Here is a 68,986-nt window from a genome sequence, read left to right on the forward strand (position 1 = left end):
CTGCCAGAATACTCGCAAAGGAAGTGAGAGCCCGCGGTTTCGAGATAGTACCACTTCAAGAGGTTAGCTGGAAGGGAGTCTCGGAGCGCCCCTACCGTAGCGATTGCATGATCTACCAGAGTGTAGGATACAAGCACGAGCTCGGTACGGCGTTCCTTGTTATAGGTGCTATGAGGAAGCGTGTGATCGGATGGTAGCCGAACAACGACAGAATGTGCAGGTTGAGGATACGTGGACGCTTCTTCAAACTGGGCATTATTAATGTGCACAGCCTGCATCTTGGGAGCAGCGATGACGACAAAGACGCCTTCTATACACAGCTCGAGAGGGAGTACGACCGCTGCCCCCAACACGATTATCGGAGACCTAAATGATAAGGTCGGGCCTATAAACCTACGATTGGAAGCTTTAGTGTCCACCAGCTAACCAACGACATTGGCCTCCGGCGCATAAACTTCGCATCCTCGAGGCACATGAACATCCATAGCACCTTCTTCCAGCACAAACCTCGTTTCAGCTACACCTGGAGATCACCACAGCAGACATATTCCCAAATAGACCACGTTCTCATAGACGGAAGGCACTTCTCGGACATCATCGACGTACGTACGTACAGGGGCGCAAACGTCGACTCGGACCACTTCCTGGTTATGGTGAAGCTACGGCAGAAGCTCTGCGCTGTCAACAAACTGCGTCACCGGCCTACCCCACGCCTAAACACGGATCGGCTGCGAACACCTGCTGTTGCCGAGGGCTACGCGACAGCGCTTGGAGAAGCGCTACCGGACAACATCACTACCGCCACAATGTCCCTCAATGACCACTGGCGTATGGTGGAGCGAGTCATCAGCAGCACAGCCGAGCAGACACTGGGCCATAAGCCACGTAACCAGAGGAAAGAGTGGTTCGATGACGAGTGCAGGCGGGCACTATCCGAGAAGAACGCAGCGCGCGCCCGAATGCTGCAGCGCGAAACCCGTCAGAACGTGGAACACTACAAACGACTGAGGACACAGCAAACCCGGCTCTTCGAAAGCAAGAAGCGCCGCTTCGAGGAGTCGGATGAACAACTGTAGGAGCAGCTAACTCAGTCGGGGGAAACTCGCCAGTTCTACAGGATGTTGAAGAAGACACGAGGCGGCTACACGCCAAACGTCGCAATGTGTCGTGACGAGGAGGGCAACATTCTTACGGACGAGCGAGAGGTGATCGAAAGGTGGAAGTGCTACTTCAACGGACACCTGAACGGAGTGGAATTAGGGGAGTCCAGCAGCGGCGCAGGCAGAATTGAGCAGCACATTAGCCAGGAGGTAGATGACGATGTGCTCCCACCATCCTTGGACGAAGTCACTAGTGCCATCAAGCAGCTGAAACAGAACAAAGCAGCTGGCAGCGATGGGCTGGTGGCAGAACTATTCAAGATGGGTTCGGTAGAGCTTGCCGTCAGTATGCACCAGCTAATTGTGAAAATCTGGGAGCAGGAAAGGATACCGGAGGACTGGAAGCTGGGTGTCATCCACCCAGTATACAAGAAGGGTGACAGAATGGACTGTGCCAACTTTCGAGCCATCACAGTTCTCAATGCTGCCTACAAAATCCTATCCCAGATACTCTTCTGCAGACTCGCGCCCCTTGCTACAGATTTCGTCGGAAGCTACCAAGCTGGGTTTGTTGGAGGCAAATCCACCACCGATCCAGATCTTCACTCTACGGCAGATCCTCCAGAAGTGCCGGGAGCACCAGATCCCGACGCACCACCTCTTCATCAACTTCAAGGTGGCCTACGATACCATAGATAGGAAGGAGCTATGGAAGACCATGCGGCAGTACAGCTTCCCCGAGAAGTTGGTTCGACTGCTAGAGGCCACAATGGAGGGGGTGCAGTGTAAGGTGAAGATTTCGAACATGCTATCGGATCCGTTCGAATCTCATCGGGGTCTGAGGCAAGGTGATGGACTCTCTTGCCTTCTATTCAACATCGCTCTGAAAGGTGTCATGAGGAGCGCGGGCTTCGACATCCGTGGCACGATTTTCACCCGCTCTCTCCAATTCCTCGGCTTCGCGGATGACATCGACATCATCGGGCGGAACACAAGGACGGTGTGCGAGGCGTACACCCGACTGAAACGCGAGGCCGCAAGGATTGGATTGATGATCAATGCAACGAAAACAAAGTACCTGCTCGTCGGAGGCTCTGACAGTGACAGAGCCAGGCTGGGGAGCAGTGTATCAGTAGACGGCGACGAACTCGAGGTAGTAGAGGAGTTTTGCTACCTCGGCACTGTCGTAACTCCGGACAACAACGTAAGCTGCGAAATCCGGAGGCGCATTGTTCAGGGGAATCGTGCCTACTATGGGCTCCACAAACTCCTGAGGTCCAGATGGCTTCTCCCACCCACTAAGTGTGCCATATACCGCACGCTGATTAGACCGGTCGTTCTTTATGGGCATGAATCTTGGACTCTGCTCACAGAGGACGCCAACGCTCTCTCAGTCTTCGAGCGGCGCGTGCTCCGGTCTATTTTTGGCGGCGTGTGTGAGCAGGGCGTGTGGAGGAGAAGGATGAACCACGAGCTAGCTGAGCTGTATGGTGAGCCGGACATCCTGACAGTGGCAAAGGCCGGCAGGATTCGGTGGTTGGGGCATGTCATGAGGATGCCGGACTCATGCCCCACCAAGAAGGTGCTCACCAGCGACCCGCCCGGCACGAGACGACAAGGAGCTCAGCGAGCTCCGTGGATGGACCAAGTGGAGCAGAACCTGCGAGACATCGGATGCGACCGGGGTTGGAGGGCTGCAGCCATGGACCGAGCTACCTGGAGAACGATTGGTAACCAGGCCATGTCAGCACGACGTGCTCAACCGTGAGCGGGCCATTCAAGAAGAAGAAGAAGAAGCGGACACGAATTGGTCCTTTTAGTTCTGTCGATCAAATCCGACTGCGCACCGACGTACGATCGCCGTGCCTTTTATTATGCCCATACCAAGATATATATACATACAATTGAGGTCTATAATGCAAATCTTATGCAACTTTGGTTATCCTCGTATATATTAGTTATGGGAATGTTTTCACCTAAATCTACCAAAAGTTTTCTAAACCATTTAACTTCCTGACATGTCTCACTCAGTGCCACATATTTCGCCTCCATTGACGAAAGGGTTACACAAATTTGCTGGCGACTTATCCAGTTTACCGCTGCTCCTACATAGAATATTCGCAAGGAGAACCTTGCTGCACTTTCCTACCAAAGGTATACATGCCTACCAAAAAGAACCTTGCCAAGTGTATTTTTGGTAGGCATGGACTCCTCATTTTTTTTTTTTTTTTAATGTGGCACGACATCCCCTAGTGGGACAAGGCCTCTCTCTGAAGAGAGTTTGTGTGACCGAAAGACGGTATATTATAGATCGGTGGTCAGCCGTTCATAATACCGGAGGGTGCCAGACTCGAGATTCGATCCCACACCTGTGGTGTGGTGTTTCCTCGCGCTACCGCTGCGCCATGGGCACCCCCATGGACTCCTCATAACCTACCAATAATTGTTTTTTGGAAGGCACCGCAGTGGAAAGAGGTACTGGCTGTCAAACCTTTGTTTATTTACTGTTTACTGTTTACTGTGCAAGTCTGGCCAACTAGCAAGCATTCGACCGTGTTTTTACCAGCGTATTAGTTGTTTCATTAGTTGTTACCGGCGCAAACTCAAAAACCGTATAAGTTTACGTCAAAATCTTTGCGGTTCGTGCAGCCGCGTTTTAAGAAAAATCTAAGAGCCACGCTACACGAGCCGCAAACTCAAAAACTTTGCGGCGCTAAGAGGGGAACAGCCGAAGAGTTTACGTCAGAAACTTTTCAGCTCCGTGAGCTGAAAACTGCACCCGCGAAGTTTTTGGCAGCTAACCGCAAACTCAAATGCGCCAGAAGAAGAAGATGAAGAAGAAATAAATGTAAACATAACAAATCTCAAAAACAAAATAATCGAACATATGGTGATAAATTTACGTGTTTATTTTGCAGCTACAGTAATATTTTGTCATTTTATAGCTAGAATATCAATTATAAATTCACTATAGATCAGGGGTCGGCAAAGTCCGGCCCACCAACTGATTTTATCCAAAAGTTTCAAAAAGTTTAATGATACCCGGTTGACAGAAATTGACATTGTTGCTGGTACTATGTAGTTCCAGCAAGAGTCCCAGCAATCTGCCATGGAAAAACTTGCTGGTACTACATGACAGCTGCAAAAAATTTGAATTTTTGTCAACCGGGTAAAGATTAAAATATTTTATACTACCACTTTTTATGTAACTTGAGAACATCAAAATCTTCCTTCTTCATGCGAAGAAAGTTAATTATAGTTTCATTTGCTTGCTCTGCTACAGTATTGTCCAGCAAACGGTTGCCATCTTCTTGCCTGCGAACAATACGCCTGTTGCGTTGTTGTAAGTTTTGGGTACTCAACTCGATGACCCGCGATAGGGTAGTTAGCCACACTTCATTCATCAACAGATTATCCATCTTTTACTTTTTGTGTGCATTGAAATAAGATCTTGTGTAACGAAGCGGATTGTCCAGCCGAGCGCGAAGGTAAACTCAACTGAGTGCGTCGTCGTTCCTAACGCGAGAATCTTCACCACGAGGAGGTCCGTCGATTTCGGTATCAACGTGTTCGGCCCGTGTTGTGACGTGCCAACAACGGTGCAAACAGCGTGTGATACCTTGATCTAAAGTTAAGGGAAACCGAGAACCCGGTCCGCAGCGTGACGTGCCGCTGAACGGAGAGGTGTTCCGCGAATTGTCCTTAACTCTTTTCGGACAAGGAGTTGGGAATGCTTGTCAGCGTGACCGGTCCGAGCCGTGACTTGCCGGCAGCGGAGAGGACCACGCAGAAGCGGGAAACTTATTGAATCTTCTAAAGTTCCGTCCGAGCCGTGACTTGCCGACGTCGGAGAGAAGCCTTCAGAATTTTCTCTAAGTTTTTAGGAAGGTTCTTACGAGAAGCCGGTCTGCAGCGTGACGTGCCGCTGAACAGAGCAGAATCGAGCGTAAGATTGGAAGGGTTTCTGGGTATTTCGGATTTAGAACTTGAGCAAGAATTTCGGTACTTTACTCGTAGGTGTCCTGGTGAAAATAACTGCTTTATTCAATTTTTTGATTGCTTATATACCAAATTGATTACATTTAATTAATGAGCGCGAACTAGATAGGAGATCTCGCTCTAATTCCAGATCGCCCCCTGCTGCTGGAGAACGTTACATGGTTTCGTTCTCGTCACACGTTCTATTCCTAAACGTTTCACTTTCCCCTAATGAGAAAGCGAGGGTCGCAGCGTCGATCGATATCGACCCACTTGACGCTTCGTCGCTCGATCACGTCGATCGCGCTAAGATTAACCCTTCATCGCGTGGGGCGTCTGGTTATCGTCACGTTGACGTGACGATTCTGGATATAAAATTTTTCCTTCGATGGAAACGTAGTTATTAATAATCGACCCGTTGGTCTTTCGAGCGCATGCATGCTCGTTTCTTGCGGCATCATGCATTGTCGCCTATTCCTGGCTTCAATGCACACGATGTTTTATTACTTGCACTCGAAATTTCCATCTGGAAAACATAAAATTATTTTGGGTTTGCCTTCATTGCGTTATTCTCGCTTTCTTTCTTTGTTAGGACCTTCTTGTCCTAACATTTCTTGTCTAAAACAGGAATTTTTTCCTCCCACGACTTTTCCCACTTTTCTTTCTATTCGTGGTCAGGGGCAAAATTTCCTATCCGTTGGCATTACGAACGAAACATATCGTCCGTCCGTAACATCTTGTTTGCTTTGAAGGAAGATTTTTAAGTTAACTGTAAAATCAAAAATAAAAACCTCTTTGCGCCGCAAAGTTTTTGAGTTTGCGGCTCGTGTAGCGTGGCTCACAGAATTGGTACCGCAAAACGCGGCTACACGAGCCGCAAAGATTTTGACGTAAACTTATACGGTTTTTGAGTTTGCGGCTGGAGTTTGCGGCTCGTGTAGCAGGTCGGTAAGAACCCACAGCAGAGAGTTCTTACTGATGATGATTTGTCCGTGCTTTTCACACATTTCTGGGTCTCGACAAGGAGGAAGAAGCGGCTTGAAATAATCATCAATGCGTTCTACGTGTTTTCACTGGCCATGGCGGAGTGGTGCTGCACATCGTACATCGAAGGAGCCTGCTAACTCGGCGTCCACACTACAGCGCGACATCGCCTGACAGGAGCTGAACTCCATATAAAAAAAACCTTGCGCGATGTCGCGCGAATCGCGCTTGATTTTTTTTGTGCAGTCTGGAAAGCGTGTAAGATCCGTGGTCGCTGTTTGCCAGCATGAACCAGAGGAGGCGTCGGACGATTTCTGAACATTTCCCCTGATTGCCTTCCGAACCGGACGATATGTATATAATACCAGCTCGAAGGAGGAAAAATGTGACTGAAGTTTTTATTCTTGGTTCATTTTCTACGCTACATTCAGTTTGCCTACATACATATTAGTAGCTGTGATATCACACAGAAATTTTCTTTCATCAATAGTCTAGGGGGCTAAGTGCATTGGTGTTGTTCGGGAGGATCGGAGTTCGAATCTAGGCTGAGAAAAACTTTTTTGTTGACGGTTGTGAAATATTTTTTCATGATTTTTTTAGATATTTAATGTAATTTTTCAAACCCCATAATAGTGCATGGGTGTTGTTCCGGAGGATCGGAGTTCAAATCTAGGCTAGGAAAAACTTTTTTGTTGACGGCTGTAAAAATGTTTGTTCATGATATTTTTTAGATATTCAATGTACTTTTTCAAATCCGATCAAATTTTCATACATAGATTTCAAATTATCATAACCATTATTAAATTAAAAGCTTGGTAGTTCAATTTATTCACATAGCCATTTATACCTGTATTTTCCCTATGCAATCCACTCGTACAACTGGTGTACTGGTAGTGGTGCTCGAGCCTTGCATCAGAGGTTTGGTGTTCAAATCCCGATTGGGAAAATCTTTTATGGTACGAAATAAATTTTTTCTTCAAAATCTACGTTTGCCATTCAAGTAGCGATATTTCCTCACTATTTCTAACTTGTGCTATGGTTCCTCGGCAAGACTACGGCTTCGCTCTTGGTAAACCCGTGTTCGAGTCCCGTTTCCACTTAGAGTCAGATTGTAATAAGCATGCTTCACGTGCACTGTAAAAATGTAGGGTTTATTGCCTCATCTCATCACGGGACTTTGAAACTGAGATTTATAAAAATAAAGATTATCGATGTACCAAAATAATACATAAAATAATCAAAAATATTTTCCTGCATGAAAATAATTATTTTAGGAAAGAAAAGATATCCTGAATCCAGCTCATATAATCTACTACGAATGGGTATACGTTTTTGCCACGTATAGTTAGAAATAGGTGTTATAAACGCACACGTCGTCAAAACTGTTCTCTTTTGCGGTGTCCCGCAAGTATTAAGAGAATTGTTTTACCCTTCTTTTCAGAAGTCGTTTTACGCCTAGATTGCATAGGAAATCTGCTACAAAAGAAGGGGTAAAAGAATTCTGAAAAGAAGAGCGGGCAGTTCTGAAGAGAATTCTTTTACCCCAAAATAACGCCAAAATTTCTCGTTGGGTTATTAATCCGGCTGTTGATTTTCTGGTGTCTCTATCTTCAGCCCAGTCGGCATCCGAATATGCTTCCATTCCTAGGTTTGGTTCGCCGCCTATCTTTAATGTCCAATTTATTGTGCCTTTCAAATATCTCACAATCCTTTTTGTTGCAATCCAATCTTTATGCGTTGGTGTGTTAAATTTCCTTGTCAAAATAGCTACACTGGCGGCAATGTCTGGTCTTGCAGTGTTCGAGATGTACATTAATATGCCTATTGCACTCCTATACATTGTATTACATTCCAAGGTATCACTGTGAGATAAATCCTTAAAGAATCCTTTATCCATCGGGCTTTTGGTGGTATTGGCATGTTCCAGTCCTAACTTCGTTATCAAACGTTCAATGAATTTTCACAAAATACTTCATTTGGGGTTTTACCGGAATCTGCAGTCATGATAACATCAATTTTGACAAGCTTCCCCCCCCCCCTCCCCCCCCCCCCACAACTCATGCAAAACAACTCCAGACCATCACATTTCCTCCTTCATGTTTTACTGGATGTGACGATCCTGAAGCGCCTCGTCCGATCTGCGCCGATCCGGAATAAAAAGCTCAAATGTTGATTCGTCAGACCCCAAAATCATTTTCCAGTACTCTACAGATGTAGCATCATGCCCCTGAGCGAACTTGCATTGCTGATATAAGGGCACCTCCTAGCAAATCTGGCCTGAAAACCTGGTGACCTCACAGATGAGGACTTCAACGGCCAAGATTCCTATAATCAATGAACATGTTCCCGTGTAAAGAGGCAGAGGCTGTAATGAATTGATGTATCACCTATTGCATATACTAAGGTATATCATTGCACAAGAGGTATAGCTACGACCGAAAAAACGAAGGCCGGGGCCTCATTTACTCTCTTACCAATCTGGCATTTTACCTTTTATTATTTCGTGTGCGCTGCCCATATCAGCTAACGAACTTGCAATGTTGTTTTCAAAACAATCAAAGTTGTGGATAGAAACGTGAAACCGTCAATGTTGCTACGTCAAAATCAGTAACATCACACGACCTCCTTCCTAAACCATCTTTGGTAGCGAAGCAGTACCAAGGGTCTTGTGACCATCGATATTTTGCGACTCGTGAGGTTCGTTGGTCCGTTTCTTGGTGTGTACATTGAGTGTGGTGAAAAGATTTTCGATTTTCAGCTTTTCTCCGTGAACATCTAGCGCCAAAATGTCGTCCAAAGATCGTATTCCGATCTTCCCGTCTCGCGGGTAAGTTTCCAACATTACAATGCAGTCACTACAAACCTGTAGTAACTAATTCTTCCCCAGAGCTCAAATGCAGATGAAGGCCCGCCTTGCTGGAGCCCACAAGGGCCATGGATTGCTGAAAAAGAAGGCCGATGCATTGCAAATGCGATTCCGTATGATTCTCAGTAAGATCATTGAGGTATGCATCTTATAATATTGAAGTTCGAACCTGCCATATCGCCAACATTTTCCTGTTTACTAACGATGTTCCAATGTTTTTTTGCCTCGTAGACGAAAACGCTCATGGGAGAAGTGATGAAAGAAGCGGCTTTCTCGTTGGCGGAGGCGAAGTTTGCTTCGGGTGATTTTAATCAGGTTGTTTTGCAAAACGTCACCAAAGCCCAAATCAAAATCCGCACCAAGAAGGACAACGTAGCTGGCGTAACGCTGCCAGTCTTTGAATCGTATCAAGACGGTTCGGATACGTATGAGCTGACCGGATTGGCGAAGGGTGGACAGCAGCTTCAGAAGCTGAAGAAAAATTACCAGAGCGCGGTAAAACTGCTGGTTGAGCTTGCATCGCTCCAGACGTCGTTTGTGACATTGGATGAAGTTATTAAGATCACCAACCGTCGAGTTAACGCCATTGAGCATGGTATTTAATTGTTCTGACAATATTGTTATTTAACATACACCCAACGGCTGTATACTGTATATTAAATTTTTTGTATTTTTTTACAGTAATCATTCCTAGAATTGATCGCACTCTTGCATACATCATTTCCGAGCTCGATGAATTGGAGCGTGAAGAATTCTACCGTCTGAAGAAGATTCAGGTGAGCCATTGGATAGGTTACTCCATGTTTATGCAACCATTATATGCTCTTATCATTCGATTTTACAGGACAAGAAACGCATCGCCAAGAAGAAGGCAGAAGAGAAAAGAGCAGCATTGCTGCAACAAGGTATTGACGTACGTAGCCAGGCAAATATTCTTGATGAGGGCGATGATGATATCCTCTTCTAAAAGAGCACAAAGATATGATGGCCCCATACGAGTGCTTGCTTCAAATTGGGTTAGAAGTATCAATGTTTCTAAGGATTCGAGTGCTATGAAAGTAATTGAAAAAAAACATTCGTGAGCGCGTAAGATACGATTCCATCAGGAATGCTCCCATTGTTGTATTTCTGCATATTTTAACTTCCCTTTAGATCCTTAACTTCTGCATGAGGGCCTGTTTATGTTTATTGTTTATATTTTATGGTTTCGCGGTGGATATTGTGGTCGTCAACAGAAGGGAAAACACACATGATTCAACAAACAACTTACCAACAAAAACTGCATATAACAAAAACAGTTGCAGTAAAACGATCCACAATAAAACCGCGTTGACCTTCTGTTATATACACCGAAAAAGGTACATATGAAAATAATGATGCAAAATATACTGTGAGAACTAGAACTATTCATTGGTTTTGTGATTGCAATTTAACTAGATTTCCTGTGTTCTTATATCATCTAACCAAATCGAAACGTGTTTTCTGGGGCCGTCGTAGAGGCTTTACTTGTTAAGAATCCGGTTCTAGTCCCATGATAGTGTCACGGGGTTCCGGTAATAATTCAAATGTTCATCATATTTACTATTCTCTTTCGAAGAAGTTTATTCATGAAAATTATAGAATTTGCTCAAAAATTCCGTTACATTATTTCATGGCATTTCCATGTTATACTATAATAATGAAACACCTTGTTTTTCTAAAGACTGACCCAGAATTTCTGAGAATACATATGTAAAATATGAATGCCACGAAATAACCATCAGAAGATATGGCAGCTGAAATTCAAGTTTTGAAAACCTTGGATTAGATTAAACCAAACTGAAAATTCTTTGATGTACTACATGGTATTTTAACATTGGTACATTACAATTTAGAAACATTAAATATGGTACACAACTGCTCTCCGCATTTGAAAGTAACTTTATTTTTCGTTTCGTTCCCAATATAATCTCTTTTTCAAAGAGTAACGATTAAGCAGTCTAAATGATATAACCGGCATGATTTCGAAGTTCTATCAGAAAAGTTTCACATTGTTGTGTTCATATCGTCCGCTTCCGCACCGTCCAGCAGAACTGACCTCTCCACGTGGGTCCCGGAAGTAGTGTTTAAGCTGGTACTCTCCAGTGCATTGCTTTTGTTCATTTGCTTCACAAGATAGTAGACTGTTTTCCTCGTATCAACCATGACTTCCTTCACTAAATTGGCAAAGAAAAGGACATGCTTTGGTCGCTCGCTGTATCGCTCGTACTGGTCGAGACTGTCCTGGAGTTTAAGCGTAAGATCGTAATTTTTCTGTATCTGCTCGAGAATTTGTTGCTCCGTTGGCGTTGAAAGGCTCTGGCTAGCAAGCCACTCTTTGATTTTTATCTGGAAATGCTTTATTATGGCCAAAATATTGGACAGAGCATTCAGGAGTCGTATTGCATCTTCCTTGTGGTCGCAGTCTTGCATCGAAGCATACCGCAGCACCATGGCATGCAATTCACTGAACACTTTTTCTTCGCGATTCAACTCGTAGTACAGTTCGTCGTAGCTGTTAGTTGTGGCCAAAAATGTGTCCCCATAGGTGATGAAAAGATTAAATATGTTTATTACCTTTAAGAAAAGAGACGTTTAAAGAGTTTAGTCCACGACGCATGAGTGTACGGATGCTTGCTGGTAAATGTACCTGGAGGGCTAGCTCGAAAATATTGCATCGTTTGATAAGATTTTGCTCCTGATAAATAAGAAACTTCAGCAGGCTTATCATTGCCGTCCATAATTCCTTCCAATGGTATGCAAGTCTCACTCTGCAGCGCTTTTGGTAAACGATAATCCGATGTATTATACCGATGCATAGCAGGTATAGTTCTATGGGAAATTTTTTAAGCAGATGAGTTACAATGAACTCCACCAGAAGATCTGCAAATGTAAAGTTATCAAAACGGATTTATCGTAAAGCAATTTAATTATTTGGTGCCTTGTGCATGCCTATATGATAAAGTTTCGTACCAAGCAACGTTGTGGCTAGCGGCTGCGGTTTTGCCACTTTTTCCGATGTCAGTTTTCGATGTCTCATATGGGCTCGGTGTAAAGAAACTTTAAAGGTCAAATTAGTATCGTGCATCATCGAGTTTGCGTACTGATCTTCGGCGATACATGTGAGAATCAACAGGCAAAGCTTTAGATTGATTGCGCTGAGTTCACTCTTATGATCTTGCATAACAATAGAACTGAAAAGATAAAAAAAAACATTAGCTGAAGTTTGGAACTGTCGTGCTAAGCGACGATGCTTCTTACCAATATTGAAAAAGGGAAACGAATAAGTTCGTTGAATAGTGCGATGCATCTAGAATTGCAGCCGAGGACAGATCCGGTGTACCGTCGTTGATGTTAAGCGTATTGCATGGAGAAGGTGGCGTTGAGTCAGCTTGAGTGTGGGCTAAGGTGGTAATGAAGTTTCTATTCAAGTGTATTGCTTCGTACAAGGCAAGGAGTAGAGAATTGTTTGCCCTAAAAAGTTTGTTCAAAACCAGGATATCAGTTCTAAGCGCTCGAAAAAAACAACACCTTCTGTCGGAACTATTCACATTATACCTAATTTGTTGACTGCGACAACACAATTCATCGGAAATGAACATATTTCCAACGATACTCGAAAGTGAAGAGAACCATGAGGAAGATGAGGAAAGTTCGGTGAGAGTCAACAGGTGCTGCTTGCAGAACATTGTCAACACACATGATATAACTTGACCATAACTGAAATATAAAATCCGTTACTGTAAGTATCAAGGAACAGAGTGCATTTAAACATATTACACCTTACCCATTTAATGCAAGTTCTTCTGCTAGCAACGAGAGTTCCACGACGTACGGATTGCTACCATCGTGTTTTCGGTAGTTTACCAGAATGGTGAGAAGTGTCACCACATCGTGTCCATGTAAATTCCGCAACGCCGAATCACTGAGGATTTTCTTAAAAGCCTCAAACAGGTTTTGTCCTATGATAAATTCTATTAGGCGATTATCGTTAACGTTGTCCATGCCAGTAGCAATGATTAGCAGAATCTTCAAGCAAATGTCCGTAGGACTGTCGGTGGCATCGTCGCATACCATTATTGCATTCAAATATTTCAGCAACTTCCTCATGTCGTCCTCTATGTCGTTGACGGTGATAAACATAGCAGACGACCCGGCACTAGCGACCAACCCACTAGTGGCACCATCACTACCCGTGCCAACTGTGCCAACCATCGATTGCTTGCGGAAAAATACGTGTATGAATACACTGATAGTTTGCAGTGCGTTGTGGATACGTTTTGGACTGCCGGAGGAAAGCATATTGATGCACTCGGTAAATAACTGCAATATGTTGTCCTTTGCATTGAGGTACTGCTCTGCGGTCTGTTTAAGCAGTTCCGATTCCAACATTTCCGTATTTGGTTGCAGTAGGAAAAACTCCTCCCAAAACTGGGCACTCTGCCGCTTGGGGTCTTCGCCACGGCAGAGCAACTCGTAGATATGCACAACTTTTTCCTTCGGTCGCTTCGACCCGGATCCGGATCGTTTACGGGAGGCCATACTGGAATGGCTTGTTGAATTGCTTTAAAAGGCTCACTTATCTCCAGGTTACCAATATTTTGCACAAAAACTGTTACTGAATCTATTCGATTCAGCCGTTCTACAATAATCAACACGTCTGACGCGGCACGACGGCCGAATACAATGTGACAGAAGCACAGTAGCTGTCATTCTGTATAGTCAGCTGATCTAGTTCAACAAGAAATAAAATTAGCTCAGAGTTAAAATAACAATTTGCTTATCTAACATAAACAGTTCAAACCGACTTTCAGAAAATTAAAATATTAAGCATCCTTGATTGTTAAAAATAAGAAAATGGTGTAACAAAATCAAAGATTCGATCGATTTTTTAGGGATGACTTCACCTGACATGTACTGTCTTGGTTGTAACCCTGTTTTTCTAACGCTGCTCATGTCAACACACTTTTTGCACACTTTTCGTGCCAACACAGTTCGAGTAAACTTTTCGTGCTCCCACAGCAAATACCGCACACGTTTTGTAAAGTTTGAATTCACGTAACGTTAGATCATACAAATAAGTAAGAAGAAGGAAGTCTGTAGACTAGATATTGTAGTGTGTACAACTTTAAGTTTTTCTTTACAACATACTCAACTTTTGACCATCGTAAGTATTACTTATCAATTTATCATACTTGCTGCCTTTGGTAAAATACCAGATTTGTTTTGTTTTCAGTGCAAATCTACGTCTACATATGTCCGCAGCTATTGAGTAGGATATTTTATGGAAAATTTGGCTATAACCAAAAAACTCATCGTAACTATTATTTTCTTCTTCTTATCTGATTATCATTTATTCTTCTCTGTCAAATATTCTTATGCGTGTTTTACTTTGTTTCTGTGCAGATGTCTATGGACCGTAAAACATGTTATGTCTGGAAGTTCTTTCTACAACAAGCAGTACCAAACCAGTATAAATGCAAAATTTGCCAGAAAATTCTCTCAGTTAAGCATAAATCTTCATTTAGCCTAAAACGTCACCTTGCGGCAAAACATCCAACATCGCAATGCACTACATCTTCTTTGTTGAAGGAAACAACAGACCAAAGGCAGGACCAAGAAGAACGGAGTGGTAGCTCGGTGGCCCAAACAACTGTATCAAGTATTTTATCAAGGCGAGATTTTCTGCATGGATTGAATCCTTTAAGTTCAAGCACCAAAACCAGTTTGGATAAAAAATTGCTTTATTTGTTTTGCAATCATACCTTGTCGTTCGATCTTGTCGAGGCACCTGATTTCAAAGCTCTTATAAAAACGTTATGCCCAAAATATAACCTACCTACCAAAAAGAAATTAAGTAATGAAATGTTAGATCTAGCGTACGAGGAGCAATTCGCTAAAATTCTCAACAACATTAGTAAAGCTAGTACCGTTTCCCTAACATCGGATGGATGGACAAATATTAATAATGACTGCTTCTTTGCACTAACCGCTCATTACATTGACAAAGATGAATGTAAACTACGTTCATTTTTATTGGAGTGTAGCAATTTCTACGACAGAACCACGGCCCAAGCTATATCCGAATGGCTGCAAAGTGTAATGAAAAAATTTGATATTGAAGATAAAGTAGTTTGCGTGGTTACTGATAATGCTAAAAATATAGCAAGTGCTGTTAGTTTTTTACAATTAGAAAATATGCCATGCTTTGCCCATACCCTCAATTTCGCCATAACGGATGCTATCAACATTTCGATTAAAGACACTATTGATAAAGTTAAAAAGATTATAACCTATTATAAAAGAAATTCTAGTGCTACGGTTACGCTTCAAGAGTTTCAAAGACATCATACGCATGCAGAAAATGATTTTTTTCTAGATGGGCCAACGCAGTGGAATTCAACATATTCTATGATAGAAAGATTTTTCGAGAACAAAGCTCCCATCAATTCATCGCTCAATGTTTTAGGAGTAAATTCTGAACTAATAGAGAAAGATTGGATTATTATGAAAGAAGCTGTAGATGTACTTCACATTTTTGAAAGTGTCACTCAGGAAATATCAGCCGAAAAACATGTAACCATATCAAAGATGAAAGTAATAGTAACACTGTTAATAGGTAAACTTAAGGCTCGAAATCTAACTAACATGACAAATGAAGTGGGGAACTTGGTGGAATGTTTACTCAACAACTTAAGTAAAAGATTCAGTTACCTAAGTAGAAATACAGTTTCACTAGCAACCATTTTAGACCCTAGATTTAAGAAGAAAGGATTTGGAAGTACTGAAGAATTTGATCAGGCAGTTACACTGCTATTGACAGAAATGGATAAACTAGACGCAGAGATCCAAATGAATTTCGATGAAGATGTGAAAGATCCACTTGAACTGGTCGAAGTTACTGCTAGAGACGAAACCAGTATTTGGGATGATTTCGACACAAACCAAATCCCTAAGGTGATTTTGCACACACGATTATCCACCAAGAAAGAATTGGATAATTATTTAGCTGCGCCCTTATTACATCGCACAGATGACCCTATTGAATGGTGGAACATGGAGAAACATAATTTGCCAATTTTGTACCAGATAATGATGCGAACGCTTTGCATACCGGCATCTGCTGTTGCATGCGAGCGTGTTTTTTCAAAAGCCGGCGATATTGAAACAAAAATAAGGAATACGTTAACGACTAGTAAAATAGGCAAAATGCTGTTTATTAAGCATAATAATAATATCGAGTGAATTTTTGTACGCCCAAGCGCTAAGGTTAGCCAGTGGATATTTCGTTAAGACCATCGAATAATAAATAAATAAGACATCCGCACAAGCAATATGTACAGAAGTATCAAATATTTTTTAAATTCATCCAAAACAACATACATCAAAACCTACCTTTAGTACGCACACGATTTCTACACACTTCTTGTGCGTGCACTTTGGACCAAAATATAAAACGAAATTATGTGTAACGTGGATATCATTTAATTATTATCTAGAATTTCACATTGTTTACAGCTTGAATTTCACTATCATCAAATTTCAGCACGGCTGCAATTGCATTGGTCATATGTTTTTTACTTTCAGAGTCACGAGACAACAAAAAGCTAAGCACGACATTTTTCAAATATTCCAGATTCGATCCCTCTAGCTGATAATTACGCCTCAGACGCTCAATCTCCCGTGCCATTTGAGACATTTTTTCTTTACAATTCTCTTCAATCATCACCTTTTCTTGAAGCGTTTGTCGAAGAGTTGCATCCATGGCATTTTTTGATGTACGCAGCGCACTTATTTCCACGTTCTTTCGCGCTATTTCCTGGGCGTAATGAATCAGATGTTGTTGCTCGTCTGGCGAAGAGCCAAAAGATGCTACCATTACTGACCCGGATGCTTGCGGTTCTCTCGCAGGCATGGTCGTGTGGTCCTGTTGGCGGAGCGTCGCTGTCGAAAGAGAAAGTATTTCCAGGGATGTTCGTAGGGTTTTAATTTCCTCGTCCTTCTCGTCCATAACTGTCAAAGAACGCTCACGTTGTTTTTGCAACGTATCTTGTAGATGGCCAATTTGGCTCTCGAAAGATGCTTGCAACGTACATAGCGCTTCGTTATGTTTCGCCGTTTCGGTTTTTAATGTCGCCGTTTGTTCGGCCAGTTTCATTTCAAATTCGGTTTCATTGTAGACAAGCGTTTGCTTGAGGGAATCAAGCTTTTGCAGAAGTCGCCTGTTATACTCCTGAATCGACAGAAGCTCCTCCTTGAGCTTCTGGTTTTCCGCCACGCACTGTTCATATCCTCTTTTATAATTTTCGAACTCTTTCTGCATTTCCAGCTTCTCTTGCTTATCGCCTTCCAATGTTCCGATTAGCAATAAATTTGCATCAAATATTTCGTTTGGTGCCGCATTGACCTCTTCACGAGCATGGTGTTTGTAATGGTCTCCGGATCCATAACCATCCTCTATCGATTCCCGGTAGAGACCATCGCTGGGACTTTTTGTTACTTCCTCCCCATCACTGGTTTTCATTTGCGCAATCGTTTCCTTCAGCTGTAGGATGTTTTCTTTATCTTGTTCCCTAAGACGATCATATTTTCCAATCATTTCGCTAAGTTCTGTTATACGGGACTCCAGATTAGCAACGCGCTCTTCATGAATCTCTCCCAGTCGTTGGCTCCGTTCCTCAGCCAGCCTCACGCGTTGCTTTTCATCGGCAACAGCATTGGCGTATTGTCGCTTAAGATGAACTAGTTCCTGCTGCAAATCCAGCAAGGACTCGTTTACACTAGTGTCGCCCCTATTTGGGTCTGCTTCGCTACTATCCCCCAGCGGCGACGGATATGTCATTCCAGCTCGTCTCTTGGACCCCTCCGATCGTTCCGGTAGATTGAGAAGAAATTGTGTTTTAAGATCCCCCAGTTGCAGCTCTAGTTTTTCCTTCAAGTTGCGCTCATCATCTAACATTTTTTTCAACTCTCTGATCGTCAGCGATTGGTCTTCCTGCGTGGTTGAACGATGTTTTTGGTGATTTTCGAACGTTTTTAGTCGCTTTGTTAGTTCCTCGATTGTTGCATTCTTAGCTGCCATGTCTTGTCGAAGCTGGTTACGTTCTCGCTTCAAAACCTCTTCAATACGATTCCGCTCCGACGTCAGTGTTGCGATGTTCTTTGTTAATTTTTGCACCTGATCGTCAGATGATTGGTGGGAAGCGCTGGTACCGTCTTGTGCCGCATTTTTTATCGTGTTCGCTTCACCGTCCGATTCTGTGGAAGGCTTTTTTGCTATAGTGTTTCCTTCGCAGCTAAGTGTTTGCAGCGTTGTTTCCAACGCTGCTTTTTCCTTGGCTAATCCTTTGTAAGCAACTATAATATCTGTAAATAGCGCAAACGTTTAAGTTGTATACGTCTATCGAGGATCAAGTTTCCCAGTATAAAATTAAATACCTTTCAAGCGGCTTTCATATCGATTGATATGCTCCTTCTGCGAACTGATGATTGATTCATATTCTTTCAATTTACTAGTATCGGATTTTCTGTTTTCCATTTTTATTCACGATTACAATGGAGAGATTTTCGAGCCGCTAATTAACGGTGTTGTAAAAGATGTTTAACCATAAACAAATCTTTAACTTGCTTAGCGAAGCAACTCGGAGAAAGGCTGTGATACTGTTTTGATATGATGACAGCACATATGTTGTTGACACGTAGTTGCTTTGATGAAAAAAACTACAGTTACTCCCAAAACTTTTCTAACACTGCTGACCCTGGATTTACAGTTAACTCCCACCGTAGTAGAGACGCTTTTTATCTTTTTTTTTCGAATAACAAGCATGGAATTACATTCGTATCCAGTTTATAACTTCTTTTTTAATAAAAAGCGGTGTCGTAAAATAAACGGTATCGCGAGGACAAACTACAAACATAAAGAGAGACAGGGGCTAAAGTAGTAACCACTTGAAAAGGGAGTCTCGCCTTCAACGTCAACTAGGTAGTAAAATTATTCAAAGTAATTTCTTCGTGGGTTTTAAATACAGAAGGGAAGTCTGTAAAAAAAGAAGTAGAATTCATAATAATCTACTCAAGGTTTTCTATTGATTTTGAAACCATGGAATGCCGTTTCCTAGTTTATACGCAAACAATCTCTGTTCGAAACATTGACACAATGTTCCTCATCTGCAATCAATGTTGTAATGTTTGAATGTTCATAAATACAACAACAATATAAAACGTCGAAAATTAACTATGTTTTTTTGAGAATAGATCGATTACTTAAGTATTTTTTCGGATTGAATTGCACCAAATACTCCAAATTTAAAGAATTTTTTTTATTACCATTCTTTTGTCTGTATATTATGTTTACATTAGTATGCGTTTATAGCAATTTAAACATTCAGCTACATCAACAAGTCTTGTGCTTGCGCTTTTCGAGGGTTTTTGCATGCATTTTTTTTAAATAAAATCATTTTCTTCTCAACTGATACAAATAGCACACGTATCATAAATGGGATAACAACAGTGTATTGTTCGTCTCTTTAAAAATATATATTCGATCTTTTCATTTTAAAATAGAAATTGAATAGCTCGTTTGGTTTCATATGAAATTGTATAGTTTAATTCCATTTTTTCCATTGCTTGAAATCAAAGGAAAATTTAATTATTTTTATGCACAATATGCACATAATTGGCCCTTTAAAACAAATGTTTGGTCGGAGTCTCCAAAAGTCTTGAATTGAGGAATAAACAAAACCCGTTGGATACATACATATTGCACACAATATAATATTTTTCAATTACATTGCGCTTCGAATAAGTGGATCCATTTCAATGGTCTGATGTAAAGGAACATTTTCTTCGAAGTAATCATTGGAAATCTTGACATTTTTTTTTTTGCTTTTATAAAGTAAGCTCCACGTGGCTAGCACATTGTTCGAAGATAAATATTGACGTCGAGCCTTGTAAGTATAACTTTTACAACCATTTAAATACGCCTATAGTGAGGATAGCTTTTTTTTAGTTGGTTTTTTCTACCAAGACATTGAACTGATTAACCTAAGCGAAATACGTTTCCGATTCGAAAGGCTTCTAAAAGAGTTTGGAATCCATAGTTTAGACCAGTAGTGGTGAGTATAGAGAGGAAAGTGGTGAGATTCATAACACTACTCTTGCTACGAATCTGTGTATAAAAATTAATTTATGTAGTTTTTCTATCTGCTTTACGCTTTTCGGTATATTAAAACTCCATTGTGAGATACAATGGTTTGCACCTTCAGTTTGGTACAACTGTTCTATTCAGCAGGGTAGCAATACTAGTCACTACCGCATGTAAATAGCAATATTTAGACTGCCTGATTTTTGTACATGTCTGTACTTTGCGACTACGACAAGTTCGTTAACAATGCCGATAATAGTTACATGTAAAAACAGCTACCGGGTTTTGAACAACGATCAGATTTTGTTTTAACAATAATACGATTAATAAAAGAAGCACGATTCTTCACACTTCTCCGACGACTGCAGCGCGGACATACTCTTTAGGGAAGAAGCCAACCTTTAAAGAAGAAAAAATAGCATGACTATGTAGTTTGTGTCACAATATTTTACAAATAAATCCGGTTACAAAAAATAAATTAAAACAATCAATCATTCGTTTCGTCGGAGATCGCTAAAGACGTGTTGAATGTTTGCTATACTAGGAATGAAAATTTAAGGTAATTATTATACTATCGAAATATGTTTTGTAGCCCTTTTAATAATGGCCATCCAAAACAGGCATTTTGAATGTAATCCATGCGTTATTTAAAAAGAATAAATTAAATAATTATTATGATATTTTTTTTAAAGCAAGCATTACCTTCTCTAATGTTTTCCCACGCCACCAACCCTTGCTATCCCCTTCTTTACCAATAACGATCACTTGACAACCTTTTCGCATTGGTAACTGGTTCAACTCGGTCGGTGCAAAATCGTAGACGGCTGTGACGATCTCCTCTTTGAAAGGCCATTGAAGAAGCTGATTTAAACTGTAATTGTTATAACATTTGGGTTAGCCCGATCTGTCCTACAGTGACGATTCAATCGCAATATTTACCCAGCGAAATTTTCTCCCAAATCATTGCGCTCGTAAAATGAAACCAATTCTATAATTGTTTTAAAATATCGTCTCGTCGACAGGTAGTAAAACATGTTTTGTGACTCCTTTTTCTGATAAATTTTCATATGCTTGATAATTTTGTTATCGGTTCTATAATCAAAGTAATTAAAGTAGCATGGTGTATAAAATGGGTGAAAGAAGCTTGTGGTTTTTGCGATGATTATACTTACTTCAAGCTAAGCGCATACATCGTCTCACTTTCATGAGAGGCACCTTGCGGACGGACGCGTAACAGATAGGTTCCAATCTTTTTGCCCTCCAGCCGCTGGGTAGCAGAATCGCGATTCATTGTACCAACGAACCAATTAAATTCGGCCAGCAAACGGTCGCACACCGGAGGCGGTGTTTGTTGCAGCTGCTTGCATCGACCCGTGGATGAAATGCATCCCCTGTGTACGATGATTTCACATACCTTACACCTATACCCTTGGTGTATTTTTCCCTTCAAAAATTTGGAACAATGTCGACAGTTGACGGGAGTGTCGAAGGTGTGAATCGAAAACTTATGATCAGTATTCTTACACCCTACAGGTTCCAATGTTTCCCTAGGATAAAGAATGATATCAACATTGATATTTTATCATTTGTTACAGAACACGTTGATTATTTTTTCATAAACTATATTAGGTTAATAATTAGGGAGGGTCCGCGAAAGCCGAGCGGTAGCGCCGGTTGGAAAATCGGCCCATGAGCGCCAAGGCTCACCACCTCGACGGCGCAGGTTCGAATTCCAACCGAGACCGGACCCTCCCCTGTACGAGAGGACTGACTATCCACGTACAACAGGGAAACAAGTCTCGGCATGACCAACAAGGTTTACGCCAAGGAGAAGATTAGGTTAATAAGCAACATAAATAAACAATAATGGTAGAATCATGTAAGAACTCACATTGCCGCATCAAAAGCTCGTTTCCATTTTTCACGTTCTTCTTCTGTCTTCATGTAGAGCGTAAACGCAGTCGCTTGAGTTTTACGTGCCAACAACAGGGAATACTTCAAACGACCATCACGACCTAACGTGCGCCGCGAGTTGAGTATTTCTATCCTGTAATCGAGCAGATTATGGGCCTCGCGGAAAGAATACTGTGCTTCCTGCGTTGATAAGAAAGAGAACAAAGAGGAAAGGCGTTATTGAAGCCCTCAGTGAATATGATCGTACGATCATCGATGCATACCCCAATTTTGGTGTTTGAATTCTTCACTAGTATCATCACTTTCTCAAACACAAACGCATATCGATGCTTCATCTTCTGATCTTCATGCGCCTTGATGTTAAGATCACCATCCAGCAGTAATCTACCGTACTGTTCGAGATTGTTGCCGTTCGGCAAATTCAGATCTGAGATACTCTCCTGAAATCATATGCATATTTTAAACCCATTTAGAAGCAAATTATTTCCAACGTTTGTTTAGAGTGTTGTTACCTTAACTTTTTGAATTACTATTAAATGTTCTGAATCACGTTTGACTTCGTTGGAATACTGTGCAACGTCGACCATCGCTTCTTTGGCACGTTCTAAACCACGGAAATCCTCATGTGTCTACGAAGATAATAGTAGAATGCATGACTATGCTTCAATCTTATACAACTAGTAGTGAAATACTTACTGGCACTGTTTCTTGTACAAGCTTATCTAGCAATAAATGGTACTTTAGTATACGTTGCATCGGGACAGAGAGAATGTCACGTAACTGCAATCTTCCATCACTGTGTTCTTTTTGACTATGCTGCAATAAAAAAAAAAATAATCAAAAATATTATACTTTCTACTAAATAATGCAAATATTGGGATTGAAATAAACTCATATGACAAATTAACATACCAAAACAGTTTGCTCAACAGCACTAGATTTTTTACACACTTCCCGCAGCGTTTCGACGGCACTAGTCATGCACGAGCAATATTCGCCATAGACGAGAAATGGTTCACGAAACTCCAGGAAAGTCGTGCTGAGCTTTAGTTTCGATCCAGGAGAGACAGCTTCGTGTAATCGGTCCAGAAATTTCGTATGGATTTCTACAAGCTCCTTAATGCAGGGAAAAATTGCCCGTAATTCCTCTTTGGAGAGATGCTTTTCCAGCGGTGTCATAAACACGTACTTGAGCGCATTTAGTGCCTCGAGATAATTCTTCTCCGTGTCCAGTAGCTCCTTGATAACAAAGTCACGCTGTTCTAAATTACTGGTCGACGATGCAAGCTGTAAAAGAAAATCATGTTTTTACCCCACTTACAACAAGCACTTGGCATGCAACGAATTAGGAAAATCACTGGTCGGTTCGAATATTTCAAACATGCAGACTTTTTATGAAAAGGTATCTCGTAACACCAGCTTAAATTAAACACACATACCTGGTTGCGAGCAACATTTTGTATCGAGCACAAATCCTGATAAACTTCCTCTACCTTCATATCATGCTCATCGTGACTGCCATAATCTACCGGATTTGAAGTACTGTACCAAATGGATACGAGATGCAACAACGCGCAAAGAAAAAAAAGCCGAAAATAAATGAAAAAAAAAACAAAACAAAAGGAATAAATGTAAGAGAAGCAAACAACGATCTAAATAACAAACGTTACAAGGGATTCCTGAATTGGATCATAGAAAATTAAATATTATTTTACGATTTTGTTTTTACCGATAAAAAGCCAGAGATATTCAGAGGTTGTATATGCACAATTTAACGAAAGATCGTTTGATACGTACATGAACTGCATGAATTAAAAATATACAACAGGTACAATTGCTAGGATTTTAAACAATGAAAAGATTTATTATTATTGTGTTTGGATTTATAATTGTTGTTTCATTTATACTTCAAATTCCAGCTAAACAAAAACTCATTTGGCTTACAAAATAAACACAACACATTTAAATCATCATGAAGTAAGAAGAAAAAGAAAAATAACTTCGAATGATAACATCATAAATATTATTCAAAGAAGCATATCAATCACACGAACCATGCACGCTCCAATGAAATAAAATAGACATTTTTTACTTGTATGCATAAGCATACTTTTCAAACGCCTTTTTTTGAAAAACTATGGAATTTAATTTGCATGGCATTAATTTGTGTTTTACAAGACCAGTTTTTGCCAATTTAATTGGACATTCTAAAATTAAACAACTGTTTATCAAATGCTACATTAACAGCAGAGCAGAAACAATCTTAACTTTGAATATGACTGAAATTTTGAACCATTTTTATTAGAAATCAACGTTCAATTAAAACAACTACATAGACGAGATGGATAGACACATAAATACAGTAATTTAAAAAGGATATTTTCAAAAATGTTCAATTTTAAACTTGTGCTTTGCTAACCTGCGGCAAAGTAGATGAGAACGTTACATAGCACAGATCTTCGTAAATTTTTTCTTCATCTGGACCGCAACAGTCCTTATAGTTCGATGATTCGTTGTAATGGTCGTGTAACATACTTTCTATTCCATTTCCCATGCGTATGGAGATACATAGGGCGAAACAAAATGATAACTTGAGGACATAGTTCGGTGTTTGTTGAATTATGGTTTCTGTTAAAAACATTTCTCTGACCTTGGCGTGTACCAGAGAGTGATCCGTTAATTAGCACCAACTCTTTGTTGTCGTTGTCTAGATCAGGTTCCAATAAATGGTGTCTTTTTACGCATGGAATAATGAAATACGGTTTTGGGTTATTATAAAACATATCTCGCAGATATGGTACATTAAACCAAATTTAAAACATTAAGTATAAAATAATTTCCTGAACAGAATCATAACATTTATATAGGTAAAGTTGAAAATGAAGCACAATTGTGGAATAACATAAATTGTGTCACACATAGTGTTCGTCTAAATTTGGTTTCTTTAGCTTAAATAACAATTTAATTTAGATTACTTCAATTTACTTTGTCCAATATATTATGAATGACTTTGTCCAATATATTGGGGGTCCGCGACAGCCGAGCGGTAGCGCCGGCTAGAAAATCGGCCCATGAGCGCCGGGGCTCACCACCTCGACGGCGTGGGTTCGAATCCCAACCGAGACCGGACCCTCCCCTGTACGAGAGGACTGACTATCCACGTACAACAAGGAAACAAGTCTCGTAAGTCCTTAACGGGCAGGCATGACCAAAGAGGACGTTACGCCAAGAAGAAGAATATATTTTGAAATAACCATTTTCTATCAACCCATATTGATTCGCAAGAAAAATGTTATTTTAATCCATTTATTACAAATAAATCCATAATTACAAACAAATAATATACTTTTCCCCGACTTTGCTTTAAAACGAATAAAACGTTGACTATATAAAAATAATAATATGCAAACATGTTTTCAAACTTAATTAATCGTAAGTTAGTTGATCGTATGTACTAAGTACTGAATAAATAATAAATAAATAAAATAAAAGGTTATTTCCCTCACAACTCCGAGGAAAGATGTTAAAAGGGAGGTATAATGTAAAATTCATTTTTCACTCACCTTGCTTGCAAGTCTTTGTAGATATCATCCTCCAAACTAGTTCTCTCTGCTTGGGCAGTATGTGGAGTGAAACCCCTGGACGAGAAGGTAATACAAATAATGCAGTAAGTTCAGCAGATTTGGAAAACAGATCACGACCTTCACAAACCACGTTTGTCTGTAGAAATATTACGGGGTATTGGTGATTGCGAAAAGTGGTATTGCAGAATAAAAATTAGGAAAGTTATTTGTGAAAAATATGTCCATTTTACAAGGTTTTGTAATAATCTATTTTGTCAAAAAGTTAAATGTTATAAATCAAGATGATGTTCCCGAAATATATAAACAATTTTCAGGTTGGTTTTTTAAATCAAAAACTGTCGGAATTGTTTCGCAATCCGGCTAATTTATTTGTTGGTACTTTATGTTGTCCAGTATTCCAGCATGTTTCAATCTTTTTATGAATTTTGAAGATTATCTAGTCAAATAGTGTTTTTGGGTAATTACAGTTTTTATGCCAGACGGAACCAATTCAATAGTTTGTCTCAGTTATTTTGAAACCCTATATTTGATGGCGTTCGATTTACTTACAGTATATTATGTGAAGTTTGCACCTTCCTGCAGGTGGACAGTTTGGAGAGGGTCAACAAAACACGATGAAAATTTGTTAAATCGTATAGCATCGTAGGCTCGAACAAATCCACTTCCTTTAATCCGAAGATTGTTTTGCATGCATCCAGGAACAGTTTGATGTTTTGAATGCAAAGAAACTGTGCATTTACAGGTGCACAAATGTACAAATCCAGCATTTGGAAAAAATGGAAAAAATGGAGCATAAACATATTTTCCAATTAACACAGTACAATCAACTTACGTGAGCCATTTGTGGTTTCCTACTGAAATCTTTCTTGTCGAACGACGACGGGTCCAAGAAATTTGCCAAATTACACAAAAGGACCCCATCGCGAAGGATGGTGGCAAGTACTTTGATATCAGAATCGGAATGGTTTGCACGATGATCGGTCGGAATGATATTGCAGCGGGTCAGCCAGGCAGCGCATTCACGCCACAGATCGTCAGTGGCATTGTTGGAATTTGTTGTCGCCATATCTGGAGGAAGCGAAATTTACCAACTGCGTCGATCCGCTTCCGGATATGTTCAGTAGTCAGTATGAAACCTTGCACAGATTTTCAATCAGTGAAGAAGATAGTACGAGAAAAACGAAAGGGAATAAAAACAAAACAACACTACTTTCCCAGCAAATGAACGAGATCCATAATACTGTCATGGAAATCCAATATATTTCCAGTAGTGTTGGCAGAATCGGGATTCGGAAGATCCCAAGATTCGATACCTTGAGGGATTCTACAGGATTGGATACCAATTGACGAATTCGAATCAAATTTGGTTTATTTGGGATTTGAACCAGATTTGATTTGTTTGGGATTGGAATTTCCTTCCCTACTAGTGAGGTGAGCTCAGAGCAGGATTCATCTTTCCAGCTCCGAATCACACGAAAATCTTCCGAAGAACATGTCGCACTCAGTCCAGCAGCTATTTTAAGCCATAATGGGGGCTCTACTCTCCTGATCGGTGGCTAGTTTATGCCATACCTTTACTACTCCGTATGGATTGTATTCCAACGTGTTTATTAAGAAGAAACATTTGTTTTGACAAGCCGGGCTGAAATCATTGAACCTGATGAGCTCCGTGAGCCATTCTTTGTGAACGGGACCCATCACTGCCACTTCCCACGAATCACGGTGTATTAAAGCGTCGTGAAATGCAGGTGGAGTTGATATTTAAAATGTTGGTTGTGTTCGTGTGGAGAATATGGCAGCATCTAGTGGTGGAAATTAATTTACGAATCATTGAATTTATTTTTTGTTTAATTTAAAAGATCATAACTTTTTACTCTTTCCAGGTACTTCCAGACAGAGTGATTGAAAATAAGTAATGCTGCCTGCCCTATTTTTTCTATTTTATTTATGCATCTTTTGAATAAAAAACCACGACGACTAAGTTCTGCCGGAACTCCCGATCCGAGGAGTGCAAACTCGTTGAGTTCCGGGGTAGAATTCTCATCACTACAAACATCTTCTTCTTATCAGATGCATCCTGATCAGATTCTATTTTGGCAGAGTAATCAGTCGCGACCAGCTGAAATCTGTTTACTGCCTGATTCACCTTTCCCCGGGCTTTATAATTGAGAGTTGTTAACATTGATCGACAGTGCGCATTCTGCAGGGAAACAAGTGTGTTTGTTGTCCGCGGTCTAGTCTCGAATTGCTGATAGTGTGGAAGTATTGCAAGCGAAAACAAAGTAAGTTGCTCTATGTAAAATACAATGAACCAGTCCGATCTAGGGCATCGCGTGACGGAAATTAAAAAAATGTACAATTTGGATCAAAATAATATTTTTGTTGGTATTTCAATAACCACCAAGCATGAATGTTATGTAAGTGGTTCAGGATGAACTAGTGCTTGGTACAAGTTGACAAAATCAATGTCCTCGCTGGTGACGGGATGCGATATTAGTGCCGGGCAGTGTGCGTGCAAGAATGTGGTGGTTTTGTGTGCATTAATAATTATCAATTGAATTCGATAATTTGCACGATATTTGAAACGCGTTTGATTATCACCTCGTTTGATTTGTTGCCAGCCTGTTCAAGTGGATTCAACAGACATTGGTAGTGGGAGGATGTGAACGAGTGACAAGTCAACTTGGTGCGATTGATTTGAATTGGATGTTCTTCCCGTTTTTCAGGTTTTGTTAACCATGGCCAGCAACAACAGCTCTCCGGCAGCGACCGCCAGTAGCAACGCAAAGCAGTTCGCGTAAGTCTTTAACAACTTCGATAGATGTGCTGCCCATATTAGAGTGGACATATGTATTTACTACGTTTATCACAGCGCAATACAATGCCATACAGACACCATACGCTAGATTAGATTATGATTGAATTGATTATGAAGGGTCTCTGCTAACGATTGTCTCACTCCTTATCACGTCTTCTGGGACATTGATACCTACCCTTGGACAATCATGCTGTCATATGACCATCGTGTGCTTATTCAAAAGGACAATTATTTTAATTGCTTTTCCTAATGGGAACCTTCTCGCTTGTTTTTGTTTATTATGCAAAAAACTGTTTTTTTTTTGTTTAAAGTCCTATTTAACTTCAATGCATACATGTTGTCCGTTGGCATCTTGTTTTTGGCGTGCTATGCCAGGGGTCGGAAAATGACTCAAGAACCAAATATGGTAAAGGAAAAAGCCCTGGTTTAAATTTCAACTATTTTCTCAAACATACTCCAATTTCAGTTGTAAGTAAAATTATGTTATAATTTACAAATGTATACTTCCAAATAGTTCTGCATATATTTTCAGTATGAAAAAAAAACTTATCACATTCCATGTTTTCTCTTATATACGAAAAGAAGACATTTTGTACAATTGTTATTTCTTGAGTGGAAATTGTTCGCCTACACCTGTTTGCCCGTTTAAAGGACACTTCTTAAATACGGCCGTTGTTACATAATCACGTATAAAGCCGTGAACTCGTGGGTCTTAAGTGTCGCGCGCATCAAACCAAACACACATGTTTATTATTAGCACATAACGCTATCGAAATATAATACGTTTGGACCGGACAGACGCGGCTGGTTTTGATCCACCATCATTACAGAGTTTTAAATTATTAAATTTATAATCTATTTGTACAATGGTAACGTTATATTACTCTTTTGTACAATCAACTTTTGTTCTTACGGGAACTGTAATTGCTCTACCACCCACCCAAAACTTTCTGTTTTGGTTCATTTTTTATAGTCTTCATTCGACAACGCTAACGTGTTGTGGCGTCTTCGTTGGTAATTGGTAATAAGTGGCTGTGAGGGGGAAACATAAAATAAAACAAGTCAGTTACGAATCTTGAATAGTTGATTGACATTCGTAACACGTCGTTTTAAGTGTATCAGAAATTAAAGTCGACTGTCCTCCAAGGGTCAAGATGGTTGTCGAAAATGCAACCTAAACACCGTACAATAATTATTGTCATTTTGTGTATACAAAATTTTATCTGACTGGCAGTTCTTGGGCTTCTACGAATCAATGTTTGGTAATTAATTTAAAATTTAATGCGATTTTAATAACAGAGTGTTTTTAAACTAAAACTACTTTCAGTTTCCATCGTAAAAAAACATTAAAATAATTAAAAACTATAGCTAGGCAAGCTATATTAATGTGTTTGAATGACCACTAATCTTCGACGCTACGCTCTCCTTGTATATTCATCTCGCTAACGTGATAAATTTGGCTTTAAGGACCCTGGGGTTTGAACTTCGTACTGCTCCCAACATTGAAGAGACCTTTTGTATATTGCGATTTGGTTTGCCCTATACTACAATAGGCAAGCGTAGTGTTGAGTCCAAATGTGGCTTTTAAATTGTGGTACCCTTCAGTTCAAAAGCTATTTAAACGCATTGCGATTCGCCGCTGCGTCGGCAAATCGGACAAGCTGTTTTCACCCTATTCATGAAGATGGTAGCTTTTGAGTCTTACTTCTTTGGAGAAAAGGCGTGCCTCTGCTCAGGCACTGTTCATAGCTGGCTTGCTGTTGGCAGGTACTAATGTGATTGTCGTGCTTGGAAAATTGCCCGCTCCTTAGGCACACCGGATTCACTTTCGCGTGCCACTTCTCCTATCCGCTATGGTAGTGACTTTTTTTCGTAGCTTACTGCGTTTCAAGCATAAAAGTTATCCCGCCGTCTATCTCCTGGTTCCATTCCGGATGACTCGCCGATGTGCTTGCGTCTCTTATACTTCGAATTACGCTTTGAATACTTCAAATCTTCAATTCAAATTGGAATATACTAATTGAATAATAGTATGTATGTTCACAATCAACACAGTATTTGTGTTGAATATTTTTTGCAGTACAACCATGATGTAGAAAGTAACAGAATATCTTCTCTTTTTCTTCTTTTTCTTTCTTTATATATCCAATCTTGATGACGCCTTCGTATGATTTGTTCTTTTTTACCCAAGGAACGTTTAAGAAAAAAAGAGAATTTGAAAATTCCCAAGGAAAAGCCGGAATATGGCAAAATTCGGTAAAAACGGCTTTTGTCCATAAAAAAAAATATTTACCTTCTCTAACGAAAACGGTTGGACTCCCCATCCCAACGAAATCTTCTGATAATTTGTTTCTTTTGGCCCAATAAAAACAATGCAAGTTAGAAAAATCCTTAGGAAAAGCCGGAAACCCATAAAACTAGAAAAATGCTTTTTTGCTAAAAAAATTGAAACTTATAAAAATGAGTGTTTGTTTCTTTTTAACGCTAAAACTCAAAATCGGCTGAGTCAATCTATTCATGAAAGGTTTAAAGAAAAGACAACTTTAACATTCCCCAATGAAAAGCCCGAAGATGGAAAGATTTGTAAAAATAGCATTTTCCGTACAATCAAATCAAATATACGATGTAGGGTAAGTGCTCCTATAGTGGTGCTAGTACCAGTAGTGGATGTAGAGTGATAAAATTCTCTACGACGATATTAATACAACGGAGATATTTGTTCCTCTATGAAATGTTCTTTGATCTTCTGTTTCTTTGAATACTCCAAAAGATGAACCATCCCATTCCGTATCACTGCAAAATGCATTGGTTTGTGAGAGGAAACTCGGAAGGGATAAGGGGGGATTGCCATCCTACCCCCTAGCTCAACAATGATTACAATGCATTATGGGTATCATTTTCGTACAATTTGTGGTCACTATTCGAATGGTCACAGTTTGAGTGCTCAATCTAATCTCTCCTACGTAATAAATATTCTCAATCATACAAAATCGGTCTAATCAATTCAACCAAACATAATTACAAGAAAGTCAATTTTTCAAGTGTGAAATGTCCAACATTCTTATGCCTCTTTCATGCCTATAATTTTCTATCACCTGGACGATAGAAAATATCTAAAAAAATATAATGCCACGTTACGACAGATGCCACGGATTTTAAAAAAGACACTATTCAACATCGTAAATATCGCTAGGTGATGGTAGAAGTGCTTTTAAATAATCGTCGATTATCTATTGTCCTGGTCCAAGTGTGGTTTAGGCACAGTTTGTCTCATACTTGCTTTAATGGATTAATTTTAAATGCTTGCGCTAAGCTGGAAGCACAATTGAGTAATGAATGCAAAATGTATATTTACATGGTTTCTTCGACTAAATGTAATAAAAAAAATTTTAGCACATAGCAAAATTTAAGATTGTAAAACTGAAAACTGATACTGAATGCAAACACTCTTCAGTTTGGAATTTATTTCTACCCGGATGGAATCGGGTTAATCAGCTAGTACTTAATATTGAGATTATTTCGAGGAAGCCATAAAGTCCCGTTGATTGTGAGATACGTATAAAAATGACATCGCCGAAGATATTTCACATCGCTTTTGAAAGAGAAATTTTGAATAAAAAATGAATGATCTACAATGAAGCAATGGTGTTGATTGCAAATGTGAGTTTGTTTATGAGTAGCATTCTATTGACTGAAATTCAAATGCCAGCACCGATCGTCGAATTAAAAATGTTCTGCTTTGTGAATAGTAACGTGGGCTTGTATCCTGCTATTTGCCAATTCGCTTCAACTAAAAGTGATTTATCACAAATGTTTATGTGAAAATCCCATAGTATCGAAACTAAGATTGTGAATCGTTCACTGGAATTTTAAAACATTCTTTCGATTTGTCTGATATGCCGCAACTTAAAGATGGATCTGTTATTGTTATGTGTCGTCATCTTCAGACACCAAATCAATGGGGCTTCCCTTGAATTGTAACGCTTTGTTTTTTTCAATATTAGTGTATTATTATTATTGAACAAGACGAAGTTCGTTGGGTCTGCTTGTAATTTACAAAAAAACATGTTAGCTCTTATTATTGTTTAACGTGTTTAACAATTCAACAGTGTCGTCCCACTTTTTGTTTTTTTGTTAATATGATAAATGTTTGTTGTTTTTAACCCTACATCGAAATAAGCAGGTAAATTTATGATTGATACTCAAGTACATTTATAGAACAGTGGCTCTACACGCTTGAGACCAACTGCTAATTTCTCAGTACACTAGCTCAGTTTATTCATGATCCATTGAGCCAACATATATTAAGGATTCGGAAGGCAGAGTCGTACCGTAAGTGCTTTGTGGTAATAATCAACACCAAATGCATATGCTTGATATGCAGTTGGTTTTTCATAGTCTTGGTGATGTAACAGCGATCGATACGCGAACTGGAACCACGTGTGACAAAGAAGAATTCTACTTCGTTTCCCCTGATGGTCTCCCAGCTCTTACACTAAGCAATCTGTGCACAAGCACGAGTTTGCAGAGCAAGGCTCTGACTCCCCCCACCCGTAGTATCCTTGCCAAAATGACCGAAATGAATATCTACCGCTCCACTCTACGCTGCGTTGCTGAAGGAGCATAGATGTTGCAAAATGTGGAGTTATTCTCTAGCCGTACGTAGATCCGACGGGAATCCAAACTGCCCCCGACGTTGGAAAATTTTATCGGTTGGTGAAAACAACAAATGATCGGCTCGATAGCCGAAGATCATGGCACGGGCGACGAGATGGAGTGGTAACGGCTGTATATGATAGATGCATATTGAGTTAAGCTATAGTTCATTTCGAATATTTGGTGTTTTTTGCTAGGCATAGCATAGAAAGTAACAGAATAAAATGTATAACACTTTAAACTCTTCTTATGTTTGTATACCTTTTCTTCATTTATTCATAAAGATTTAGCACAAGAAAAGATCTATCGACAATAAACTCATTGATGTAACCGCACAAAAAATCTATTTGGTGATCAATTATAATGAATTTCATAATATCGTTATTTTCAATAATCCTCAAGTTATGATAGGTCAGGATGGCCGTGTGTGTACAAAAATACAATTTTCCTGACTAACTCTGCACAAGGAAGAGATATTCAAGCTAAGCGAGTTTGCTCGAACCACAAACCACCAGCTTAATACCCAAAGAGCCATGGCACGGGTGACGCAGTGGTAACGACTGTGCTTGGTTAAACGTGCTTTGGACTATTGCTAAGGACAGTTGTTGAAAACACTGTTATGTTTCGGTTCTACGGAAGCGGGCCGAACGAGATCGTGACAGCACAGGCAGTTATTTTATTATTTATAATAAACGGGTCCGGGCCCTCTTTTTTTTTTATTTTAAACCTGTTTATAGTATTTATACTATACACTTAATATACAATAGACAAGTAAAATGCGCTACTTTTTACTCAACATCACTGGTGTGACATCAGATCTCATCTGGATGGGCCGGACGTACGCAATTCTTAGGGAAAAATCCAATCTGTATGAAAAAGACGATTTTTTTATTGATTGTTCCTACGCCACTATTTCTTTCGGTGTTATTCAGGGTTTGTAAAAAAAGCGAAGATTATTGTTATTAAATGCCTTGTACAATACCTTGTTATTGACTCTTGTTTTGCCGTACCACCATCCTGATGAGTCGAAGTCCCTCCCGATTACCGTCACTTTACACCCTTGAAACAAATGCAGCTGATTTTCTGCGCTTGGTGCAAAATCGACAGTTGGTATAACATATTCTTCCTTCAGTGGCCATTGGAGCGTGTGGTTTAAGCTGCGAAGGTATGAAATGTGATTATGGTTGTGTAAAATTGATTGGAATGTGACCACCGAAGTTGTTATATTTACCCCGAAAAGTTTTCGCTCAGAGCATGTCTTTCGTAGTACATAACTAAGTCTCTGATCGTTTTAAAGTATCTTGCTGCGAGATAAAAGACAATGTCGTCCTCTCGCTTTTTTTTATAAATCTTTATATGATTAACGGCACCATTATTTACTCTACACCGGAAAGTAGATAGATAAATTTAATGTATAGTCAAGTATCCAATGAACCAGTCCATTTAAAGAATTGTGGTCTTTACTCACTTGAGGCTTATCGCGTATATTGTTTCACAGGCATGTGTAGCGCCATGTGGGCGAACACGGACTAGAAAAGTGCCTATTTCCCGGCTCGCCAGCTGCTCTTCGGCGTATTCGCGATCCATTGAGCCAACATACCAGTTAAATTGTGATAGATATTGCTCAGACATTACGGATTTCTTGGTTTGCAATTGTTTGCATCGACCCGTGGATGACACGCATCCCTTATGAGAAACGGCATCGCAGTTTGTACACTTATAACCCTGATGAATTCTTCCCTTTAGAAGTTTCGCGCAATGTAGGCAGGTGACGGGCTTCGAGAACGTGTGAAGAAAGTATGTGTGGTCTGTGCTTTTACCATCCACCGGAGAAGAAGCTTCGCTACATTTGGGTGCAACAGAAAAAATGGGAAAAGTTAGTTAAACAAAAAATTCCCAAGAAATCCACGCTTTCAGGCTTACATTGCTACTCCAAATAATCCTTTCCATTTTTCGCGTTCCGCTATGGTTTTCATAAAGACACCGAATACTAGTTGGCCCTCTCGCGTTAATATCAAAGAATATCTTTGAGTATTACTAAGAAGGCTAGTGCGTTGGTCCTGTTCACCAATGGTGCAGTTGATCAGATCACATGTCTGACAGAAATTATATCGAATCCCCTGCAATAAAGAGATATGCAAAATATGAAGCTACGACTAGGCATACACCTGTATGTCTTTTTTCTCACCCCTTGGTTTTCGGTTAGTATCAAAATTTTCTCAAACAGAAAGGCGTACAAATGTTTTTCTTTTTGCTCACCGGCAACCTTTATGACAAGATTACCGCTCGCTAATAGTACTCCGTATTTTGACATATTACCATCATCGAGCAAACGTAGGTTTATGATCATATCCTGGAAACAAAGAAATGTAACAATATTTAAACCAAATCTGCTACTGCATATAGATGGATCGAATATGTCCTTTTACATAAATATAGCAGCCTTTAGTATTGGAGGTTGATGATTTTATATGCCTCTAAACCTATGACGTCATGTTAAACTGGTTTGAAGGAGCGTTATTGAAGGATTTGAAATTGTGCTTTTAACCCGACTGTACCAATTTTAACTTAACTGTTTAACATTTCTCCTACTATCTCTTGTAAACGTAAATGTGTAGGGTTCAGAAGGCGTTTGACAGTAAGTGTGGATTGAAAATCCACTTTCGTTTGAATTTGTCTCTGCTTTAGACCAAGCACACATTAAGTATAATTAAATAATAACAAAGCAGTAGAATATTAATATTACCATCAATCATTTTTTTGTACCGGGCTTGTAACTAAAATCGAATCAGAAAAAAGGTTGGAGTGAAAAGATGTTTAATCTATAAAATAACTCGATTTTACAAAAACTCAGTTTACCGACAGATATTTAGAACAAATGAACAAAAATGCATGTTCAAACAAAAAATTGTTTTGATTAGTGTTGTGCTTCCTGAATCTTTCGATGAGATTCATTCATATTAATCTTTTATGATCAGTGATTCGATTCATGAATCTTATCTAATCTTTGAAAAAAAACAGCATGAAAATGTGAACGCATGTTTGTTGACTAGCGTTTGTGTGTGTGACTGATGGCGTACCTAGCACATTCGCACACACAAATGCTATTCAATAAACGCCACACACAAACGCAAGTCAACAACATCTTCTTGTTGCTTCTTTTGAAATTTTAGCTAAGCGAGGTTTCATGAATCTTTGACATTAATGAGTCTTTGACATTAATGAATCTTAGAGATTCGTGGATATTGGCAATTTCATTAATCTTTCAAGATTCAGATTCATTGATACGTTTAAAAGATTAACTAACTAACAGCAAATGTGAGCGCTCAACGAGTTTAGCACGATATTAGGTAGTTAATTGAGATGTGTCGAGTCCTGGATTTTTTGATGTTAAGTTTTTTCTATTGTTGATTATGGATTCCTGTTTTAGTATTTGTTGATTAGAAGAAAAAAAGTCATTTAAAGGTTTTGTTAAAACAATTAAATGACTCCTCCCAGCAAGTATACAAGAGAATAGCCATTATGCGAATACATCAAGTGTTACCTTAGCTTGTTGAATAACCGTTATTTTCTTCGCATCATCCGCAGATTTGTCGATATACTCAGCTAAATCTTTAATTGTTTCTCTTGCTCGCTCCAAATCGTTGTACTCCTCATGTGTCTTACAATGAAATAAAGTTCAAAAGCTTGATCAAACATGGTGAACAGACTCGTTAAAATAGACAACCACTACGATACTCACTGGTGGCGTTTCAGAAACAAGCTCCTTTAACAATAACGGATATTTTAAAACACGTTGCATCGGTACGGCCAGCAAATCGTCCAACTTAAATTTACCTTCTTTATACTGTTGCTCACATTCCTAAAAGCAAACAAGTGTTAGCTTCCAAAGCTACATTATGCTACGGTTTTTACGTTCGTTTACCTTAAGCGATTGTTTGGCAAGAGGGTTGGTTCTTCTAACAGTCTTTATAAATTCTAATGCATTAGGCAAGCAAGAACAATAATCGCCATATATGACAAATTTTTTATGGAATAGCATAAAAACTTTACTGAGTTTTTGTACTGCTGTAGGAAGCTGTGTATTCATCAGTTCACTGTAAAATTTTCGATGCAATTTCTCAAGCTCCTTGATCCAAGGGAACATTGTCTTTATCTCTTCTTCCATTAGAAATTGCTTGAGAGGTTTCCTGAACTGATTCTTTAGTATAGCCAGTGTATCCAGATAAGTTTTCTCAGTGTGAATAAGTTCTTTAATAACATACAAACGCTTTTCAATTTTTCCCGGAGGTGATTCGTCGGTGTGGTTCTGTAACTAATATAGCCAAGTAGTTATAATAATTTAAGAAGATTTAAATTGTTGCTTATCATATCAATAGATTTGCACGTACCGGCACTTCAATCACTTTCTGATATGTGTCCTTTGCTTTCAACTCCTGCTGATCGTGTTCGTTGTAGTCAATTGAATTATATGTACTGAAATATATCAAATCAAAATGGTGTTGAAGTATTAGTGCACAAAGGGGATACTAATGTTGAAGAGTTAATGCCCAAAACTAAGCATAATCGTTAGTGTAATCGTGTAACTCCGCTGCTCAATATGTCAAAAGAATGTTCATACCCTATAATCGTATGTATAATCTGGTCAAAACGTAAACAAACAAACCAGTATTTCATTCGATCGCGATTTAACCGAATAGTTATTTCTGTGGTTGTTTAGCGTAGTTTTATAAAAGCTGTTATAAAAATGTTGCGAAGCAATGCTGAAACTTTTACCCAATTTTGATTGTGAAATACCAACCACAAATGATGAAAAATAAATAAGGCACATATTACGCTTGGCTCGAATATCGGTGATACATGAGAGACCAGCGTAAACCATGACTATACCAGCGGTTACGTTTCGTTTAGCCATGCCATTAATAATTAAAATTCATACTCTACATGACATTTTTTTATGAATCAAAATAAAGTAATGTATATGTTCAATCAAAGAACTTTTTCATTTAGCCATGATCTTCATTATAATTTGAGTATTACTGAATGTAACGTTGATTCAATTTGTAACCGATTTTTTAGTACTTGGAACAACTAAACTCGTTATTTGTCAAGTCACCAACCATTGCTCTAGTAATTCGTAATTTTACCTTTAACAATATACCGTTTGGCTCAAAAACATTTTCGTGCACTATTTGGAATGGAAGTGCTTGGTTAAATTGACACATAATTACGTAAATCATCGATGCATTGCTAATTTTTCATAGAGATTTAGAAAATTTCGCTTCTTTTCTGGCCCGCTCACAGCTGAGTATGTCGTGCTGACATGGCCTGGTAATCGTTCTCCAGGATACTCGGCCGAACAGATTCTGCTGCACTTGATTCATCCATCGAGCTCCCTAGGCTCCTCGTCGTCGCGTGCCGGGCCGCTACTGAGCACCTTCTTTTGGGGGCATGAGTCCGGCATCCTCATGACATGCCCCAAACCAACGGATCCTGCTGGCTTTCGTCAACCTTAAAATATCCGGCTCATCATACAGCTCAGCTAGCTAGTGGTTCATCCTCCACACGGCCTCCTCCGTGAGCAGAGTCCATGAGTCATGCCCACAGAGAACGACCGGTCTTATCAGCGCTATATTGCACACTTTGTCCGTGGGGGAAGTCATCTGGACCTCAGGAGTTTGTAGAGTTCATAGAAGGCACGATTCCCCTGAACAATGCGAGTCCGGATTTGTCCACTGATACACTGCTCCTGTCAGAGCCACCGACGAGCAGGTACTTTGGAAGAGCAGAAGAGTATTTGGGATAAGATTTTGTTGGACTATGATGGTTCGAAAGTCAGCACTGGGTGGATGACACCCAGCATTCAGTCCTCCGGTATCTTTTCCTGTTGCCAAATTTTTACAATTGGCTGGTGCATACTGACGGTAAGCTCTACCGAACCCATCTTGAATAGTTCTGCCAACAGCCCATCGCTGCATCAGCTGCTTTGTTCTGTTTCAGCTGCTTGATAGCACTAGTGACTTTGTCCAAGGATGGTGGGAGCACATCGTCATCCAGCTCCTGGCTAATGTGCTGCTCGATTCTACCTGCGCTACTCTGTTCAGGTGCCCGTTGAAGTAGCATTACCACCATGACATGACCCCTGTCTTCTTCAACATGCTGTAAAACTGGCTAATTTCCCCCGACTGAGATAGCTACTCCATCAATTGGTCATTCGACTCCTCGAAGTGACGCTTCTTGCGCTCGAAGAGTCGGGTTTGTTGTGTCCTCAACCGTTTGTATTGTTCCACGTTCCGACGGTTTTCGCGCCGCAGCTCGGCTGTGCTGTTGATGACTCGCTCCACCAAACGCCTGCGGTCATCGATGGGTCGTCTATAAGAACGTGGTCAATTTGGGAATATGTCTTATGTGGCGACCGCTAATTGTAGCTGAAACGATGTTTGTGCGGGGCGAAGATGATACGGATGTGCCTCGAGGACACGATGTTTATGAGTCGGAGGCCGTTGTCGTTGGTTAGATGAAAGACACTAAAGCTTTCAATCGTTGATTTATAGGCCTCCTCTCACCTGAGCATTACATCATGTTGTAGGTAGCGGCCGTACTCCATATCGAGTTGCGTATAGAAAGATCCCCTGTCGAGGCCTGTCGTTGATCGGCCACCATCCGATCACATGTTTACTTCTTCTTCTTCTTCTTGGCGTAACGACCTCTTGGTCATGCCTGCCCGTTAAGGGCTTACGAGACTTGTTTCCCTGTTGTACGTGGATAGTCAGTCCTCTCGTACAGGGGAGGGTCCGGTCTCGGTTGGGATTCGAATCCACGCCGTCGAGGTGGTGAGCCTCGGCGCTCATGGGCCGATTTTTCTAACCGGCGCTACCGCTCGGCTGTCGCGGACCCCCGATGTTTACTTATAGCGCCCATAGCAAGAAACGCCGTACCAAGCTCGTGCTTAACTCCACCACTCTGGTACATCATGCAATGGCTGCGGTAGGACGCTTCGGAACTCCCTTCCAGTGATCCTCTTGAAGTGCTACTATCTCGAAACCGCGGGCTCCCATTTCGCCTGTGAGTATTCTGGTATGCCCGGGTGAGGTAAGAGACCTGCAGCTCCATGTATCGAGTGTCCAATCGTAGTCCTTTTTTCGTCGCGTAGGTCTGGCATGATTGATTCAAATCGGTAGTTCTTCTTGATTTTCTTTCGTTGCAATAATACAGGGGTGGCTTGCAAGGCCTCTCCGACGCCTCCTATCTCGTCAGTGGAACAACACACTCTGGTAGTTTAAGTCCCGTATAATGCCAGGACATAAGATACAGCCGCCCCTAACATGGAACATACATTGGTTCGAGCCGTCGATTTGTTGTTTGAGCAAACTCACTAAGCTTTTTTGTTCGTTCCTGGAAATTGTTGCGAATAAGACAAGGCTATCGGAGCAACAGCTGAGCGAGTTTAGTCAAAAAACGAATCACCAGCACAATACCCGAAGATCATGGCACGGACGACGGTACGGAGCGGTAACGGGTGTATGTTTCCCTCATCTATGATTAAATTCTCAATATGTGTTGCTAAACGCAACATGGCCGATAAGGTCGTTTTAGCGTTTAAAATGTGTTGGTGTAGTCTAATATTTTCCGTTTTTTCCAATATATCCGCAGTTTTCTTTTAGCTCCTTTTTTATGACGAATTTTACATACCGTATCGAAATATAGGAACACCATAATGTTTTTTTTGTTTTATTTATGTAGTTTGATAAATTAGGTTCGTGGGTTGAAATCATCGAAATTTTCCAATATCTGTTAGCTGTGCGTGTGTACAAAAATAGTAAAGCGCTTTGAACTTTGTGGAATTTTCAGAAATTTTTCATAAAAGTTTACGATTGACGTGTGCTTACTCTTACTGTGCCGGTTTTTGTTTAAACTGCTTAAGTGGCCAGCTTTAAACTGCTTTGCAAGTAGGATCCTTAAGAAGGACGCCAATAACTCAAAAACATTGCAATCACTTTACAAAACCTTTAAATGTGTTGCTCAAAGGCTTTGCTTGAAGTTTTAAAAACTCCACCGATAAAACGGCAAATAACAAACCTTTACTATCAACAAATGTTCAATATGATAATAGTCATAGTTTGTAGGTGTTAATGCGTTACATCCCAGGATATACTTTTAAAACGACATGGCGCTGTGACGTTGAAAACGCTTCCATTCAAAAAGTCAATCAGATCATTCCAGTTTTATAGTAAAATTTAACGGGTTAATTATTTCACCGCTATACCGGTTTTACCGGCATACAATAATCTTGTTAGCCTAATTGAATAAGGGAAAGCATTATGTGCTATAGGTTAAATTTACATACCTCTCTGCTAAACCATCGTAGATTGGGTTGCTCGAGCCGTTTATCTCTCCAGCTACACTTACAACATTGAAACCACTGTGCAATGACAAGAAATGGAAAAGAAATGTCATTTTCAAACTATGCCAGGGTTTATCAGAAATGAATCACAATGTCACTTTTTTTCTGATTTGAACTGCATTCTGATAAACCCGCTACGGGTTTGGTTCTCAAGAATAGAACAGTGGAGGTAGTTCTTGGGCAGTTACGAGAAAATGTAACAAATGCTTAATATTACTTACGGTATGTTGTGTGCTGATTGCACTTTCCGACAGTTCGATAATTTTGAGAGGGATTGCAACACACAATGAAAATCCGTTAAATCGTAGAGCATTTCTATCTCAAACATTTTTTGTATCCCGAACTTGATTTTACATGCATCCAGGAATAGTGTGATATTTTGTATGCAAAGAAACTACACGCAAAAAAGAATTAGATTCGAAATTGAAGGCACGTTGTCGTTAACTTAATACATACATGAGCCATCTGTGGCTTACGACAGAAATCTTGTCGTTCAAATGTGGTCGGGTCTAGAAATTCAAGCAAGTTGCACAATATTACTCCATCTCGAAGCATCGTCGCAAATAACTTGATATCCGCGTCAGATTTATTCACACGATGTTCGGTAGAGATAATTTGACAACGAGTTAACCAATCAACACAATCACGCCATAAGTTGTTAGCCATCTTAGTGTAGTTGTAGATTTAGCCGTAGTAAAATACAAAGAACTGTTTTCAGCAAATAAAACTTGGTCCTCGTGAACGTCCACTTAAGTCAAATGCTCTCGACACACTAGAAGCATATGTGCACCAAGTACCGATACGAGGGAGTGAAAAGAGTGAGCGACTCAAACAGCTGATAGCAACGCGTGATTTTTGCAGTTTATTATGAATAATCAACACCAATGTTGAATATAATTTTAACCATAGGAAAAAAATGAAAATAATTTTCAATGATAATGACTACGTTATAGTTTAAATTTTAGAAATAATACTTCTTCTTCTTCTTCTTCTTGGCGTAACGACCTATTGGTCATGCCTGCCCGTTAAGGACTTACGAGACTTGTTTCCCTGTTGTACGTGGATAGTCAGTCCTCTCGTACAGGGGAGGGTCCGGTCTCGGTTGGGATTCGAACCCACGCCGTCGAGGTGGTGAGCCCCGGCGCTCATGGGCCGATTTTCTTATCGTCGGTTTAGAAATAATAACAAACTTTAAATTTGTTTAAAGTTTGTTGACATTTTAAAGAATGATGGTTCCCTTTTTGGGTTGGGATTATATGTTTTTTGCTCAATTGTTAACTTTAATTTATAATTATGTCCTTCAAGCATCAGGGAATTAACAAGTACAAATTTTTTTTTCTCATACCCCGAACTTGTTTGTTAACCCACTTTTTATAATTGTGTAATTGCAGATTGCTGCCGAAAATTATTAACGGAGGTATCGCTGGAATTATTGGTGTTTCTTGTGTGTTTCCTCTGGATCTCGTTAAGACTCGATTGCAAAATCAGCAAGTTGGCCCAAATGGAGAAAAAATGTACAATTCCATGTAAGTTTAGTCTATTGTAAATGTTTGGTTTTTTGTAAAGTTTATGTGTAAATTAGTTTATTTCTCATTCCTTGTTATAATATTTTTAGTGAACCGATTACCTGCTACTAGCGTTATTCACATTATCAAACCAATGTCATGTTCGATTCGATATTTCTTAATATGTTAGAAAAACTTTTCTACATTTTCGCAGGCTAGATTGTTTCAAAAAAACCTACCGAGCCGAGGGTTATTTCGGTATGTACCGCGGATCAGCGGTTAACATTTTGCTTATCACACCGGAAAAAGCAATCAAATTAGCGGCAAACGATTTTTTCCGCCATCACCTAACCACCGCCAATGGGTAAGTGAAGATTGTTTTGTTGGGTTTACATTCTAAAACAATACCTAATTAATCCTGGTTACGATTATACGGGTAAATTGTATGCGGTATTTAGAGATTTGTATAAATAAGAGCTCTCTATTCTGTAGATCATTGCCTATAACTCGCCAGATGGCCGCCGGCGGATTGGCAGGTTTATGTCAAATCGTCATAACCACCCCTATGGAGCTTTTGAAAATTCAAATGCAAGATGCCGGACGTGTTGCTGCTCAGGTGCGTTGCCTGCTTAAAAATGGTTAGGTGAAAATGTCACCACGAACTTTGCTTTAGAAGTTATAGTTTCGATGTTTCTCGGCGTAATTAATCGAAGATTGCGCATTGATTTATATGTTTTGTAGGCTAAAGCGGCAGGAAAAACTTTACCGAAAGTTTCTGCTACTTCCATTGCAATGGAGCTTGTGCGCACAAAGGGTATAACTGGATTGTACAAAGGAACTGGTGCTACCGCGTTGCGTGATGTGTCATTTTCGATCGTGTATTTCCCGTTGTTTGCCACTTTGAATGCCCTCGGTCCTCGCCGTGATGATGGTAGCAATGAAGCAGTATTTTGGTACAAACGCAAACCGCTTTCTTCTCCTTCACTTGGCAAGGTATCACAACGGTCTGAATCTTTGCAGGTGTTCGTTCTTGAGTGGCTGTGCTGCCGGCTCAATGGCAGCGCTGGCGGTTAATCCGTTCGACGTAGTTAAAACACGCCTTCAAGCTCTCAAAAAAGCCGAAGGCGAGATGCAGTTCAATGGTGTGGCTGATTGTATCGGGTTGGTTAAGCTTAATGCATTTGAAGGATGGTGTTTTTAGGAGAGATTTTCTAATAAATGTTTCTATTCCTACAGAAAAACTCTAAAGCACGAAGGAGTGACTGCATTTTTCAAGGGAGGACTGTGCCGTATGATCGTCATCGCACCACTGTTCGGTATTGCGCAGATGGTTTACTTCCTCGGTGTCGCAGAGGCCCTGCTCGGCACTAAATCCGGTAATAAGTAAAACTATTTTTATCGTGTGTCTTTGTGTGGATCATTTGTGCTACCAACCATCGATCCAACTATGCTTGATATTTCTAAAACAAACCACCAACATAACATAATTAATTGACAACATCAACCAAACCAATAAAAACGGTTGAAAGATACTGATGGCTGCCCTTGGAAGATAGTCCGACAAGTTCTCAGAAGAATCTAACTCATGAATGGGTAGTATTGTTTGCCACATGTTTTGACCAGTAGTTGTCCTTGTATGAAAGATTACTGTAAACGATTCTTAGTAATTTGCAACGTTACTATTGGTTGTTAACTGTGGGCAAGGGATGTTTGATTTTGAAAAACCCATTATGCGTTTACAACAGAAGCTTAAATTTCCCCAAAAGTTTAATGTCATCTGCTTCTGGAAATTATTTTTCCACTTCTGAATGGCTAAAACAACATTTTATTTTATTGACGTTAGGCAGAAATTGATTGATCTGAATTGGTCAATATTGCGTTAAAAGCTATCGCTGGTAAATGTTAGAATCATATCACGTAATTTAAAGCTGCAAGAGGTAGTTAAAAGTAGTTTGAAAGAAAACTACGTAATGATACGACCAGTCCGCATTTCACGGAATTACATTGATTTATTACGTACAAGCATTCGGGTCTGAATCTTTTAAAATAATTATTTGTGAATATGCCCTTCAATTTGAACCGCTATGTATTGATGTTTATGGCAAAATGTTGATGAATCAATTAAAAATGAAGCGGATTGACTGAGCAATGCGTCCAGTAGAGCTTCGAGAAATACAATGTTATCAATACCCTGATTGTGAAAAAAACAACCTTGTATGTAACGCAATGTAAAACGAAATTGTTTGTGTTCACTACGAAGCATGTCGGGTGCTCGTGATTGCATGTTTACTAGTGTACTAATCCTACATACAACGGATTATGTGTTACCTTTTCTTCAGCGCAATCTGTTTAATTGTCAAAACACGTATAAATATTGCAAGGTTATTGAAAAATGGATACACGGGAAACATCAATTAAACTTGTCCTTCGGTAAGCGATCAGCAACAACATCTCAAGACAATAAAAAAGTAATCTAAATGATGTTCCTTATAGCAAAGAAAACATTGTGCAAGGCATATGAATATTGTAACAATCCCAATCACATACACAGACACACATACACATACCTACATACAAATTACTTCCACCCACAAATAATAACGAAATCAATTACAATTTTGTGGTTGAACAAACGCGTGTGTTGCTCTATGCTAAGAATAGCGAAAAGACTATTAATGGATATGTAAATGCTCGACATTCGTAGTACAGCAAATGCATGTAATAAATATAAAGAAAATGAACGTTGTATCTAAACACGATGAACATCAACAACAAACAAAATAAACCCAATAGCAATGTGACGATGATACTAAACACCGAAATAAATGAAAATCAATATCAATTAGTTAAAATATGCAAATCCAGTCCGTTTTAAAATTGAATGTGCAAGTTTTTTACTGATAAATTGTGTAAAATGTGTCGTGTGATGTGTAAAAATTACAATCTAATATCGAAAAACTGACGGAACTGACCGTGAAAGAAAAGGTTGTACAAATGAATGTCTGCCGTGCCATCCTGTTGGTAAGTATACCATCATTAACCTAATTTACGATGTCGTTGTGACTAATTAATTTAAAGTGTTCGTGTGCACTGTAATATAACATGTGAAAAGCAAACACCAATTTTTCATCTACAATTACTGCGTCGAAAAGAAGGGGTGATGTTATTCACGGAAATCCCATTATTTGTATTTGTACCAATTGGTATTTCCAATCGGCCAATAAAAGATTTAATTAACTGGTTAATAAAAGGAAAAAGAATAAACTGATTGCAACTGAAGTAGATTTTGTAAATTTGAATATAACTAAATACGACTGTTATGTTATAACGATTATAGTGGTCATTGTCGTAACAGAAGCGAAAGCATCCATTATCCAAATAGCATAATAATTTGTTCATAGATTTTTGCTTCAAGCCATGGTGGGGCCTACTGTAAACGTTTTAAAGCTATTCTAATAAATTTATTGTCGTTAGATTGCTTAATTGTGCAGAGCTTATGATTTCAATTTGTAATCTTATCAACTTTGTTCAAAAAGTCACTTTTGGCCATTTTTCTATTGTAAGGAAAAAAAAGTCAAAAACTTTCTCTCTCCTCAAGGCGATTCATCGACGATGATTCATTGAACAGGTTTTGAAACAACAACAACACCTTATGCATCAAGCTAGTCCGCATTGCACAGTTTTACTCTTGATTGTCTAGAAGAAAACATCCGGCATCAACTGCTCTCAGTGCGAATGCATTTCCGGTTTTTTGTATTAATAAACGTCTTCAGTCGACGTAAATCTGAATTTTTTCAAAGGCATAAGACATACGCAGACTTATGACATGAGCGTTCCATTTTCACATGGAAAAAACATACCCTTTAATTCCAATGGCTTCCAATGACCCCGCAATGAACCGTTAACAAGACTGGGAGGAATATTTAGCATGAGTAGATGAATACGAGTACATTACACTCACCGGTAAAGAGAATCTAATTGTCTGCAGGGGTACATGCTATTAGTCTGTCATCCTAACTTCTAGGGCGGCTCTCCGGCTCCTCGGGACAACGGGAATTTAAAACAACGGATCGGGCGAGAGTGTACTTTGGGAACAACGCGTGATAATAATCTAAAACCTGCAAAGCAATGCTTCTGGCTCCACCGACCGCCGACCATTCCAGTCTCTTCCAGAGGAGAAAATTCCCGAAGAGCACTTACCGAGCGAGACTGTGCGAACAGTTAGAGGTACGCCGATACCGTAAGCATTAGCTAATAGTGGAAAAAAGCCGTGATGATTCGCCGTTAATTACGTGCAAACTGGCCGAAGCGTGCAGCTTTTCCATTCTACAAGACACCTCCTTCCCCCCTCTCCTAGCGGTCACGGAAAGTCTTTGGTCAATGGACCTGCGTAGCCATTGCTCCCGCGATTGCCGCCGTGGGCTGCTTCTTCAAGGAGCAACAATGCTTTCCGAGGAATCGCTACAAGTAACATCAATGGTGACTCAGGCGAGGAAACTTTTATCTGTGTCTCTCTTACTACCCTCATCTATCAGTTTCTCTCTCTCTCTCTCCCTTATCGCGGAATTGCGTCTGTTTTAATCTCCTTTCAGAAGCAGAAGCAACTTAATCAGGATAGTGAGAACCATGTGTACAATACGAAATGTGCGTAATGCGAGTGGTGAAAAATTATCATAATTGTAAAAGCAATTACGGCCAGAATTGCATCCGATTCATTCTTATCGCTAGGTAATTTTGGCTACATCGGCTGCAGTTGTTTATTTTATTTTTTTTTTAATGTTCATAGTACTAATCGCAAAAATGTGGAGGTGTTATAAAATGCAAGTGATTGGAACATGGTTTCATGGTCATGTGCGATAATGTCTGTTTTTTTAACAAATGCTTTTGCAAATGTGAGGTTTTTTTTTCACGGCAGTCCGGAATCGGATTGCTGTTTGATACTTTCCTGAAAAATGTGCGAAATACTGACTGTACTGGAGGGCAAAACGTGTTAGTCGAAGCACCACCCGAAGCTCAGCACACACTTTTAGATCACCACAATCCGTCCTACATAGCTGTGCCACTCTTGGGTGAACCTGGTGGCATCTGCCCGAGAATCGCGCGAGGGTAGACGGAGGGACCCGACCGGGTTTGGGCTTGGGCCTTGGCACGGAACAGATCAACGGAACTGCGGTGTCCAAGGTGCCTATTTTTTCCACCCTTTACTTGGGTTTTTCCTTCTTCGCTGGCTTCGTTTTCTGTTTCAATATTTTTCCATCTTGTTGTTCGCCTTGTGCCGGCATATTTATGCCGCTTAATTCGGATGAGAGATCTGCCCTGTGCGCGCGCGTGTATGTGTGTTGGTTTTATGCTTCTTTACCTTTCTTCACACGATATTTTTTCCTCTCTTTTGTGCCCCTGCTTTCTCTCCCTGTTTCGAGCGCACATTCTTTCATCCGAGTCGTCTGTGCCTGTTGGCGGGTATTAAAACCAATGCTTCGGCGGCCGAGGAGAGTGTGGTCGAACACTGGTCGGTAACTGTAAAACGGCCCGAAGGGGTAGGAGCGGAGAAGAGGCAAGAAGAAAGTCCACCGAAGAAGTGGGTCATCTTATAAAAAGGCAAGTTCAAGGCAATGCGTCTTTCAGACGTCTAGTGCATTTCGTGCAGAAAGGAGCTACTACGATCATAGGAGCGGAGCAGAGATCCACGAATAGTCCAGTCAGTCGGAGGAAAACAACACACCACACAACAACATAAGGTTTGTTCTCGTTTCCGCCCTTCCGCCCGGCCATGGGGTCTGACCGGATCGTGGGGTCATGTGCGCCGTGTCCGCTAAAGTGGTTTTGATAAATTTGGCTCGCAAAGTGAATGTGTGTACGTGTGGATGTGTATCTGAGTGTGTTTTTTGTGCTACAAAAAAGCGGTTGTTCGGTGGTAGAGAGAAAGTTTTTCGAAAGCATGGACACCGTGGTCTCCGAGGGCTGACGATGCAGTAGAAGATGAAAGATTTAGTTCCAACATGATAAAGTGTTTTCTAGTGGAGGCTTTGTTAAGCAAATCGAAAACCTACAATGTTTAGTCATCATTAAAATCTGGAGACGAGAGTGAAGTAAAGAGTCTACAATATGCAACGGTTCAATTGAATGATATTTATGAAAAATGGTATCGATTACTATCGATGTGCAAAACTGTGTCCTACAATTTATGTTCAACCGTGACTTTATGTTTGTTTCTGTTATTTAAAGAAATCTTCCACAAGTGGAAAAATTGTTAAAACATGACCTTCTACGGAGGGTAAATTCAAAATTCAAATTGCGATGATATGAGTATCTGGTTTGCTGTCGGCTGCGGCCAACACCAGGCTTGGCACTAAAGCCAGAATTGGACTAACCTCGCTGCCATGCGCGAATTGGGAAAGTTGTATACAGTTATGTTTAATTTAGGTTACGAAACGGGAGACCTGATTGGTTTGAATGGAAACGCTAATACGATATCGTGGCTCGTAAGCGGATGCCGATGCACAAATCCCGGCTAAAGTGGGACGCGAAACGGTTCGAAGGATGGAAGGGAGGGCATAGAAAAGGCGGCTTTGAAAACTGCTGGGAACATTCTTCGGCGATCGTTGTTGATCATGCACAATAATAATACACCCATGTGGCCTTTCGTCAATATATGACAATTACGACCACTTCTGTGGCAGAGTGGATTATTCGACATCGTAAGCAAAGCCATACGTACGTGCAAAGACATACGTAGGAACACACGCTCAAAGCGGACGCCGATAATCAGTGGTGGTAACTTTCTCTTCTTCCGAGATGCCAGCAAAGATGCGGAGCGTTTCGGTGTGAAGATTCCGTCCGCTTTTTTGTTGTTTCTCTCCTATTTCATTACCCGCCATATTCTTTCGGTTCACATTTTCTGGTTACCATTCAAATGAACTCAACCTTTGGTTCACTCATTTTCCGGTCCAATTGTGAATTCTTGGGCTTTTCATGCCCCAGTATCACCAAATCATTATCATTCACATCATCATCATCATCATCATCATCATCATCATCATTTTTTCTAGCATGTTGGTCGGGGAAAACCACACAACACATTCGAGCAGTGGGTCAAAGATCCCAGCAGAAACAAGAAATTCGCTCCTTCGTGCACACAAGAAGCAGTCTGGAAAGCGTTGACCTACAAGTAAACTGCATTTACTCAGCCGATAATAGGCTAACCAACACGAATGAATATGGCACCGGTTATCACGCAATCGAGGTCGTGTTCTGTTCCGATTTTGTGTGTCACTTTCAGTCCGTTTCTTTTCGTCATTTCTCCGTAGCATTTGATGTCCTCACGGGGGACACTTTCATTATTCTCAACAGTTTTGCTTTTTCTCCGCCAACTAGACGGTGCAAGAATTTACAGCTTCAGGCATTCCACTTCCATGACGGCGGTATTCGAATGGCATACTTCCGCTGCTATTTCGAATGGCCGTTTCGATGAAACGTGCAACCGCGCGGAGAAAGAGAAAGTTTTGCATATACACGGATGTTATATCACGCATTTCTTTCCGTCATCGATCGTTCCGAAGCGCGTCATAGCGAGTGTGTGTTTTTTGTTTGTCTTTATTTTTTATTTTTGTCAGAGCTGGAATTTAACGTTTCATTGACCTCGACACTCTACCTTTTTGGAGTGAAGTCGAGACCTTCGGAATTTTTTACTATGTTCATGCATAGGTTCGCCGTTTGTTAGCGGAAATTTTGGAATGGTTTCGCTCGTTCAAATAATTCGTTTAAACAAATGCACATACAATTTGACGTAATAAATATTCCACATCCCCGATGATTCGTTGCTTGGGTGTAACGGTTTTCTCCCCCGTCTTTCTTTTTACAGCAACATGACGCATAAAACGGAACGCAGCCTGATCCTACTGGGACTCGTGTTAAGTAACCTTGTGCTTTGCACCTGGGCTTTCCCGCAACAGCATCACCAACACACAGTGACCGAGCAGAGAAAGTTCGCGGAGAAGCCCAACGCCATCAAAAAGGTGGCGCTGGACGACATCGAGGAGATACAGACGAACCAGATACAGGACGGCGGTTTCTCCTGGTCCAACATGCTGGGCCTGCTGATGCAGATGATCTTCAACGGTGGCGGCGGTGGTGGTGGTGGCAACGTGCCGACCAAGTCGGATGACATCGACAACGGCGTGTCGTCGTTCGGCCAGTCGCCATGGGCCAACGTCATTTCGGTGGGGCTGAAGATCATCACCACGCTGCTCGGAGGCGGCGGCGCTGGGGACGGCATCGATAAGGTGGACAACGGTGGATCGCCGATGCAGGTGAGCGAAGCGAACGGGGGTGTCGCGGTACGTGACGGAACTCACAACGGAAATGGTGATGGCATGATTCGTAGCTTTTTTTAGTAAACAAACATGTAAAAATCCTACGCATAACATTGCTAATTGCTCTGTGATATCCTTATTGCAAATTCCATTATTTATCTTTAATGCTTCTAACAGTTAAATCATGCAATCGATATCATGAATCATCAATTAAGCAAATTGCATCGCTCAACTACCTGTCTGAAATCACGTAAGAATGTTTAGATTCACTCTTGAAGTGTTAAGAGTTAACAAGTTTAGCAGTCAATACGAGTTTGTATTACTATTTAAACAGTGAACAAAATCGACTTTGTAAAGAATCTTATTTTATGTTATTGATCTTGTTTTGTATAATGTAGAGTCACTGCTGGTTAATGCTCAAAATATTGAGAACCATAAGCCATAGTAATTTTAGTTGTTATATTTTGTCTTTCAAATTTTATTTGTTTATCTTAAAAAGTAATTTTTTAAAACTCTTTTCATAAAAAGAAAAAAATAAAACGATTAACAAAACAAGTACACATTTAAAAAAAGTCAAATATTTGATTTTGTTACGATACCGGTAAACATTTTATTTAGCAGTTTTAACAATAAATTGGCCAAATTGGCATTGGCACTTGAAGAATGTATTGTACGATCAGATCTACATCACAAAACTGTTGTGTGTGGTTTGCCAAACAATAGCGGAAGCAATGGTCATTTTAGAAACTATCTAAAACCTTTTTATACAAATGGTATTTTGCCATCAATTTGGGTCCACTCCATTACGGATTTGCATATATTTTCGATTGGAAATTGATAACATTATGAATTGTTGTATAAGCTTGGCAGTGTGGTGTGAACATTTTATTTTTGCAGTGAATTTATTAAAATCAAGGGCATTGTGAGATTAGTTCTTAGGACAGAAATAATATGGAATAAGATCATACTTATGGAATGGTACTTGAATCCTTCTGCTGTACGATTCAACTATCGCTCTTAAAAATAGTAGAACCGGAACAAGTAAAATCGCGCATTTTTAAACAATTTTAAAAGTACCACTAGGTCAAGTTATTTATACAGTTGTTAACTTGGTTTTTAAAAATTTAACATAAAATGTTTTAGATAAGAAGATTTTCCATAAATATTCCGCATGTTGTGCCTCTTGTTTTCGACATGGTAACAGTTTGCCTAAAGCGTAGAAATCGCTGCAAGGAAGTGGGGCCTCCTAAATCATCCACACCCACTAGCTTACCCACATTTACACCAGCACCTAACTGTAACAGACAGTCTTTCTGTAAGCGTAGTTTAATTTTAAATTATTCCCTCTAAACATTTAGAACGTTCTAGCTGCCGTATTCACAGCCATGTTTGGTGCCAAAGACCCCGACCAAGTTAATACGATGGCAAAACAGGCCGGTGAGGTACGTATTTGTACATTATGTCGTGTCTAGTTTGTTTCGTCGTGTCGTGTCTAGTTTGTCTAACTTACTTCTGGGATATTCCATCAACTCTCTTGTTCTTTGTAAAAATATATCTTTTTCCAACTGCTTGTACAAAATATCCTCCGAATTAAAATGGGACACATGTTTATTTTTCCGCCGTAACGCCAACAAGTGTAAATCGAACATAAATCCGCGCACTAATCTCAATTCGAGCTTTGACAAATGAATTTAAAATAAGTTTGTAGAATTTTTCCATTAGTGTCTATAGTTATATCATCGGTACGATTCTTAAGCCACTCGATTTAAAGGAGTTTTTAAATGTGATTTCGTTTCCAAAGATCATTTCAATTTTACTTGCGAGATATCTTTTGTGTGTGACGTTTTAAAAAATTGGTTTGAAATTCATTAAATACACTCAATTTCGTTTAGTGTGAAAAATTTGACACAGACAAATTGAACATTGTCAAATGTTGCTTTACTCACAACATACGGAACTCATGTCAGAACTCAGATATGTTATTCTTTTCCTTTTGCAATCAATAAGTTGCCTTCATAAAAATCACCCAACCTTACAAAATGTGTGCCAATGAGTGCGTGTGTGTTTGTTTACCCAGCTGCAACATCACAAGTATACCAGACAAATACAATGTATCATTCCAGTTCATTAACATTGTCGTGAACCTGCTCGATGCCCTGAAGACGTCGTTCTCTCACCGTTCTCTGACTGCCCGGAGCCTGGGAAAGAAAGATGTGATCAGCGACGCAACCGTTGCCAGCCTGGCCATGATGAAGGGCTACGTTCGCGGCACCAACCAGCCCGAAGATCGCTGCATGCAGAAGTTTCTTTGTGAGGCAAACAGCGACTGCATGAGCGCGATCGGTGGTTCCAGCATTTTCTGCCAGCTTGGATCGTAAGTGCACCTAATTCATGGCAACCACTAGAAACCCTTTGGTGACTAACGTCTCTCTCATTCACTCTCGCTTGCTCTCTCTCTTCCAGCTATGCCACCAGCTTTATTCTTGAACGGCAAACGGGCAAGGCGTTTGACATCTTCTACGAAGCTGGACGAAACGGACGCTTCGGAGTGGATTGCCGACAGCTTTATCTGGAGTGTAACGAAGTTTAAGGCGTTAAATAATGCCCTCCCAACAGAGGATCGAAAGAGGGCGAGGAACAAATAGCAACTTTACCGTCCGTACCCATTTCTTTAGACCTTTCCATTGGCGTACGGATACCCTGTCCGGGACCGTATGCTGCAACTGAGCAACAACGATTAGAACCGATGGTCGTGTCTCTATGATACCGCATTCCCTGCACAAATGCATGAGATGCCTGTGCCATCGAGATAGACCAACCACTAGCTTTTACATTTATTTATGGTCTCTAGCAGTAATCTCATGTTTTTGTGGCCTTATTATTTAAATCATATTTATATGTCTTATTTATTTATTTTGCCGGTTTCCACAACTAACTATTTTTAATTTCTCAACCGACAATCTGCTGCTGCCTTCGGCAATCAGAAGGTGACGCAACTTGAGCAAAAATTGAAAGGCTGTAGTGAATACTAAGGAAAGATAAACGAAATATCAATTCAAGCTAAGAGCAGCCACCAACGGGTGATTTACGATGCAATGTTTATTCCTAATTCAAGAATGCATTCCAATTTCTCACAAACACTTTTCATCTATTAGCCAATTTTGTGGCCATTTCCCCTATCGCAATGCAATATTCTAGGCAGGAAAATAAGAAAAAAACCCGCAATTATAAGCACAGATGCAACACGACAATTGGAATGTACAATTTTGAGATAAGGAGTGGTACTATTTATTGCAAAATAAACCGAATCAGTAGTATCTACATGGGTTGTGTTAGGTTTTGTTACGATTCAATCAAATGTATCCGAAATAAAGTAATTTTATATGCACCTTTTTTGCAAATTCATTTGGCAGGAATTATTCGGTTTTTTTCCAAAACCTATATAACGGAAGTGTGGCACTGACCAGAGAACTTGTACGAAATACGTTGATAACTTCTTTAACATATATCTCTCCCGGTAATCAAATTGTTTTATTTTGGAAATAATGAAATGTTTTCTAAAACTCCGCATCTTAACTCTAATGTTTATGAGCACTCGTACTCTTCGAAACTTATTCCTATTTCGATTCGGGGTGATTTATAGAAAAACTAATGTTTTTGTTATTGGATCTTCAGTCTATTTTTTTCGTTTCTTGAAAATACTACACGTTCAAAAATGAAAAAAATTAAAAAAGTTAAAAATCCTATTTGATAGATTTCTATTTGTTTCTGTATTTCTGTTTGGTATCTTTTTTCTTGAAAGTTCTGAGAGGTTTTCAGATATATTTCTGGAGATTGTATGGAAGGATAAAACCTTAGAATCTGGACAGTTTCGTATCAAAGATGGTAACGATAATGGTTACTAGCGTACCAACTTTACTGGTTTGTTAAGTTAATCACGTTCATTTCGTTTGGAAAAAATTAACTCTGTAAAAAATGGCTTATGTACTACCGGCTATGGAAACCATTAAAGTTAGTATATGAAGGCACATTATGTACACTTACCTGTGACAAGTGAGGAGCCTCTTCACTCATACTCATCCAACTTTCTCACAAATCTACGTCGAGCAATTTTTAGAATCGCGTTTAAAAATATCCATTCTAATTGAAACAGGCGACACCGTGCCATTGCGTCATTTTTGTTTTCTTTTTTTGTCAAAAATAGGGTCAGACGCCGTGAACACTAGAGTAGACACGCGTTTCACGCACTATGGCCACGGCCTAGTCGGTAACATTAATTTTATTATTGTTTTTTATTCCTTTTAGTTGAACAAACATACATTTCGGCAATGTAATTGAGTCGAGCACAAGAAACTCTGAGCACCACGGTGTATTAGGCCAAATACGTGCGTACTACCGGCTATGGAAACCAAGGTTGTTTCAAGGTTTCATTTATCAAAATGAAATTTTAGTGTAGCCATTTTTTAATGTTTTTCGTATAGATTTCATAGATGTCTACTAAACTACACATCTCTTTCCTACACATATTTAGTGTGAATTATTTTTTTAAGCTTCACTACTAACGCCATATGGATGACGCTGCACCGTGCCGATCCCATAGTGCCGGCTTACAAATAAACCAACACTCGTCTACTTTGATGGACCGACCCGAGTGCGATTGGAACGAGGCGACCGAAAAATCTTGGCGCGATCGCAAACCTAGATCGAATGAGCCGATCAGTCCAATATAGTTTCTCGTTGGAGTCGGTAACATAAATGGCCCCGCTGGTGGTTTCTATCCTCCCGGGCTCCCCCTCATAGCGCCCCTTCCATCCGAAGGATTGGTAGCTGAGGGAGTTTCGGTGTACTATCCGATCGGAACGTTTAGCAAAACTCGTCCAAACCGCGAAAGTGTAGTGAGAAACGAAAGTAAATCACGGTGTCAAAGGTGTTAAGTTCGTATAAGGCAAACACATAACTGGCGAAAAAGTCCTTCTTAACCAGTGTCACCCGGATTTGGTAGAGTGTTTTAATTTCGTGCAAACTAGCGAGTCGCACCGCAAGCAAGTGAGACAGCCAGACAGTCGTCAGTGCTCTGTCCGTCGGGTAGTGTCTTTCCAACGGTGCCAAAAATATCGCCTATGAATTCATCCAACGGTCTGACAGGGATGAATGAGAATCCTCCCAAGCCGATGGCCACAGCGGCCACAACAGGTGTAAGTGCCGCAGGTGCTACGGCTTCACCACCACCACCAGCACCACCGGTAGTCGCCAGCGGCGGTGTCAGCGGCGTGGAGGACGGGGCCGCGGCCGAAGGAACCGGAGCTAACAATCAACCGAAACGAACACCACGGCGACCGGGAAAAGTGCAGCCGGAGCGTCCGAAGCGCGTCTTCTACTGCCTGACGGATAAGAATCCGTTGCGAGTTGTGTGCACCAAAGTGGTCGAGTGGAAGTACGTCTTGCCATGAGCGTCTTGCCATCGCGGTTTGCTTCCTTTGAATGTGTACAGTTCTCGTAGCGTGTTTTCCTTTCGTGTGTTGCTTTTGGGGATCGGGGATACTTACAAATGCGCTAATGACGCGCGAAATAAGTCACGAATGCGCGCGCTCGTTTGTGTTTGTGTGTGTATCTTTAGTGATTCGTGTTTTTTGCGGTTAAAGGAGAAGCACATGGTCTATTTATTTACATTTTGGCGATAGGTGAACCAATGAATAAAGCAGATACGGAAGAAAAATTCACAAATGTAAATATTATGTCAATCAACTCTTGTGATCGCGTTAAGGAAAACCTTTTCCTTATATTCTTACCAGTTTTTCTTCATTTCACGTCTACTTAGCCTACGATGAAATAAAAACATTCAATTGATATAAATTTTCGTATATCTCTTTTTACATACGTGCCATTGGAGAGTATTTGGTAAATTTAATGTTTATTTTAAAAACGCTGCACCATGCTCATGAAAATACCTTGGCGGAGGCGCCTGGTCGTTTATACTGTCATAAATTGATACCGATTGCGGTGAGATGATGTCGTATTGATAAGTGAAGGTTGAACGAAAACAAATCTCTTGATGGTCTTAAAATCCTGTACGTACCTGATAACATCTTGTGCTTAAAAGGGACCATGTTGTGTTTTCTCAAAAATGGAACGTTCCAAACTAAACATAAAGGGTAATAATATAGTATTTATTTCAAATGTTCTTTATTAACCGTCATGTCTGCCCATTAAGGGCTTGCTGGATGTTTCCTTCTACGTCCATAAATACTCAGTGCTTCGCCAAAGGGAAGCGTTCGGTCTCAGTTAGGAATACTCCTGCGCTCGTGGAACGAACTTCAACAGCAAGCCGAGTTTCAAACATCACGATTGTACAAGACTCTCAGAAGGGGATTAATAATATTTTTATAATAATACTAGTATCCTATTAAGGTTTTTAAATTCCGATTTTCTTAGCAATAGCTTTAAATTTTGTTGTGCGAAACAGAAGCTTTCAAAACTTTAAAAAAAATTTAAAGTGTAATTTTGTTGTTGTTCTTGGATTATGACATATATGTCATAAAATTTCAACATTATATTTTCTTAAATCTGTGAAAAAACGTTAATTTAGGTAAACTATTATTATTACTATTATTATTTCTCTATTCCTGGACTGCTTTTGTGCATTATACGATATACGGTTTAACTGAGTATTTAATTGAATTTGAATGGTGGCCCTTACTCACTTTATTTTTTTCTAAGCTAAGCTTTTTTTCTGAACTAAAACTAGAGCATAAAATCAACGAATTTAAGTTTTTTTAGTTCAGTACCTTCACTCCTGCATCATTTTTCAAATTTAAAAATGATTAGATGAAGTAGTATTTGAACCATTATCAGCTTATCAACTTTTTCCCAATACAGTGTGCTTATAACAACTTTTACTTCATTCCATAAAAGAAAGTAAACAGCAATAACAATTACTTGAACGACACAGCTTCCTTCATCCCCTTAGGCGTGCATGAAATTTTACATTTAGAATATAAAAAAAACTAATCATATTCTGTAGATCTCTTTATCTAAATTATCCCAACCGTTGGGCGAGTTAAGAGCCATCTTAACATATAGCGATAACGGTAAAACCCATTTAGACCTCCCTAATGTACCTATTTTTTAAATGGGAAATTAAATTAACCGTTGCTTCATGATTATTTTTACATTCCAGGCCATTTGAATATTTGATATTGCTAACGATATTTGCCAACTGTGTTGCACTGGCAACTTATACTCCATTTCCAAATGGCGACTCAAACGCTACCAATGCTATGTTGGAAAAGGTAGAGCATGTATTTCTTGTCATATTTACACTGGAATGTGTGATAAAGGTGATTGCTAATGGATTTATTATGCATCCCGGAGCCTACCTTCGGAGTCGATGGAATATGTTGGATTTCACAATAGTTTTAATTGGGTATGTGTTCAACTTAGCATCATCTTTTAAACATTACCATCTTATAGTATTTTTTTTTGCGATATTTCTTTCGCGGTGCAGCATGATCAGTACGACGCTGTCCAGCATTATGAAGGACGGATTCGATGTGAAGGCTCTTCGCGCATTCAGAGTTTTACGTCCTTTGCGATTGGTTTCGGGAGTTCCGAGTATGTTTACTTCTAAACAAAATCTCTGTTCTACAACAGTTTAATTCCTTTCTTTTTATTTGCATAATACTCAGGCTTACAGGTGGTTCTCAATTCTATCCTCCGGGCCATGGTCCCACTGTTACACATCGCACTCCTGGTACTGTTTGTGATCATTATCTACGCCATCGTTGGCCTCGAATTGTTTTCAGGAAAAATGCATAAAACATGCTTCCACAACATTACTGGTAAAAGATACATTTTTGAAGTCAATTTATTGAACTTGAAACGCTTACGTTGGTAACCTTCTAATCAATTGCCAGGAGACATGATGGAAGACCCAACACCATGCGGGGAAGGTGGCTATCAATGTAACACTGTTGGTCCACAATGGGTCTGCCGTTACTACTGGGAAGGGCCAAACTTTGGTATCACCAACTTTGATAATTTTGGCCTTTCGATGCTTACCGTGTTTCAATGCATTACGCTGGAAGGATGGACGGATATGTTGTATTACGTAAGTTTGTTTCCCTTGCTGCTTTTAATTCCATTGTTCAATTTACACTAGCAAAACTGAACCACACCGTTGATTGTACAGTTAGAAGATCTAAATTATAATTCGTTACGCACTGTGGAGTAGGCATAGCATACATAGTCACTAAAACAGATCAAATTTACTACAATTAGTATTTCATGAAAAATTGATCTATTTGTTGCAACTCTTGCAACCTCTTGGGCAGATATCGGATTCAAAACAATAATAAGTCAGCGATTTCTTCTAACTCGCAGAAATGCGGCCGGTTAAAAAAAACTTTCGCTTTATTGATCCGTTTTGAGCCAATAGTGAAGCCCTCTTCCCTCTTGGCTCCTATTTATGTCCTTTCTCCTCTGGTTCTCACGCGCCCGGCCGACGATCGCTAGCCGACCACGGTCATTCCTCCTTATCAGCTGATCGGGCAAAGATCTTTTTTATGTTCCGACAAGTGGCTTGCAAAGTCTAGATTGATTGTTATTTCTTCGTTTTGACTTCAATGTATATTAGCGAATATATCTTTAGTCACACACGAAATAATCGCTTCCCACTGCAATTCATCTATTTACATATTAGCAGGGAAATTCCCTCTTCAATCCACGTAAGTCACGAAATTAATGCGTCAAAAAATCCGTTTAACCCCTCGGCTGCTCGAAATATCGTTCTAAAAACGTCCTACGCGCGGAACAAACGTCCTACTTTTTTGTATGGAGGTGAAACAAATGCAGCACGTTTTCGAGCATTCGTTCTATTTCGTCCTACTTCCTATACAAAACTGCTCGATGTTTGTTTCATTTTAGGACGTTTTTAGGACGACTGCTCGGAATCGCCTAGCGGGAACACATGTCCTAACGAGAATCGACATGGAATTGGATTGCGCTTCTGTAACAACACTCATTCGTTCGTTTTGGTGACCAAGAAACTGTTCAATGTAGAACAACCAATTGCCTATCAAAGTGTTATGATTAATTATGTTTAGTGTTTTTCGGAAACGTTGGTTTAATAATAATATGTTTAGAGAAAAATAGGTCTCATTTAATACAAAGATTTCATCTTCAGAAATCGTGTTTTTTACATGACTTTCAATTCTTTATTTTCATTTCTTCATTATTTTCAATTCTTCAATCGATCAAATCGACTAAACAAAATTCAGAATTATACAAAAAAAAATGCAGACAATGCGCACACATTCATTCATGCCTTTCTCATAAATGCAATCAAGAATAAAATGCTTACATATTTTTCCACCGACACCGACAGATTGAAGACGCCATGGGCAGCAATTGGCAATGGATTTACTTCGTCTCCATGGTCATCCTGGGAGCGTTCTTTGTAATGAATCTTATTCTCGGTGTGCTAAGCGGTGAGTTTTCCAAGGAGCGCACGAAGGCAAAAAGCCGGGGAGATTTCCAGAAGCTTCGCGAGAAGCAACGCATCGAGGAAGACCTTAAGGGCTACCTGGACTGGATCACGCAAGCAGAGGATATTGAAGCGTATCAGGATCCCCCATCGACGGGGAAACTGATGCCGGACGCGATGCTGAAGGCGGTCGGCACCGTCGACGGGTCCGAATGTGTAGGTATTGGCATTATTCCTAACTCCGACTCCGCCGAAGCCAAAGCTAGCCCCGACAAGGGTTTGGACTACATGCAGTCACGCTCGGAGTCGTGGTACAATCGGCGGGTGAGAGCCTGGGACCGGTTGAACCGTAAGATGCGTCGCTCCTGTCGCAAGGCGGTTAAGTCCCAAGCGTTCTACTGGTTGATAATCATTCTGGTGTTTCTCAACACTGGCGTGCTGGCCACGGAGCATTACCACCAACCGCAGTGGTTGGATGATTTCCAAGGTAAGCCGCGTGCATAAGAACTCTCCGCAAGCCTGTAACCGGTGGTCTCGTGGAAGACCGCGAAAAAGTTCGATTTAAAAGAAAGCTGTATGTTACTGTTCTAGATGTAGTGGTATTATAGTAGAGCACCTGTGCACCGAGTTCATCACCATCATGGGATGGTAACATTTGGTATTCTTCCTGCAAACTGAGCTCTGTCGTATCGCAACCGATCGTTTGCTCGATTGCTTGTCCTGTTGACACGTGACACAAGCTCCACCATTATATTTTTGAGGGACTAGATGGTTCCTCTAAAAAGTCGGGAACGGGAAGCGGAAGCGGACAAACGGGAGGCACTTCACACACAATAGCACGCACGCAAGCAAGCTCGAAGGCACGCATGTAAGCAAGCACGGAATGTAAGCTAGCTTGTACGAACGAAAGCTTGTACCGCTTTGGCAAGGTTCTCTTAATGTTCAATGGCACTACAATGTGACCAACGGTTCAAAATGGAAGTCAGAATGTCTACCGAACTACCGAAAATATTGAACGGGACCCTGAGGCAGAACAAATCGCATAGAAACAAGAAAATTTGTTCCTGGACCCGATCCGGTACTTTTGTCCTCCATATAGTGCTCCATTGAGCATTAGAAGAGTAGAACCTTACCATAACCGCTACTGTGCTTCGTTTTTTATCACACTAACTTCCTCAGATTCGTCATCATAGCAGGCTTAGAAAAACGTGAGCTCGTTCGAAATGCGTTTTTATTCACTCCCGTTGCTCCTTGCTCCAAGTTAGTGGGATGACCGATTATTTACCTCCTATATATCGTATGCCCCTCTGGTTGTGTGTCCTGTCATCAATGTGTGCGTGTGTGTGTATGTTTGTGTACACAGGTTTCGATCGGTAAATAATTTCCTGATCCAATGCTTCCATTTCAGAGTACACCAACATGTTCTTTGTGGCCCTCTTTTCGCTGGAAATGTTCCTCAAAATGTACAGTCTGGGCTTGCAGGGATACTTCGTGTCGCTGTTCAATCGATTCGATTGCTTCGTGGTCATCGGCAGCGTGATCGAGGTGTTGCTGACCAACACACAAATGATGCCTCCATTGGGTATCTCTGTGCTGCGTTGTGTTCGCTTGTTGCGCGTCTTCAAAGTCACAAAGTACGCACATCATCCGGTATAATCTTGTGCATCTCTTTTCTGCAACATTCATACAGGCTGCATAATGACTCGATTTGAATATCTTAAACTTTTATGATCCCTTCCCACGAGTTAGACCAAAAAGGTTGTAGTATCATAGAGAATATTGTAACTGCCAATTGTAATAATATATTACAATATATGTTACAAATATTGTAACTAAACAAAATATCTGAAATTTCATGATCACGGTGATTAGATACTGATTCACCAAAGACGACCGTGGCGGAACTATTACCTTTGATAAAGATTTCAATTCTGTATTGCAGAGTTGATGATTATTCTATTTTGATTATAAATGACGGATTTTCAAATTTCTTATGTCAATACAGGTGAACGTCGATTATCCGGGGGTGTCGGGACCGGGAGGTCCCCGGATAATCGAATTCCACGGATAATCGAACATATACGTAAAATACGTTAATACCTGGTTTGAGTCTCGGCTAGTTCACTTTTAACCAGTTCCAGTTAGTTGATTAATCATAAAAAATGTTTGAATTATTTTTCAATGGTAATTTTTATTGCTATTTTGATCCAACAAATTTTATTTGACACATTATTGCTAAAACATTTTGTGAACAAACCTGCCCGGTTGACAGAAATTTAAATTGTTGCTGGTACTATGTAGTTCCAGCAAGAGTCCCAGCAATCTGCCATGGAAAAACTTGCTGTAACTACATGAAAGCTGCAAAAAATTTGAATTTTTGTCAACCGGGTGATATTCATGGAAATATTTCAACCAGGTTGTGCAGTTGTCAGTTACAAGACACCCGGATAATCTGGTCGCGGATAATCGACGTCCGACTGTATTTCGAATTCGTAGGAATATTTGTTCGTCAACAGCAAGAAAATAATATGTTTCGTATGAAGTCATTTAAACAACTGTGTAGTATGAAGTCATTTAATTTTACATAAGCAATTAGAAGAAAAGCTGAAGTATAATAAAACTTTGAATTTGAATTGGAAAATAACAAATATACAAAACAGAATCCATTGAACATTAGAAGCAAATTGCGGTCCAGTTTTGAACGGTTTGCAATTTTATGTTTTGGAATATCTCGAATACAACTGGTTCTTTCTTAGAATTTAAAACTACATGCAAAAGTGTTTTTCCTTTTTTGTAACGCACCAGATCAGTTAAAAACAAACAAAAAAGAAAACTCTTTCATCAAAAGAAGAAAAAAAAAATTTCTAGGATGAAAAGCCTCAAATATTACCTTCGCTAAAACATATTCTCTTTTATCTATAGATACTGGCAGTCTTTGTCAAATCTCGTAGCGTCGCTGTTAAATTCCATACAATCGATTGCCTCCCTGTTGCTTCTGCTCTTTCTGTTCATCGTGATATTTGCTCTCCTGGGAATGCAAGTATTCGGTGGACGGTTTATTTTCAACTCCATGGACAACAAACCACGGTCCAATTTTGATAGTTTTGTGCAGAGTCTTCTCACTGTGTTTCAGGTGCGTTTTGTTGCTCTCGTTTGTGCCTATTTTGCTTTCTAGGGAGCTATAGTAAGAACATAGTAACGCAATTTTTTTATTTACAGATACTTACCGGCGAAGATTGGGTAATGTAGTACCTCATTTGAAGTTAAATGAAGCGTAATAATATAATATTTTACCTCTTTTAGAACGCTGTTATGTATGATGGAATTCAAGCATACGGTGGAGTCGCCTCGTTTGGAATTTTAGCGAGCATTTATTTTATTATTTTGTTCATTTGTGGTAACTGTATCCTTTTCACAAGATATCATAATTTTACGAAAGATTAAAACTTTTCTGGACAAATAACTGACCTAAATAATAACGTCTTACTAGTCAACTAACTCTTGGCATCCCCCATATTGAATGACCGAATGATTTTTAAACGGGCTGTAGCTGTGGATATCCGTCCGACAGAAGTTCCTTAACGCACAATACGCATTACAGACATACTGCTAAATGTGTTCTTAGCCATTGCGGTCGACAACCTGGCTGATGCCGAATCGCTTACTGCCGTCGAGAAAGAGGATGATGCCGACACGGAGTTGGAAAATTTGGCCGATAAACCGGACAGCGAAGCGGCTAACGAAGACAACGAGAATGAAGAGGAGATTTCGTCAGAGGACGACGGCGGCCAGGCAACCAACGACGAGGATGTTGAAGACAGGCGAGCTCACAGTCCTTGGTTGAACAAATTCGATGAACAAAACGTGGAAAAGACTAGTAAAAAGTTCGGGAAATTAGGGGTCTTTTCAAATGGGGCTTTTTGTACAAGATCTAATAGTTTTCGGCTGATAGTACTGTTCTGTGCACCCATAACTGACTCGAAGGATTGCACGACCCTCTCGGATGGAATTCAATCTATTTCCAGTTAAAGTTCCGCTATGGGTGTATGGTTCCGATTTAGTTCAATTGATAAATGTGACCCTAAGGATAGCGTTGCATGATTGGATCGAGTACAATGCCCAACCGTCTGTAAATTGCAACAATTTGATTACTAATCGTTCGTTGTGGTTCAATGTGTTTTGCTTTCCAGTACTTTTGCCGCGAAATCTGCCACCAAAGCAAAGAACACTAAAACTGCATCAGCCGCGTTTGAAGAGACGAAAAAAACGCGCATCAGTAGAGTAGTGATCCAAGGTATTCGATTGTTTGTATTATTTTGCAAATCTTAAATACATTCCAGGTTGCTATCCAGCTATGGGTCTATATGTTCCGCTTATGGTACATTCGTTTTTCCTGCTTTCGTGTAAAACATGTCCAACCTCTTATGATACTGAAATTCCCTATTACTGAACCATGTTTAGCTATTTCAGGAAAAAGTTCTAGAAATTTATGTTTTGAATTTGGTTGCATACCATTGTTATCTCAAACGGTTCAACCGTTACGCTTATCGCAAACCTTCAACCCTACGGGTCAGTTTTTATAATAAGCATTCGCTAATGTGATTCTAAGTTATTCCGTCAAATAATGCTTATGCACGTGTTTGGTGGTATTCCATTTTGCTGTTGTGAGTTGATAAACAACTGTTTGTTTAAAACATTATTTTTGTAAAGAAGTTGTTTTTTGGAGTATTTATTAGAAAATTCTGCTAGCAAAGAGGGAAACACGTAATGAGAATTTTTCTTTCAAATTTAAACTTTGTTTTCGACATTAAAATTGCACGTGTAATAAACTTTATTGTAGAAAATATTACTGGACAAGCAATGGAATGGACAAACATTCCATAAATAGCTTTATTCTAGCATACTTGTTATCATCACACAATTTTTAATGCGAAGTATACATACACTTTCAAACGAACCAAAAAAAATAGCAACATTTAACTTTTTATTTTAATAAATAATATCCTTCATAATATTCATAGCTCAACCAACTGCGCTTCCCCGACGCTTGTCTCGTATTGGCTTGAAAGTGAAGAAATATCGTGAACCCCCGAAGAATGCGCTTTTCATATGTCCAATTACTAACAGGTGAATCTATCACAACTATTTTGGAATTAATTCCAGTGTGCAATACAAACATAACTAACAGCGCTGTGTAATTGTTAGTGTAACTCTTGTTTTAATCTGCACCAGTGCGTCTGTTCGTATCAGTATTAAAGCACAAATTAGAACGAACTTTGAATGAGCTGTAATATAAACTTCCAAAATGTGCTCATATCCTCATTCAAATCATTAATATGTTTCCCCATCACGTGGCGTTTGGTTTGTGAAGTACACAATCCTACTGCATTTTTAATACATTTTTAATCTAATCTGAAATTCTATAGATATTGCTCGCATAGTGTTGCTTTGCGTGTGATTACCGTTATATCCTTTATTTAATGTCATTATAGTGCTCCATCTGCTGTTTAGCCCATCAATGATCGTCTTATTATCGTTGTATGTTTTCCCCAACTTTCTAGAGCCATACGAATCTATCGAAATACCAAACGATCGCGCTTCCGTCCACACGACATACGCCAAACGATTGTCCGAGGCTGTCGTATCCAGTAGTCCCATACCTATATCGGATGAAAAGTCACTTTTTCTTCTGAAGCCTACAAACAGGTTGTTAAATGAATTTTTTGGTTTTCGCAAATTTAATGCTTAGCTTAAATGAAGACGAATTTAAAAGGGGTTTGTTAAAGTAGCTTTCTAAAATTACTAAGATTTTTGGCGAAGAATGCTGATATGATTCGTCTACTCTTGTGATATTTGAAATTCTTGTTCTGCATATGATAGACACCATGACCGAGCGGCATAACTGGCTATAGTTTTGAATGTAAAACTCTTAGCTGAAATAATGAACATGTTTCTAGAAACTCTACTAAAAAAAAATCAAAATGAGGTGCGGTCTAACGAATCCACAAAAATGTTGTTGGATGTGTTAGAATGTTCATAGCAAACAGAAATCTCGCTACAAAACTGTTGTTAAACTCAAACGACAAACCTATTAAATTAGTTTACTGTTAAAATTTTATTTTTTATTTTTGTAAATTGCATGTGCTCGATTAAAAAAACAAACAAAATGTTATGAAACAGTTTTATTTCATCATTATTGGACAAAGAAAACTGAATATTGAATATTGTGAAATGTTGCTCGCATATATGGCCTTCGTAGAACTAACATCTTCATAATTCGCAATTATCCTTCGAATACCGTTTGTCCAGAAATTAAAGCGTTCAACTTCCAACATTTCAACAGATTCCGCAAGTTCTGTCACTGGCTCTGCAACCATACCGTGTTCGGAAACATTATCCTGCTATGCATTATGCTGTCCTCGGTAATGCTGGCCGCCGAAGACCCGTTGAACGCAAATTCGGAACGAAATCAAATTCTTAACCAATTTGACTACTTCTTCACCGCCGTTTTCGCCATCGAGCTCGTGCTGAAGGTGATCGCTTACGGATTTATTCTTCACAAGGGAGCTTTCTGTCGGTCGGCGTTTAATTTGCTCGATCTGCTGGTAGTTAGCGTCTCACTGGTATCGATGCTGTTCAGGTGAGCTTTCATTCATTTCCTACTAGAATCATTCAAAAGCATGTAACTGCAACGTTTGATTGCATTGTCAGCTCCGGTACCATATCGGTGGTGAAGATTCTTCGAGTTCTTCGGGTTCTACGGCCGCTCAGAGCGATCAATAGAGCAAAAGGACTGAAGGTAAGCTACCTATCAAATGTGTCTTTTCACGATGTACAAATTAAAATGATGGTATGCATTCTTTCTTGTATTTAGCACGTGGTGCAATGCGTCATTGTAGCAGTCAAAACCATCGGAAACATTGTATTGGTTACATTTTTACTGCAATTCATGTTTGCTGTGATCGGTGTGCAATTGTTTAAGGCAAGTAGAATGTTTTAATGCAACACACTCTGAATAAACACTTTCAAATGCTTTCCTTCTTGCAGGGTAAATTCTTCTCCTGTTCCGATCGGTCGAAATACGAAGAGTCCGATTGTCAGTTAGTATTGCCGTTCTTTTCACTATACTTTCAAAGTGGATACAATCACCACAAATCTTATCCATTTTGTTTTAAACTATTTAGTGGAACCTACTTGGTGTTCGAGGATGGAAACGTGGACAAACCGGTATCCAAAGAAAGAGAATGGTCCAACAATCGGTTTCATTTCGATGATGTACAGAAAGCAATGCTCACACTTTTTACCGTGTCCACCTTCGAAGGCTGGCCGTCGTAAGTATTAAAACGATTCGAAGTGATCCGCTATTTCCTGTGTGTTCCGTTTCCATTCTCTCTGCAGCCTGCTGTATGTGTCCATCGATTCGCATACGGAAAATTTTGGCCCAATATACAACTATCGGCCGCTGGTGGCGACGTACTACATCATCTACATCATCGTGATCGCCTTCTTCATGGTCAACATCTTCGTTGGTTTCGTCATCGTGACGTTCCAGAACGAGGGCGAACAGGAGTATAAAAACTGCGACCTGGACAAGAACCAACGCAACTGCATAGAGTTTGCGTTGAAGGCAAAGCCGGTGCGCCGGTACATCCCGAATGATGATCGGATACAGTACCAGGTGTGGTGGTTCGTCACCTCGCAGCTGTTTGAGTACACGATCTTCATACTGATCATGATGAACACGATCACGCTGTCTATGAAGTTCTATCGCCAACCGCAGCCATACACGGAGTGGCTTGACGTGCTGAATCTGGTTTTCACCGCTGTGTTTGCACTGGAGTTTGTATTCAAACTTGCCGCCTTTCGATTTCAGGTAAATACTCTTTCTCCAACCAACAATCTCTCGATAGAATTCATCGAGATAGAGTTCATTTTAAAGATATTTCTACTCAATTGTGTAATTAGAACTACTTTGGCGATGCTTGGAACGTCTTTGATTTCATCATTGTACTGGGAAGTTTTATCGATATCGTTTACTCTGAAGTGACCACCAGCAGCGGCACAAAGGTAAGAATATTATTTCCGAGCCATCAACCAAATTCTACGAGTATTCTTCACTACCAGGGAGCGTCGACGATTATTTCGATCAATTTCTTCCGACTATTTCGCGTCATGCGGCTCATCAAGCTGTTAGCACGTGGCGAAGGCATCCGCACGCTTCTG

General features: G+C 40.0%; 8 protein-coding genes across 9 annotated transcripts in view; 5 read left to right on the forward strand and 3 right to left on the reverse strand.

Annotated features, from left to right (window-relative positions):
* Nucleotides 1–8,722: 8,722 nt before the first annotated feature.
* LOC131262065 (V-type proton ATPase subunit D 1) lies at nt 8,723–10,334 on the forward strand. The gene is made up of 5 exons (XM_058263978.1): nt 8,723–8,889; nt 8,950–9,067; nt 9,160–9,523; nt 9,610–9,704; nt 9,773–10,334. Exons 1-5 carry the CDS (start codon nt 8,849–8,851, stop codon nt 9,893–9,895), a joined length of 741 nt encoding a protein of 246 aa, XP_058119961.1. The 5' UTR covers nt 8,723–8,848; the 3' UTR covers nt 9,896–10,334.
* A 486-nt stretch (nt 10,335–10,820) lies between these two features.
* On the reverse strand, nt 10,821–13,594 carry LOC131262702 (armadillo-like helical domain-containing protein 3). Of its 2 annotated transcripts, XM_058264762.1 has the most exons (7): nt 13,122–13,594; nt 12,734–13,064; nt 12,505–12,666; nt 12,208–12,420; nt 11,920–12,140; nt 11,597–11,829; nt 10,821–11,523 (listed from the first exon to the last, which is right to left on the reverse strand). In XM_058264762.1, the coding sequence occupies exons 1-7, from the start codon at nt 13,486–13,488 to the stop codon at nt 10,954–10,956; spliced, it is 2,097 nt and encodes a 698-aa protein (XP_058120745.1). In that variant the 5' UTR covers nt 13,489–13,594; the 3' UTR covers nt 10,821–10,953. The 2 variants fall into 2 exon arrangements, with proteins under 2 accessions (XP_058120745.1, XP_058120744.1); XM_058264761.1 differs by having other exon boundaries at nt 12,734–13,594.
* Nucleotides 13,595–13,931: 337 nt separating this feature from the next.
* LOC131263736 (E3 SUMO-protein ligase ZBED1) lies at nt 13,932–16,386 on the forward strand. The gene is made up of 3 exons (XM_058265990.1): nt 13,932–14,113; nt 14,183–14,263; nt 14,353–16,386. The coding sequence occupies exons 2-3, from the start codon at nt 14,231–14,233 to the stop codon at nt 16,189–16,191; spliced, it is 1,872 nt and encodes a 623-aa protein (XP_058121973.1). The 5' UTR covers nt 13,932–14,113; nt 14,183–14,230; the 3' UTR covers nt 16,192–16,386.
* LOC131263735 (GRIP and coiled-coil domain-containing protein 1) lies at nt 16,170–18,594 on the reverse strand. Its single transcript, XM_058265989.1, has 2 exons — nt 18,385–18,594; nt 16,170–18,312 (listed from the first exon to the last, which is right to left on the reverse strand). Exons 1-2 carry the CDS (start codon nt 18,482–18,484, stop codon nt 16,442–16,444), a joined length of 1,971 nt encoding a protein of 656 aa, XP_058121972.1. The 5' UTR covers nt 18,485–18,594; the 3' UTR covers nt 16,170–16,441.
* A 1,151-nt stretch (nt 18,595–19,745) lies between these two features.
* On the reverse strand, nt 19,746–26,794 carry LOC131267086 (protein vav). Its single transcript, XM_058269846.1, has 13 exons — nt 26,420–26,794; nt 26,137–26,315; nt 25,567–25,641; nt 23,443–23,545; nt 22,916–23,290; nt 22,700–22,819; nt 22,516–22,632; nt 22,267–22,443; nt 21,981–22,183; nt 21,262–21,636; nt 21,029–21,181; nt 20,792–20,960; nt 19,746–20,488 (listed from the first exon to the last, which is right to left on the reverse strand). Exons 1-13 carry the CDS (start codon nt 26,651–26,653, stop codon nt 20,435–20,437), a joined length of 2,334 nt encoding a protein of 777 aa, XP_058125829.1. The 5' UTR covers nt 26,654–26,794; the 3' UTR covers nt 19,746–20,434.
* An 898-nt stretch (nt 26,795–27,692) lies between these two features.
* LOC131262200 (mitochondrial glutamate carrier 1-like) lies at nt 27,693–45,803 on the forward strand. The gene is made up of 8 exons (XM_058264150.1): nt 27,693–27,869; nt 28,314–28,384; nt 42,857–42,991; nt 43,185–43,334; nt 43,463–43,586; nt 43,712–43,923; nt 43,991–44,131; nt 44,207–45,803. The coding sequence occupies exons 2-8, from the start codon at nt 28,326–28,328 to the stop codon at nt 44,355–44,357; spliced, it is 972 nt and encodes a 323-aa protein (XP_058120133.1). The 5' UTR covers nt 27,693–27,869; nt 28,314–28,325; the 3' UTR covers nt 44,358–45,803.
* A 165-nt stretch (nt 45,804–45,968) lies between these two features.
* Nucleotides 45,969–53,872, forward strand: LOC131264437 (uncharacterized). The gene is made up of 6 exons (XM_058266740.1): nt 45,969–45,991; nt 48,512–48,568; nt 50,832–51,279; nt 52,641–52,724; nt 53,406–53,656; nt 53,746–53,872. The coding sequence occupies exons 1-6, from the start codon at nt 45,969–45,971 to the stop codon at nt 53,870–53,872; spliced, it is 990 nt and encodes a 329-aa protein (XP_058122723.1).
* Nucleotides 53,873–56,429: 2,557 nt separating this feature from the next.
* LOC131264439 (muscle calcium channel subunit alpha-1-like) overlaps nt 56,430–68,986 on the forward strand; it is a 16,455-nt gene continuing 3,898 nt past the window's right edge. The window contains exons 1-21 of the mRNA XM_058266741.1: nt 56,430–56,716; nt 58,460–58,705; nt 58,787–58,893; nt 58,968–59,120; nt 59,196–59,389; nt 60,665–61,250; nt 62,172–62,397; nt 63,686–63,896; nt 63,983–64,003; nt 64,067–64,166; nt 64,365–64,647; nt 64,954–65,057; nt 66,325–66,469; nt 67,107–67,403; nt 67,475–67,562; nt 67,638–67,745; nt 67,811–67,863; nt 67,948–68,094; nt 68,162–68,636; nt 68,729–68,830; nt 68,888–68,986. The exon at nt 68,888–68,986 is cut by the window's right edge and continues 90 nt beyond it. Coding sequence (XP_058122724.1) covers nt 56,430–56,716; nt 58,460–58,705; nt 58,787–58,893; nt 58,968–59,120; nt 59,196–59,389; nt 60,665–61,250; nt 62,172–62,397; nt 63,686–63,896; nt 63,983–64,003; nt 64,067–64,166; nt 64,365–64,647; nt 64,954–65,057; nt 66,325–66,469; nt 67,107–67,403; nt 67,475–67,562; nt 67,638–67,745; nt 67,811–67,863; nt 67,948–68,094; nt 68,162–68,636; nt 68,729–68,830; nt 68,888–68,986 — 4,032 coding nt within the window. The remainder of the gene's footprint in view (nt 56,717–58,459; nt 58,706–58,786; nt 58,894–58,967; nt 59,121–59,195; nt 59,390–60,664; nt 61,251–62,171; nt 62,398–63,685; nt 63,897–63,982; nt 64,004–64,066; nt 64,167–64,364; nt 64,648–64,953; nt 65,058–66,324; nt 66,470–67,106; nt 67,404–67,474; nt 67,563–67,637; nt 67,746–67,810; nt 67,864–67,947; nt 68,095–68,161; nt 68,637–68,728; nt 68,831–68,887) is intronic.

Source organism: Anopheles coustani, chromosome 2 (assembly GCF_943734705.1).
Source record: "Anopheles coustani chromosome 2, idAnoCousDA_361_x.2, whole genome shotgun sequence".
Taxonomy (NCBI): Eukaryota; Metazoa; Arthropoda; class Insecta; order Diptera; family Culicidae; genus Anopheles; species Anopheles coustani.

Coding starts and splice junctions, on each gene's coding strand:
- LOC131262065 (XM_058263978.1), top strand. CDS start 8,849: ATGTCGTCCAAAGATCGTATTCCGATCTTCCCGTCTCGCGG. Junction 8,890..8,949: donor CCGATCTTCCCGTCTCGCGG/GTAAGTTTCCAA, acceptor ATTCTTCCCCAG/AGCTCAAATGCAGATGAAGG. Junction 9,524..9,609: donor AGTTAACGCCATTGAGCATG/GTATTTAATTGT, acceptor ATTTTTTTACAG/TAATCATTCCTAGAATTGAT.
- LOC131262702 (XM_058264761.1), bottom strand. CDS start 13,488: ATGGCCTCCCGTAAACGATCCGGATCCGGGTCGAAGCGACCGAAGGAA. Junction 11,830..11,919: donor GCTAGCCACAACGTTGCTTG/GTACGAAACTTT, acceptor TTACATTTGCAG/ATCTTCTGGTGGAGTTCATT. Junction 11,524..11,596: donor TTTTCGAGCTAGCCCTCCAG/GTACATTTACCA, acceptor CTTTTCTTAAAG/GTAATAAACATATTTAATCT.
- LOC131263736 (XM_058265990.1), top strand. CDS start 14,231: ATGGAAAATTTGGCTATAACCAAAAAACTCATC. Junction 14,264..14,352: donor CTATAACCAAAAAACTCATC/GTAACTATTATT, acceptor GTTTCTGTGCAG/ATGTCTATGGACCGTAAAAC.
- LOC131263735 (XM_058265989.1), bottom strand. CDS start 18,484: ATGGAAAACAGAAAATCCGATACTAGTAAATTGAAAGAATATGAATCA. Junction 18,313..18,384: donor ATATGAAAGCCGCTTGAAAG/GTATTTAATTTT, acceptor CGCTATTTACAG/ATATTATAGTTGCTTACAAA.
- LOC131267086 (XM_058269846.1), bottom strand. CDS start 26,653: ATGGCGACAACAAATTCCAACAATGCCACTGACGATCTGTGGCGTGAA. Junction 26,316..26,419: donor GGAAACCACAAATGGCTCAC/GTAAGTTGATTG, acceptor GTAAATGCACAG/TTTCTTTGCATTCAAAACAT. Junction 20,489..20,791: donor GTGGGAAAACATTAGAGAAG/GTAATGCTTGCT, acceptor TCTTCTTTAAAG/GTTGGCTTCTTCCCTAAAGA.
- LOC131262200 (XM_058264150.1), top strand. CDS start 28,326: ATGGCCAGCAACAACAGCTCTCCGGCAGCGACCGCCAGTAGCAACGCA. Junction 28,385..42,856: donor AGCAACGCAAAGCAGTTCGC/GTAAGTCTTTAA, acceptor GTGTAATTGCAG/ATTGCTGCCGAAAATTATTA. Junction 43,335..43,462: donor CACCTAACCACCGCCAATGG/GTAAGTGAAGAT, acceptor TCTATTCTGTAG/ATCATTGCCTATAACTCGCC.
- LOC131264437 (XM_058266740.1), top strand. CDS start 45,969: ATGTCTGCCGTGCCATCCTGTTG. Junction 48,569..50,831: donor GTGGGTCATCTTATAAAAAG/GCAAGTTCAAGG, acceptor TTCTTTTTACAG/CAACATGACGCATAAAACGG. Junction 51,280..52,640: donor ACGGTGGATCGCCGATGCAG/GTGAGCGAAGCG, acceptor CTAAACATTTAG/AACGTTCTAGCTGCCGTATT.